At 39.1% G+C, this 72,089-nt stretch overlaps 1 protein-coding gene and 1 non-coding gene across 2 annotated transcripts; one reads left to right on the forward strand and one right to left on the reverse strand.

Annotated features, from left to right (window-relative positions):
• Positions 1–36,741: 36,741 nt before the first annotated feature.
• Positions 36,742–39,753, forward strand: LOC130861653 (calcitonin receptor-stimulating peptide 2-like). The gene is made up of 3 exons (XM_057750712.1): positions 36,742–36,827; positions 37,605–37,736; positions 39,587–39,753. The coding sequence occupies exons 1-3, from the start codon at positions 36,742–36,744 to the stop codon at positions 39,744–39,746; spliced, it is 378 nt and encodes a 125-aa protein (XP_057606695.1). The 3' UTR covers positions 39,747–39,753.
• A 3,087-nt stretch (positions 39,754–42,840) lies between these two features.
• On the reverse strand, positions 42,841–42,913 carry TRNAK-UUU (transfer RNA lysine (anticodon UUU)). Its single transcript has one exon. It is a non-coding gene; the product is annotated as a tRNA-Lys (tRNA).
• Between the last annotated feature and the right edge of the window lie 29,176 nt (positions 42,914–72,089).

Here is a 72,089-nt window from a genome sequence, read left to right on the forward strand (position 1 = left end):
ATGTGAATATCATTTATCTTGTCCTAAATACTTATATTCCTATATATTGTAGACTAAGATTGCATTAGTTCCTTTGAAAACAGCATTTAGCCTCAACTTTGGTTACAAGTGATAGAAAGCCAAGTGAAGTGAATTTAAGCAAAAAGAAATTTATTGCAAAGATAAGGGGTTTTGAAGGAAGTTTGTACAGAGACAATAACTGGGACTAAAAATCTTATTTAAGTACACTGAAAAGTCAAAAAGTCCCAAGGGACAACTAAAACAAAGACTAGCTCCTTACAGGACTGAATCCTCCCAGAACTCTGGTGCCAGGAAATAAAAGGAACCTCAGGTGCTATATCTCATGTCTCAATAACAGAAATCACTGTCTCTTCTCAAAGTACCAGGTGACAAATCCTGGAAACAGACTTTGGATGGCCAGTCTTTGTCATGTGCCACCAGGGCCAATTTTTTGTGGGTAATTCATTTTGACATGACCAACCTAGGTCTGACCCTATGTATTGTTGCTGCTCTCAGAGAACAGACAGTCACCCTAGCGGATATCTACTATACAGTCACATGCCAACATATCTTAAAATCAAGAGTAATTAAAACTACTAAACATTTTTCACAAATGCATCTACAGAGCTGTGTCACTCTCAACCTTTCTGCATGTACTCAGGCAGCTTTTGGAGACCAAGTGCAAAGTGTTACATTTATTTGTCTTATGTTTGATTTATTAGAGATACTTTGTCTCTCAAGTCTCTATTCACATTCATTTTTGCCAAGGCCTGATCAAGAAATGCCAGTTCTCAAAGAGTTGGCTGAGAGGAAATATATTATCAATACATGAAAATAGGAGGATTGTTAGATTAATGAATATACAGAGAAAAGTCATTTTGTAAAAGATTCAGTATGAAAATACATAATTATATGATTGTACAGTATTAGATATATTTTTGCATGATGTGTTGTATGGTACAAATAGAATGAATTGACTCAGTAGATAGAGGTGATTTAACTTAATAAGCATGAAAAATATACCTCAGTCAGCAAGACACTTGAAAGCAAAGCATGAGAAAAAGAGACCACACTTTTAATGAGAGAGGGCAGGTTCGATGTGAGTTTTGAAAGAAGTGTGTACAAAGTGACTGGGATTTTAAAAACAATGGTTACAACAGTAGATAAGTGAGGATTTTATTTGATGAGAATTTCTGGGAGATGATGTCTACCTGTTGTTTCTTCTACTGGCATGGTCATTACCAGCATGAATAAGACAAAGATTTGTGAATCCTCATTGGTTTTCTTGTGCCAGTACTCAGCTTTTGTGCAGGGGAAATGCCATGGATAGCATATGACAAAACATGCTTTCCAAATAGCTTTAGTGAATAACTTGAATTCTCAGAAATAATAAAAGCCTGAGGTCTCAGTAACTCATCCTACTCCTTGCTGTCATTGAGTAAGATAGAGCCTAACCGGAAAGGGGTAGAATGGAGAATACACAGACGCTAAAAACATAACACTACTTCAAGCCGAAATTCTTCTTAAAATTGTTCAATATTATTTTGCTGTGGGTAGAATTTTCATTCTAGGAATAAAAACAGTACATCTGTTTACACTAAAACCCATATTTAACATCACACTTTTGCTTATTTAAAGTTAAAATGTTGGTGATTTTCTAAAACTCAAGAGGTATTTTAAATAGAAAAAATTAGACAACAAAGAAATCACTTATTCTTGATAAAAAGCACGATGCCTTGTATTTTAGGGGTTTGGAATTTTAGTTGACTTGATAACAGATTTAAGGCATGTCAGCTGTTTTGGTTCAGAATTAGTGACAGCCTATAATACATGATATCCAATGATGGAAATGATCTATACCTGTGCTCTCCAGTACAACAGCTATTAGCCACGTGTGGCTGTTGAGCAGTTCAAAGGTGGTTGGTGAAATGGAGAAATCGAATTTTTAATTTTGTTTAGTTTATAAGAAATTAAACTTAAAAGCCACAAATAGCTAGTAGAGAAGGCAGTTATAGTAGGTTTATACCAGCAAGGAGGGTATTTTTGCTTAAAGTCCCACTAGAGGGCACTACCCACTTTAGCACAGTGGGAACAATGTACATTTCACCATTTTCCATCAGGTGATGGAAAAGAAAACAAACAGGTAGGTATTTCTGATTGTCTATGTTTTAGCCTCCTTATGGATTGGTTCTTGTAGCAACCAGCCAGCAACCAGCCAGCTGGTCTACCCCTTCATTTATGACTCTTTCCTCCAGCTTCATTTCATGTGCTACTAATGTAATTAGCAGTGCTTTCCCTTTTTTCCAGCTTTATTAAGGTAAAATTGATAAATAAAATTATAGTGTATTTAATTGAAGTGTACAAGATGATGATTTGATACATGTGTACACTGTAAAGTGATTATCACAATCAAGTTAATTAATGTATTTAATCACTTCACGTAGTTACTTTTTTATGAGAATAGTTAAGATCTCCTCTTTTAGCAAATTTCAAGTATACAGTACAGTATTAACTATAATATCATGCTGTACATTAGAGCCTTAGAATGTATTAATCTTAGAACTGAAATTTTGTACCATTTGACCAACATCAACACATTTGACCCACACCTCTAGCCCCTGGAAACCACAATTCTAGTCTATGTTTCCATGAGTTTTTTTTTTTAAGGTTCCACATGTAAGTGATGCCATGTAGTATTTATCTGGCTAATTTCATTTAGCATAATGACTTTCAGGTTTACTCATGTTGTCACAAATTGCAGGATTTCCTTCTTAATATCCCATCATATATATATGTGTGATGGGATATGTGTGTGTATATATATATATATTCACATCTTCTTTATCCATTCATCCGTGGATGGACACTTAGGTTGTTTCCATGTCTTGGCTACTATGAATAATGCTGCAACGAACATGGGAATGCAAATATCTCAAGATAGTGATTTCACTTCCTCTGGATACCAAAGTGTTGGGACTGCTGGATCATAAGGTACTTCTATTTTTAACTTTTCGAGGAACCTCCATACTGCTTTCCATAATGGCTGTACCAATTTTCATTCCCTCCAACAGTGTATAAGGGTTCCCTTTTCTCCACATCCTTACCAGCATTTACCTCATCTTTTTGATAATAGATGTCCTAAAAAGTGTGAGTTGATATCTCATCTGGTTTTGCTTTGCATTTCCCTGATAATTAGTAATGCTGAGTATTTTTTCACATACCTGTTAACCATTTGTATGTCTTTTTGGAAAAATGTCTATTCAGGTTCTTTGCCCATTTTTTAATCAGAATATTTGGTTTTTTGCTATTGAGTTGTAAGAGTTCCTTATATAGTTTGGATATTAACCCCTTCTTGAATGTATGTTTTGCAAATATTTTCTCCTATTCATATTGGCTTTTTCATTTTGTTGATTGTTTCCTTGCTGTACAGAAACTTTTCAGTTTAACGTAGTCTCACTTGTTTATTTTTGGTTTTGTTGCTTGTGCTTTTGGTGTCAGATCCAAAAAATTATTGCCAAGACCAATGTCAGGGAGTTTTCCCCTATGTTTTCTTATAAGACTTTTATGATTTTGGGTCTGACATTTAAGTCTCTAATCCATTTTGAGTTAATTTTTGTGTATGGTGTAAGATGCAGGTCCAGTTTCATTCTTTTACATGTGGATATCTTGTTTTCCCAACATCATTTATTGAAAAGAATATCTTTTCCCCATTCTCTATTCTTGGCACCTTTGTCAAAAATTAGTTGGCAATATATGTGTGGGTTTATTTATGGACTTTCTATTCTGTTTCATTGACCTATGTGTCTATTTTTATGCCAATACCATATTGTTTTGATTACTATAGCTTTGTAATATAGTTTGAAACCTGCAAGTGTAATGCTTCCAGCTTCGCTCTTATTGCTCAAGATTGCTTTAGCTACACAGAGCCCTTTTTGGTTCCATGTGAATTTTAGATTTTTTTTGTCTATTTCTGTGAAAAATGCCATTAGAATTTTGATAGAGATTGTATTGAATCTGTACAGCAGCATGGACATTTTAGAAATATTAATTTTTCTGATCCATGAACAAAGGATATCTTTCATTTTACTTGTAACTTCTTCAATTCCTTTCATCAGTGTTTTATAGTTTTCAATGTACAGATCTTTCACTGCCTTTGTTAAAGGTATTCCTAAGCATTTTATTCTTTTTGATGTTACTTCAAATGAGATTTTTTTTTATTTCCAGTAGTTCATTGTTAGTGTATAGAAACACAATTGATTTGTGTATGTTGATTTTGTATCCTGCAACTTTACCTAGTTTGTTTATAAGTTCTAACAGTTTTTTGGTAAATTCTTTAGGATTTTTATATATAACGTCATGTCATCTGAAAACAGAGACAATTTTACTTCTGCCTTTGCAATTTTGATGCCTTTTTTCCCCTTTTTCTTCCATGTTTGCTCTGGCTAGGACTGCCAGTACTCTATTGAATAGGAGTTGCAAAAGTGCATTTTAAAAATGTTCAGCTTTCACCAATGAGCATGATGTTAGCTGTGAGCTTGTCATGTTAGCCTTTATTATGATGAGGTACATTTCTTCTATACTTTGTTTAAAGTCCTAATCATGGAAGAATGCTGCATTTTGTTAAATGTTTTTTCTGTATCTATTGAGATGATCATATAGTTTTTATCTTTTATTTTGTAACTGTTGTGCATTACTTTTATTGACTTGCAAATGTTGAACCATCCTTGCACCCAGGGATAAACCCACTTGATTGTGGTATATGATCCTTTTAATGGGCTGTTGAGTATGGTTTGCTAACATTTTGTTGAGGATTTTTGCATCTATGCTTAACAGGGATATTGTTCTGCAATTTTCTTTTCTTGTAGTGTACTTCTCTGGCCTTGGATTTAGGGTAATGCTAACCTCATAAAGTAGGTTTGGAATTGCTCCTTCTTCTGTAATGTTTTTTGGAAGAATTTGAGATTGAAATTAACTCTTTAAATATTTTGTAGAAATTATCAGTGAAGCCATCTGGTCCTGGACTTCTCTTTATTAGAAGATATTTGATTACTGCTTCTCCTTATTCATTATTGATTTGTTCAAATTTTTCATTTCTTCATGATTCAGTCTTGGTCAGTTGTATGTTTCTAGAAATTTATCCATTTCTTCCAGGTGATCCAATTTGTTGGCATACTACTATTCATAGTAGTCTCTTATTATAGTTTTTTACATAAAAACTTTAAGAATTTTATAGATTTACATTTAAAGTGATTATTAATAGATAAGGGCTTACTATTCCCATTTTGTTAACTATTTTCTGGCTGCTTTGTTGATCTTTTGTTCTTTTTTACCTCTCTGTCTTCCTTTATGATATGATAATTTTCTGCTTTGATTCCTTTATCTTTTGTGTAAGTTTTTGAATTACAGTTTCCAAGACACTTCCATAAAATCTTATAATAGTATATTATTTTAAGCTAATAAAAACTTAATTTGATCTCATACAAAAGCTATACACCTCTATTCCCCTTCCACATTTTATGTTTTTGATGTCAATATTTACATCTTTTTCTATTGCATATCAGTTAGCAAATTATTGTAGCTATATTTATTTTTGACATTTTTGTCTTTTAACCTTTATCCTAGAGTTACAAGTAATTTACACAACACTATTATAGTATTAAAGTTTTCTGAATTTAACTATATATTTACCATTACCAGTGAGTTTTATACTTCATAGGTTTTCATGTTACAAATTAATGTCCTTTTGGACTTCCCTGGTGGCACAGTGGTTAAGAATCTGCCTGCCAATGCAGGGGACACGGGTTTGAGCCCTGGTCTGGGAAGATCCCACATGCCATGAAGCAACTAAGCCTATGCACCATAGCTACTGAGTCTGCGCTCTAGAGCCCGTGAGCCACAACTACTGAGTCCACGTGCCACAACTACTGAAGCCCACACACCTGGAGCCTGTGCTTTGCAACAAGAGAAGCCACCACAATGAGAAGCCCACACATTGCAGCAAAGAGTAGTCCCCGCTCTCCAAAACTAGAGAAAGCCTGTGGGCAGCAACGAAGATCCAACACAGTAAAAAATAAAATAAATAATTTGTTTAAAACAAACAACAACAAAAACAAATTAGTGTCCTTTAATTTCATCTTGAAGAACTCCATTTAGCATTTCTTGTAAGGCCAATCTAGTGGTGACGAATTTCTTCAGTTTTGTTTGTCTGGGAATATCTTTATTTCTTCTTCAGTTCTGAAGGACAACTTTGCCAGGTTGTCCTTCAAAGTTAAGGACAGGGTTTTTATGTCAGGGTTTTTTTTTTAGCACTTTAAATATATCATCCCACTCCCTTCTGGCCTATATTGTTTCTACTGAGGAATCTAGTGATAGTCTTTTGGGTGTTCCTATATATGTAACACATCTCTCCTCTCTTGCTACTTTCAAGTTCCCCTCTTCATTTGATTATAATGTGTCTCAGGGTGGTTGGGGAAGTGCCCACAAGCTCTTTCAGGCTCCAGCAAGGATCCCAGTCAGCTCCCACAGGCAGGTTGATTAGAAGCCGAACTTTCAGGCGGCAGCTGGGAAAGCATGCAGTCTAATCCCTTCCAGGGAGAAACTGAGAGCTTTGTTTTTGCCCACTCCCTCTGTGATGAACCTAGTTCGCATAGCCTTGGGAAGTGCTCACACACCCATTTAAAAGCAACCTCTGTGTTGAATGTGGTCCTGAGAAACTGGCAAATGCTGAGCCTCACTGGCTCTCAGATATAAAAGTTGGGGCAGTAGATGTGTGGTCCAAAACCTTCAGTCTTAGAGAGAAACTGGGATTTGGTGGTTCCCTCCTAATTGTAAAGTGCTTTGCCAGGGTACTTGATGAACTTGTAAATTCTTGGGCCCTAGCCATCAAAGAGTCTCCCTTTGGTTGGTCTAGAAATCTGCATTGTTTTTCAGATGCATCTCCAAGTTATTCTGAAGCAGAACAACACTTAGAAAAACTGTCGTTTTCTCCTTTCCAATCCCATTTACCACTACTTAAAATGGAGTCCTTATCATTTTTTGCCTGACTTATATCCAAGTCTCTAAATTTAGATGTTTCACCCTTTTCTAATCTATTTCTAATCCCTGATCACACATAGTAAGAGGTGTTCACTGTGTAGCCTAAAATACTCCATTGCTCCCCATCAACTGGATAAAGTCCAAACTCTTAACCATGGCATTAAGGCCCTCTGCAACCTAACCCCTGTTTTCTTTCACCTGAAGACCTTTTCACTGTCGCCGCTCCCCACCTCCACCCCCACCCCCCCCAACACACACACACTTCTTTTATCACCTTTTCCCACTTCTCACTGCTACCTTAGCCTGTAGTGTGCTTCTCATCCTTCAAGGGTGGCTTTTCTGGGCAGAGTTGAGAGCCTTCTCCCTCCATGATCTCACTCCTTCTGTACTTACCCTTTTCAGAGGACCCACTACAGTGTACTATGATGGTTTCCTAGTTTAAGTCTTTCCATAAGAACGGCACTTTGGGTCAAAGATCCTGACTTAAGAGAAATGTTTCCTCTCACCATAGGCTGCCCAGAGAGCCCAGGCTGGATTTCCTAGGGTATATGGAAACTGGCCAGTAACTATGTAAGCCTGACCCGAGATAGGGATTGCTATTCCTGCCTGGAAATGACAAGAGGTGGAGGTGGGGGCTCAGTGGCAGTTCTCTAAGCTTTGGGTCCATCTCTAGAATCCAGCTCTGAGTCTCACCTAAAGTTAAATCTGAAGCATGGGTATTGGTGAGTTGTGCTGTGTCCTGGGCACAGGGCTTTTAAAGCTTCCATCCCTGAAGGCCCACTACTAGAATTTAGACACCAATGCCATGGTCTTCCCTGGGTGTGGCCTTCTTAGGAAAGAGCTTGTAGAATAGAAACTAAGCACAATTTTCAATGCAGGCAAGATTGTGTTTGGGGACAAACATACCTGAGGTAGGATTTGATTCCCACCTCAGAAATGTAATAGCTGCCTCACCTCAGACAAATTACTTAACACCCATAGACTCTTGTTTCCTTCTCTGCTACATGGAGATAAATTTTTAAAAATAAAGTCCACATAGATTTTTTCATAGGATTAAATTACATAATGGTTGAAATGGGTTTAACACACAGTGCCAGACATAGAATGTGCTCAGCATACAGAGGAGAAGGAAAATTGCTTGGATTTTTGTTCTGTTCCTGCCATTAACTTGGGCGCCTAGACAAGTCCCTTCATCTGTGATTCCTTACCTGTACCCTATTCCCTCTACCCAGGGATACAAGATGTTGCCTCCACACCCCTCTCATTGGAGCTGGAGCTGGCTTCACACCATCTTTCTTAGACAGGTTTCAACTTGGTTTCTTCACTTGAAAAATGAGAAGGACCAGCATTAACATTCATTGAGAGCTTATTTCCTGCTGAAAGCTTTGCATTTATTATTTTAACAAAAGTACCCTGTGAATTTGGTATAATTATGTCTACTCTTTCAGACTAGAAAATTTAAACTAAGTGAGATTATTATAAGTCCACATAGCTTAGTACAGTAATTTGAAACAATTTTGCTCACTACCCTCTTTTAAGCGATATCTAAAATGTTTCTCATAAGTTTAAAGAGTTATAAAATATGTACTTTCCAGTATATCACAAATATCGACATTTTAAGCTATCATATTGTTCTTTTAAACATATCCATTGGAATCTAAATGCCATAGCAATGTATAATGACATCATCAATTTAAAAAATAAAAGAACAGGCTCTTCTTTAACTTTCAGGAATTTTACATTGTTCTTCTCTTGAATTTTATCATAATGCATTACATTTTTTGCCTGAGAGTCTTTTATTTGTACCATTATATTCTTCTCTGAAAAAAGAGATGAACATATTTTTTATTTCCTATATCTATAATACTCCAAGTATAAAATTTTCTTCTGAAATAAATTATCATTATAAATATTATTAATAGAATCAAACACTAAAAATTTTCTTAAATAATTAAATATATAAAGTAAATTTTTGCTAGAAATACATCTCTTAACAAGATGGATAAGATATTTTTCAATCAGTTCCAGTAACTATGGACAATCCGACTTATTACTAAAATGAAAAAATGCTCAGATGCAATTCTATTCCTATTTTTATAGTTGCTGTTTAATAGATGTAAGAACTATGATACCTCATTCACATAAAAAGTGAGAATGGGAGTGGAAGAAATTTTGTCACAGCAATATCATAATTCTTTGAACTACTTCTGAGTTAAATGCCAGAAAGTACATAGTGATATAAGTTTCAAAAATAATTTTTAATTATCTGTAAGAAAGTATCTTGATTAGTTCCTTTGCCAATTTTTTTGAAAACAAATAATTGGAAACCATTTTTAATCCAATCCTCAGAGATGTTCTTTCTCAATCCCAGCACCAAAAATTCCAAATAACCCTTTTGTCATACCACAATTTTTACACTCTAAGAAAATGAGCCATTGTAAGTAAAAGATATTCTTTGTTTCCAAAATGACTCTCTTTTTCCTCAGATATGCTGGGCTCTTTTATATGAGTCAGGCTGAGTAAATGGTGTTTTGAAACTCTTTATCCAGATTTGGAGTCAACTAATCACTTTTCTGTCTGATTGAATCTTGCATTTATTTTTCAAATTCTTTTCAGTTGGCTCTAGATATATCTCTAAAGATATTTTAATGTCTTTTCGTCAAGCATGTAAATTCTTCTCATTCTTTATCTGGCCACAACTTTTAAGTTGTGGTAATGACAGTGGGTACAAAATAAGTAGTTCTATAGCTACATATAGACGTGTGTGTGAAAAAGATGACGTCAGCAGTTGGCAGAACTTGCATGGAGTGTGCATTTACACTCTTGAGCTAAGTCGCATTGAGGTGATCATTTAGAGCTTGGTAAGACCTTTAATAAAAAGGGTTAAAGTAGTCATGAAAATCAATATCTTTCTAGTGACTTTTAGACATTTAGTCATGCCCCAAGCAAGCTATATCATCTGTGTGGTTTGTAAAACAGTTACTTTTTCTTTAAGATTATTTGAAAGTTTACCACATTTTTTTAAGAGCTACCTTTTTTTTAACATTTTATTTATTTATTTATTTATTTAGGCTGTGCCAGGTCTTAGTTGCGGCACATGGGATCTTTGTTGTGGCACATGGGATCTTTGTTGTGGCACGTGGGCTCTGAGTTGCAGCATGCATGTGGGATCTAGCGCCCCAAACAGGGATCGAATCCAGGCCCCCTGCATTGGGAGCACACAGTCTTACCCACTGGACCACCAGGGAAGTCCCTTACCATAATTATTTTTTATTCACCAGGTAATGAAATATTTACAAGGTTGAAACTCCTAATGCTTTAAATAAACAAACAAACAAAAAACGTTGACGGCACTAATAGACCTTTTAGGGGAGGAGAGAAATTACTTCAAAGCTGTAAGGAGTTTTCATTTTCAAACTGTGGTCAAAATCACACTTTCTAATAAATGCTATAAGGGGAAAGACCAGAGTTCTGGGAGAAAAATAACAGTGGAGTTCTAATTCAGATTGGGAAATAAGAGAAGTCCTCCCTAAGTAACTAACATTAGGTCAAGAACCAAGGGATAAATAGGCTTCAGAGAAGTGATGGAAAGAAATATCTAAACCTCAACGGGGCGGTGGGCCGGGGGGGGGGGGGTTGGAGGGAATTCTCAGATAAAGTGAGAGAAATACCAAGGAGAATCCACTCAAAGAAAACAAACAATCCAGAAAGTAAGCAAGAACTGTCAAAGAAAGCAGTCTGAAAAATAACATAGCATGCAATACAGAAACAAATTACGTCTAAGTGCTAAGCTTTATAGAACTGCTTGGTAAACATGAATTCAGTAAAATGAGAGCTTAAAGACTAAATGGAAAATGAAGTATCAGAACAGAAAGAAAAACAGAAATGTTAAAGTTAAAGAAATAAAAGGAGATCCAAACAACATTATCTATAAACTAGAAATTGCATGGACAGGACAGATACAGTTAAAACACAAATGAAGGCAGAAGAAAAACTAAATATAATAATGATGAATGAATAGAAAGAAAAACAGAGAATAAAACAAATGATGTAAAAAAAATAGACACAGAAGTCAGAGAAAGACAATCTCATATTAAGATAATTAGATGTCCCTTAAATGGTGAACCCAACAAAAAGAAATGTATATACTTAATATGTTGAGAGAAATATATACATATATATATTTATTTCTTGCAATAAAAAAAACCTACAACTCAAAATCTGCAGATTAAAACAGTATACCACTTTCCCCTTGCCCCCACCCCCAAATTATACAGGGTATCAGTGACAGATCCTGATTATTATTGAACTTTAAGGATAAAAGCAGAAGTCTTCAGGTATGTGAGCAAAAAAATGAAAATAAAATAATTTTAAAATGAGCTGGATATCAGACTGACTTCTCACAGTAACATTCAGTGGCAGAAGACAATGGAGAAATGTCTATAAATTAAAAGTAGAAAATGGGTGTGACTCACAAATATTAAACCCACACAAGTTGTCTCTCAAGTAAAAAGGTTAAGAGAGGTTTTCAAACATGAAACTCTCTGGACACATAGCACCCATGAGCCCCTCAACAAAAAGCATTTCAGATTGATAAAATGAGCTAAGCAAAAGCTGATTCAAAATTAAGAACCCAAGAGGTAAAATGACAACTGATGACCACCATATGAACATAGAACTAAAATGAAGCCCTAGGAAAAAATTATTTCAGAAGACAACAAAAATACCGCGGTTTGAGCTTACAGCCATCAGGGAGTAAATGGGTTGGGACTTACTCTTCAATCATAAACAATTAGAAAACTGGCCAAATATATATATAATAAATGATTTGGGACATTGGACAACAACCAGTAAAGGGTTATGATTCCTGAAAGAAAGGAAATCAATGATGTGTGATACAATAGCTCCAGCTTTCAGAAAGTAGACAATTGCTAGCTCATGGGTGCAGGCAGAGGGAACGCAAAGTCTGAATAGTCTTTTCTGAGTTGAGGAGACAGATATTAGAGTTTAAGGTGACTCAGGCAATTAGAATTTGCAGAGTAGAATATTACAGAGAAGGGGGTTATTCAACAGAAGTCTAAGATAACTGAATATGGGTCCCTGTCAGCCTTTGACTGAATACTAATCTGTCCATTCAACAAGACTGCATGAATAACAACATGTGAAGAAAAAACAATTACCACAGAGTGGAAGCAAAATGTGCATAGTTTATACAGAGCCAGGACTACTCAAATTTCTTCCCACCAGAGCAGAAAGACTTCGTCAAATACACAATACATTTACTAGTGACCCTAGAAAAGTCACATTTGGAGCTAAACTGGTATTATAGGAGTAACTACTCTAATCACATCTTTAAAAAGCTTAAAAAGTTTTAAAATAAGCCTAGAAAATATCAGACTAAATCATGAGTAACTTAATTGCTTACTAGAGCAAAATCCACACCCTTTAAAGAAACACAGCAAATCTAGCACTTAACAATGAAATATTTACAATGTTCAGCATCCAATTAAAAATGGCTAGGTGTGCAAAAATAGAGAAAAATGTCAAAGACAGAGAAAAATGTGACCAAGGAAAAAAATAATTTTATACAAACAGATGCATAAATGATAAATTAATGGAGTTAGTAATAAAAATGATGAAGTTACTTTTATAAATATGTTCAATATGCTTAAGAACTTAAATAAAAACATGAATGTAATGAGGGGAGAGATGGAAAAATTAAAAAATAAAACTGAATGGAACTGCTAGGGAAGAAAAATAAAATACATGAAGTGAAAATTACACTGAATGAAATTAACCACAAATTAGACATAAAATACAGACAAGGTTAGTGAACTAGAAGACAAAGCAACAGAAAATATCCAAAATGAAGCACTCAGGGAAAAAAAAATGAATAGGAGAGCCTAAGTAATCTGTGAAACAGTATCAGCAGTCTAGCATACATGTAATTGGGGTCCTAAAAAGAGAGGAAAAGGAGAAGATGAAAAAAATTCTTGAAGGGATAATAGTAGAGGTTTAAAATACACAAAACTAAAAATAAAAAAGTATTAAAATAAAATACACAAAACTAAAACATGATGATAATATTGAAGGAAAAAATAGATAAATCTAAAATTATAGATGTAGATGCCAAAACTCTTCTTTCAGTAATTAATATAAAAAGTACAAAAATCAGTAGGAATATAGAACTGAATAACACTATCAAAGAACTTGAACTAATGGATATTTCTAAAAAACTACCCATCAGCAGCAAACTATACATCCTTTTCAAGTACACACGGAGCATTTATCAAGATAGAACAGATGCTAGGCTATTAGCTAAGTCTCAATACATTTTAAAAGACTGAAATCAAAAGGGAATTAAACTAGAGATTACTAACAAAAGAATCTCAAAATACCCAAATATTGGGGGATTAAATTTCATAACTCATATGACCCCATAACTCAAAGAATAAATCATAGGGAAAATAAGAAAATATTCTGAACTAAACCATAATTAAAATGCAGCCCATAAAAGTTACAGGATTCATGTAAAGAACCCAGACAGGTAAGCAATTTGTTTCCATGTTCAAATAATTAACAACTGGGAATTGAAATTTACAATAACATTAACAAATATAAAACACTTACAGACAAACTTATAGTGAAAACTTCAAAACACTTTCAAGAGGACTAAAGAACTCCCAAATAAATGGAGAGATATATCAAGTTCACGGATTGGAATAGTCAATATCACTAAGATTTCAATTCTCCCCAAGTTGATCTATAAATTCAATGCTATGCCAATCAAACTACCAGGAGAACTATTGTTTTCAAAATTGACAATTTAAATGGAACTGTAAAGGAGCTAGAATAGCCAGTACCATTTTCAAGAAGACTCAATTGGGAAGACTTACACTACCTGATTTCAAGACTTAATATAAAGAAAGCTACAGTAATCATTAACAGTGTGGTGATGGAGTGAAGATAAACATATAGATCAAAACAACCAAATAGATAATCCAGAATTAGACGCACATATGTTGTCGACAGATTTTTGACAAAAGTTCCAGGCAATTCAAAGGGAAAGTGATAATCTTTTCAACAAATGGTGCTAGAACAACTGGCCAGCCATATGGTAAAAAAGGATATCATGATCTCATAGATACCCAAATATTAACTTGAAGTGGATCATAGACATAAACATAAAAACTAAAACTATAAAGTTTAAAGAAAACATAGGAGAAAATTTTGCAAGCTCGGAGTAGTTGAAGATTTCTTTACATAAGGTACAAAAAGCATGAAACATTGGACTTTATAAAAACTAAAATCTCCTACTTTGTGAAAGGCAGTGTTTAAAAAAAGCCATAGGCTAGCAGAAAATATTCATCTTACATATATCTGACAAAGGACTACTATCCAACATATGTATACATATAAAGAACTCTTACAATTTGATGTTAGAAGACAAAATTTCAATTAAAAACTGGGCAAAAGATTTGAACAAATACTTCACAAAAGAAGATATACAAATGATCCATAAGCACATCAGAAGTAGCTAATATCATTAGTCATAAGGAAAATGCAAATTAAAACTACCATCAGATACAAATACAAAATCAGGAGAATGGCTAAAATTTTAAAAAGCGAACAGTGCCAAGTGTTTGTGAGGATGTGGAGAAAGTAAAATTCTTGTACATAGTTAGTGGGAATGTAAAAATGTTACAATAATGGAATGATGGAAAATGGTTTAGCACCTTCTTATCTTTAAAACTAAACATATGCTTCCCATATGACCTAGCAACTATATGCTAAGTATTTACCCAAGAAAAACTAAAAAATATTTTTACACTCCCCCCAAAAATGTACAAGAATGTTTACAGGGGTTTTTTTAATGATAGACAAAAAAAATGCAAAAAGCTAAAAGTCTATTGATAAGAGAATGGATAAATGCAATGTGGCATATTCATACAATGAACTACACTCAGCAGTAAAAAGAAACAAACTACTGATACACATAACATGGATAAGTTCCCAAAAGAAGCCAGATAAAGGAGTATAGGGGACTTCCCTGGTGACACAGTGATTAAGAATCCACCTGCCAATGCAGGGGACACGGGTTCGATACCTGATCCGGGAAGATCCCACATGCCACAGAGCAACTAAGTCCATGTGCCACAACTACTGAGGCTGTGCTCAAGAGCCCGCAAGCCACAACTACTGAAAGTTGCACGCCTAGAGCCCATGCTCCAAAACAAGAGAAGCCACCCCAGTAAGAAGCCCATGCACAACAAAGAGTAGCCCCCCCTACAACTAAAGAAAGCCCGTGTGCAGCAACGAAGACCCAACGCGGCCTAAATAAATAAATAAATCTTAAAAAAAAAAAAAGAAAAGGTATATACTGTATGGTTACATTTATTGGCGACTCTAGAAAACTAATCTATGACAGATAGGCAATCACTGGTTGTAGGGGGTAGGAAGGAGGGACTGGCTGGGAAAGGGAAGAAAGAGAAATTTGGGGTGATGGAAATGTTTTATATCTTGAATATGGTGGTGATGATACAGATGTATACATTTGTCAAAACTCATCAAACTATATTTTTAAAATGAGTGCATTTGATTTTATGTGTTAGACCTTACTAATATTGGGGGCGAAATGGCAAAGGCACATATAACACCTTATTCTCAATATAATTTCTCCTAAAATAATGCAGCACATTTTATGCAAGGCTTTGCTTTAAATATGTGTATTTCAAACTTTTTGCTAATTAAATCCTGTTTTCCTACTGGAAAGGAACATGCACTAAAAAAAAAAAATTGAAAAGTATAGTTTCAAACTTTTAGGATAGTGAAAATACTCTGTATGATATAGTGACAGATATGTGTCGTATTTTTGTTCAAACCCATAGAATATACAACACCAAAAGTGAACCCTAAGGTAAACTATGGACTTTGGGTGCTTATGATATATCAATGCAGGTTCATCCTTGGTGAAAAAAAAAATGTACCTTTCTGGTCAGTGATGTTAATAATGGGGAGGCTAGTATGTGTGGGGGCAGAAGGCATATGAGAAATCTTTGTACCCTCCTCTCAACTTTTTCATAAACCTAAAACCGCTCTAAAAATTAAAGCCTCTAAAAAAGTTCATAGAATGCTTTACCTAAGAAGAGTATGTTTTACTCTATGTAAATTACACCTCAACAAAAGAAATTAATGGGGGGAAAAGTATAGTTTCAATTCATAATAATTTATTGTCACGTTGAATAAATATCTGCAGTTCAGCAATTTCTTCAGCTTATTTTTTCTATTAAATTCACGTATGATAAATACAATACATTTAAGAGGCATATACAGTATGATTCTAGTTTATGAAACTGTTTTTATGTATCTACTTACCTACCACCTACGTATCCACAGTTTTGTCTGATTATGTGTATAAAGTTGTGTTTGGAGTTATTTTTACCAAATGCTAAACCTTGTTATTTTTGGCCATTTTGAGTAAATTGTTGCTTGCTTTGTATTCTATGTTACTTAAACTTTTTTTTTAACATACAAACAGCTCATACAGCTCAACATCAAAAAAAAAAAAAAAAACAACCCAGTCAAAAAATAGGCATAAGACCTAAATAGACATTTTTCCAAAGAAGACATCATATGCCAATGGGCATATGAAAAGATGTTCAACATAGCTAATTATCAGAGAAATGCAAATCAAAACTACAATGAGGTATCACCTCACACCAGTCAGAATGGCCATCATCAAAAACCCTATGAATAACAAATGCTGAAGAGGGTGTGGAGAAAAGAGAACTCTGTTGGTGGGAATGTAAATTGGCACAGCCTCTATGGAGAACAGTATGAAGGTTCCTTAAAAGATCAAAAATTGAGTTATCATATGAGCCAGCAATCCCACTCCTGGGCATATATACACGGAAAAGACAAAAACTCTAACTCGAAAAGATACATGCACCCCAGTGTTCACAACAGCGCTATTTGCAATAGCCAAGATGCGGAAGCAATCTAAGCATTCATCGACAAGTGAATGGATAAAGAAGATATATATATATATATATGTATATCGATATACAATGGAATATTACTTAGCCATAAAAATAGTGAAATAATGCCATTTGCAGCAACATGGATGGACCTAGAGGTTATCATACTAAGTGAAGTCAGGTAAAGACAAATATCATAAGATATCATTTATATGTGGAATCTTAAAAAATGATACAAATGAACTTACTTCCAAAACAGAAAGAGACTCACAGACAAAGAAAACAAACTTATGGGTTACCAAAGGGGAAAGGTGTGGGAGAGGGATAAATTAGGAATTTGAGATTAACATATACACACTACTATATATAAAATAACAAGAACCTACTGTATAGCACAGGGAAGTATAGCCAATATCTTGTAATAACCTATAATGGAAAAGAAGCTGAAAAAGAAGATATATATATACATATGTGTGTGTGTGTGTATGAATCACTTTGCTGTACACCTGAAACTAACACAATATTGTAAATCAGTTATACGTCAATTTTCAAAAAATGACCTGGGACTTCCCTGGTAGCCCAGTGGTTAAGAATCCACATTCCAATGCAGAGGATGCAGTTCGATCCCTAGTCGGGGATCTAAGATCCCACATGCCTCGGGGCAACTAAGCCCACATGCTGCAACTAGTGAGCCCAGGGCAACACAACTAGAGAGAATCCCACGCATAGCAAGGAAAAGCTCATACGCAACAATGAAAGATCCTGCATGCTGCAACTAAGACCTGGTGCAGCCAAAAGTTAATTAATTAATTAATTAACTAATTATTTTAAAAGACCTAAAAAAATTTAAAAACATGAAAACAATGTAGAGGTTACCATCTCAGGTCCTGGCTAATAAAGTGGATGAGGATGATTTTATCTGCCCCTCCTCCCCCGCCAAATCCAGGGGATTACTGGCTCAGTGCGGAAAAACTACAGGTGGGTCTTTAGGCTCTCTTTCAATGAAGATTCCCCAGCCAAAAAAAAAAAAGTCATCTTTCTTTAAAAAACAAAACAAAACAAAAAAAAATGTAACCCAAATGTCTCAAAAGTCCTCAGGCCTCTTGGGGTCATTCTTTAATATTCAAATAAAAATGGCTTAAGCTCCCGTTCTACATAACAGCTAGTTTTAGTTTTAACATACCTTTCCTTTAGCTTTAACTTTATTTCTTTTTCTTTTTTTTTTTTTTGATCCAGGAAAATAGATCATCAGTCCTGGATTCACCCTGTTCTCGGTTAAGTGACAATCCTGAATTCTAGCCAGCTACCCTACAAAGACACAGTATCCTCTGAGGAAGATGAAAATCAGGGCTTAATGTAATGATGAGCTCAGTTGCTTGGGGCCTCTTAAAAATACTTCCAAACACCCCTCCCTCCCTTTCCCAATCCTTTTAAGGAACATAAGCATGGATCAAAAAAAAAAAAGAAGAAAGAAAGTTAAAGCTAAAGGAAAGGTATGTTAAAACTAAAACTAGCTGTTATGTAGAATGAGAGCTTAAGCCACTTTTATTTGAATATTAAATAAAAGAATAACCGCAAGAGGCCTGAGGACTTTTGAGACATTTGGGTTACATTTGTTTTGTTTTGTTTTGTTTTTTAAAGAAAGATGACTTTTTTTTTTTTTTTTTTGGCTGTGTCAGGTCTTTGTTGTGGCATGTGCGCTGTTAGTTGCTGCATAAAAAACAAAAAAACAAAAACAAAAACCCTTTATTTAAAAAAATGACCAGAAATTGTGATTGACCAGAAAGGTAAAGATATATGACTATATTTAAATAATCCTCCCTAATCACATCTACAATGTTTGATGGTTCTAGAGGGCAAATTGCTGTGCCAAGAATATCATTACATCTTCCTCCAAAGTACAGATATTATAAAGAAAACAGATGAAGTCTCTATCATTTTCTTGATTTTTTTTTTGCTTAGTTTTATAAATGACACCTCACCAGTAAGTTAATCTTCATAAGAAATGCCTCTAAATCTCTCCTGCCTGGGCTTCTCAATATTTTTCTTTAATGGACAGGAAATTAAATACCTTATTCTTAGTCACATCAGGACATGGAAGTCCCCTTTTCACAGTAGAGAGATATTGCTTGACCTCTGTTTACTTTAAGGCTTAAGCAGCCAGAAATTTCTGATACATCTGATTTGGTGTCTGTGAAAGGAAGGAAGAGTTGAAAAAATATTTCAATATAGGCACTAATGATACCCATTACCAGCACTGATGAATTATTTAACCTGAGGCCCTGTGATCCCCTGGGGACAAGTCCAGGTACATCATATCCCATCACTATGCCCAGCACACGGTTATGCTTACTAAATCTCATTTGACTGAGTGAATAAATACATTTCTCCCACTAAATATGGAGATTGTTAAATTGTTATTCCTGTGATTTACTCACTTTCATTTAGGACATATGTTATATCCACACAGTGCTAAAACATTCAAGGGAAAAAAACAAACATTAGCAAAAATCTTGGCTATTTTAGTTGAGCAGCAAAAAGATCTAGAATCTGTACGGTCCAAAACAGTACCCACTAGCTATGCGGCAATTTATATTTAAATTCAATAACATTTAAAAATCAGTTGCTCGTTTGCCCTAGCCAATATCAAGCATTCAATAATTGCATGCAGCTAGTGGCAATGGCATCAACAGAATATTTACATCATTACAGAAAATTCAAAGTTTTGTTGGGTATAAAGTTCTAGATGATTGCCTAAAATTCTTCCATTTCATCTTGATGTTCCATGTTTTTATACATATATCAAGAGTTCAAGACCTTTTCTATACTGTATATGGTAGAGTCCCTTAAGAGAAGTGATTTGGGAAGTAGGGATTTCCTGTAACTTGGGCTTATGGAAATTACTCCAAGACTAGTGAGACCTTGCTAATATACACTGAAGTACTGAAGTACAAGTACTCTTCCCTGACGGCAGAATCCTTTTCTTGTTCATTTTTTTCTTTTCAGCAGCTAAGAAACTGCACTTAGTAAAGGCTGAATAATGATAAATATGTATGTATCCTAATAAATTACACATTCTCATTCAAACATTTCACATACCTCTCACATTTGACACATTTATTTCAGACATCAGAGGTATATTAGATTCTGTTGCCTAGAGGATAAAGAAAGGGCTTGCCTATCAGAAGATTTATCTTTTTCTTTTCACCCCCAGTGCAGTCTATTTCTCCTGTCTTCTATAGTACTGTCTCAACTAATGATGATACCATCATAGTTGGTATGACCACATACCCTAGATGACCACACACCCTGATGACGTACATATTAGGCAACAATGAGATTTATTGTTGCCTATGGTCTGAAATGGTCCATATGATGAAACTTTAATACTCAATGTGATTATATTACTAGGTGGGGCCTTTGGGAGATACTTAAGTCATGAGGGTGGGGCCCTCAAATACGTAATTAGTGCCTCATAAAGAGGCTCTACAGAGATCCTTAGGCTCTTCCACCATGTGAGGATACAGCAACGAGACAACTATACATTAACCAGGAAGCAAACTCCCACTTGACCATGTTGGCACCTTGATCTTGGACTTCCAGAATCCAGCAATGTGAGGAATAAATTTCTGTTGACTATATAAGCTACTCAGTCTGTGGTATTTTGTTATTGCAGCCCAAATGGACTAAGACACTGTCCATACTGGTATCCTTCTGAGAGTGAAAGGGGTTGGTGTTAATAGCTCCACTGGGACACTAGGCATGACCCAGTCACACATTGGTTTTGTTCTCATCTTCCAGGAGTTCTATGATGCTGTAAACTGAATATTTGTGTTGAAACCCAATCCCCAATGTGTTAGTATTTGGAGGTAGAGCCTTTGGAAGGTGATTAGCTCATAAGGGTGGAGCTCTCATGAATGGGATTAGTGTCCTTATAAAAGATACCTTAAAGAGCTCCTTTTCCCCTCTGCCATGTGAGAAGACAGCCATCTATGTATGAACCAGCAAGTGGGCTCTCACCAGACACCATATCTGCCAGTACTTTGATCTTGGATTTCTGAGCTTCCAGAATGGTAAAAAATAAATTTTTGTTGTTTTTAAAAGCCACCCAGTCCATGTTAGTCTGTTACAGAAACCTGAACAAAGACATATGGTTATCTTTGTCTTTAATTTTTTGACCACTAGGAGATGTTAACTTTTCCTGGATTTCTAGACCATGGTTTCAATAAGATTCAGACATCCTCAGCAACATATTCCTACACATGTAGCCAGATTTGTGAACATTCATCATGCTCATTGAGCTCATATTATTTATGCTCATTGACTAACATAATCGATGTTTTACAATTGTTTTGGCAATAATTACAAAGGTTGACGTAACAAAGGTCTATATAATACTATACTACCAAATGAGGATTTCTTCACTGAACCTCAAGCTGCCTGATATTCCAAGATAAGGCCTTTGATCAGGACTTTGTCAAAATGACAAATAACAACCTAGGGTCAGGCCATTAGAAAGCTGGACCTTATGTGAAGAAGGAGGCAGCAGCAGGAGGGAGAAGTTCCAAAAAGGTTGATCCTGAGGTCATCCTTGCCTGAAATCCATGTTAATTACCTCTAGTCTAACCATAATATCTATCAGGAGAGGATCCTTGGTCAGATCAATTTTTTTAATTTCAAAAAAGACTGATTTCCATTTTGTAAATACCTCCAGTTCATTTAAATTAAGAAGCATTTCTTCTTTGGCATTCTTCCCCTGGCTACATTAGCAAAAGAGAACTTGATCCACGACGCAACCAGCCTAACAGCACTGATGAGATGTCTCCTCCCCCACCCCCACGACCCCTTGGGGGATGGTAAGGGGGGGTGGTCTCAGGAATCACTAAAAGTCTCTCAAAACATAACGCTTTCCTTGTAATCATTTACTATGTTCTCTCAGTGCTCAGAAAAGAGAAACCGCTCCCTAAATTTGCTCTTAGAGTGATAGAAAACAATCAATAATGTTTGTCTATGGATTTGATCACAACAGGGATATTTGGTGAAAGAGGAAGTGAAAGATTTCACTGTTTCATGCCAAGGATCCTATCTTCAGTATGCAAGTTGGAATGGGTGCCGGGAGAAATGTGAATACTTTGTCTGGGGCTCTGACATTTCTGTGTGCAGAATGGTAACACTTTCAATAGAGAAGAGTGCAGCAGTGCTCAAGTAAAAGCTTCTTTCTTGCCCTTTGAAAACTGCCCCTCCAAGACGCATCCTGAGGAGCAGCACCAGGTGAGAGTGTCTCCTGGGCTCCTTGCCAGTTCTTGGATGGCTGTGGCTCTGGCCTGGGACTGGGTTGTCTGCCCCACAGAGCTGCTGCAGTGCACACTGATACAACCAGCACAGATGTGCCTCCTTTGCACATTCCATTATGTGCACTCAGAGTTGTGTTTCACCAGAATGGAGGAAAGTAAGAGACTGAGATGGGACAATCTAGTTGATAATATCAATTACAAAATTTCTCATAAGAATATAACACATTCCTGAGTAGTGATAAATAGAAAAATGTTTTGTTCTCTATTGGATAGTTATAACCATAATGTACCAGAAAGCCAAAGCTTAAGTTGGTAAAAGATCATTTCTGTGTTAAGCTCTGAAAAGCCCTCCCAGCACTAAGATAAAAAATATTCTCTCACTAATTGAGGAAGTTCCATTATTAGCGATTCATTCCTTTTGTTTAAGCCTTAACTGTGACAGGCTGAGAATACTCACAGCACTTGGCTATTATGGTGAAAATGGTTTCAGTGCACTAAGGATTCTTTCAACTCTCCCAGTCAGCTGGAAAACAAAAACACCACTCATACTTCTTTTGCGTTGCCTTTGTTCCTTTGTCAAAGTTGACCATATTACGGCGGGTCTATTTCCAGGCTCTCTACTCTGCTCCATTGATCTATTTGTCTATTCTTTCACCAATATACCACACTGTCTTGATTACTGCAGCTTTATAGTAAGTCTTAAAATCAAGCAGCATCAGTCCTCTAATTTTGTACTTCTCCTTCAAGATCATGTTGACTATTCTGGGTCTTTTGCTTCTCCTTATAAACTGTAGAATCAGGGACTTTCCTGGCAGTCCAGTGGTTAAGACTCTGTGCTTCCACAGCCAGGGGTATGGCTTTGATCCCTGGTCAGAGAACTAAGATCCCACATGCCACATGGCAGAGCCAAAAATAAATAAATAAATAAACTGTAGAATCAGTTTGTCAGCTTTCATAAAATAACTTGCTGGGATTTTATTGGGACTGCATTGAATCTATAGATCAACTAAGTTGGGAAGAGCTGATATCTTGACAATATTGAGTCTTTCTCTCAATGAACATGGAATATTTCTCCATTTATTCAGCTATTATTTGATTTCATTCATTAGTTTTGTAGCTCTTCTCATATAGATCTTGTACATATTGTTAGGTTTATACCTAACTATTTCATTCTGGGTGGTGCTAATGTAACAAGTATGTTTTTAATTTCAAATCCCACTTGTCCATTGTTGGTATTTAGGAAAATAATTGACTTCTGTATGTTAACTTTGTATTTTGCAACTTTGCTATAATCACTTATTAGCTCCAGGAGGAGATTTTTTTGTTTCTTTTGGGTTTTTGTTTTTTGTTTTTTGTTTTGTCTTTCTTTCCAAGCTGTATACATTTTAACTCCTTTTCTTACTTTATTACACTAGCAAGGACTTCCAGTACAACATTGAAAAGGGGACATTGTTGTACCCGATCTTAGTGGGAAAGCTTCACATTTCTCACCATTAAGTATAATGCTTCTTCAGGGGTTTTGTAGTCTTTATCAAGCTGAAGAAGTTCCTCTCTATTGCTAGTTTTCTGAGTTTTTATCATAAATGGGTGTCAGATTTTCTCAAATGCTTTTTCTGCATCTATTGATACTGCCATGTGATTTTCCTTTTTTAGTCTGTTAATGTGATGTATTACACTGATTTTTCCCCACACTTCTTTAAATGTAGTGTCTGAATGCAAATTTTTTCCAATTAGCTGTCTCATGTGAGAATTGGAAGGCAGAGTCAGAGAGTTCTGTCTTCCTGCTCTTCTGTTTTTGCTGTTTTCTGCTTCTTCAGTCAAGAAGCCAGGGGTTTGACAGCAGTATTTCAGGGCTCAGCATTTTGTGAGTGTCGAAAGGTAGTTGTGGCAGCATGAGCAGCAGTGTCCTGATCACCAGATCACAGCCTCCATGGGATCTTCTAGCCTCCATGGGATCTTCACATCTATAGTTAAAATATGTGGACTTCTCAGTCTCCATCTTTTGGTTATGATAACTGTAGCAACTTCCGGAACTACACACATTATCTCTTGACATCTAGTTCCCTGTATGAAATGCCTTTCTGCTTAAAATAGCTAGAGTAGCTTTTATGTATTTCTAAAACTGACCAGCGACTATTACAGATGTGGATAAGCATGCTTACTGGGGAGAATGGATGAAGCAGTGTGAAGGAGTAAAATTCCTCATGAGGGTATGAGCTGTAAAACTTGGGGAGAAAACAAGGAACTAGTCCCATTTTATATTTGACTAAAAAGTGGCTTCCTTAAAGACTGCTTCCTCCAGAAGCACTTACCAGAAGCTCAGGTTGGCCTTCCTCACAAAATTAAAATACAATAATCATTAGCGATGTCTCCCAACTAACCTCCATGTAAATCTCATTGCCATCACACAATGTCCTTCATTTGTTCTTTGTTTTTCTATCCACCTCCTTCACCCCTCCCACCCCCATTTAATAAAAATAAAAGAATAAGACTGGAAGGTGCCTCACAGCTATTTTAGTTAATTTACTACTTTCTAGACTTATGAAGAGGCCAAATCAGTAGAATGACTTTCCTAATATGAGCTATATATGATCTAATGACCAGATACATTCCACCATTACCCCACACCTAGTAGGACTGTAGAGAAGAAAAATAAATAGCAGAGGGTTACTCTAGACATTTAATGCTCAGTATATATGACAGAAGTAGGAATAAATTTTTTCAGAACTCCACCGATCATGCCTCACCCCCTGCAGGGCTTGACATCTTTGTCTTTCTACAGAAAGAACAGCAAGGATTTTGTAGCAATATTGGAGCCAGTGAAAAGTCCTGAACCTCTAAGGCAAAAAGAACATGTTATCCCAGACCGACCGCAAGGCAAAGCAACAAAAGGAAAAACCAACCTTTCCCTGCCCCATGGTTTCTGCTCAGCCCTTGGGTTCCTTGGGGAGACCATGCTTCACATTCTCATGTTAACTGGAAGTTAGGTGTTGTTACCCACCAGGATTCTTGACCTCCTTAATCAATAGAAATTGATCAGAGGCCAGACAAGAAATTCGAGCAAGGCGTTATTGCGGCCCCTGCTGCAGCAGGTGGGCAGAGAGAACAAACAAGAGATTCCCTTACTTGCTCAGTCCCTGAGGGAAGATGAGGTTTTTCCTTACAGGAGGTGAGGGTAGGGGTGTGTCCAGGGGTCGGGCCAGGGGAGTGGCTTAGGTGGTTTGCCCACCCCTTAGGTGGTGGTGTGTGCAGAGGGCACGTGCTGTTAGTTCTCAGCTTTTGCTCCCAACCCCTCGCCCTTTTGCTCCAGGCTCTTCAAAAGTGGCAGTTGGGGTTTTTGGTCTCTTTGTATCTTTTGTCCAGAATTTGCCCCAACTGCACATACAGTTATTTTTAGTTCCATACAGTTTCTATGTAGTTTGTTGCACGAGGAGAGGTGTGTTCAGGTGCAAGAATTGCAGCACTGCAGCAAAGGGTCCCAGGTCCCAGCCTGTTTCACTGTGATGGCACTTATTGGTGCTAAAGAGAAGTTATGCGTTGATTGTTAAAGCTTGTTTGACTGCTGGTGAAGGTGTGCTGAGGACAACTGGCCCAGGGCTGTGGAGTTCCCAGAGGGCCTTTAAGATCCTCCAGGTTTTTATGACAAAGAGTGACTTTGATCTGGACATTTGAAAGCTGACTGATCTCACATCAGCTCTAAGAACCAACTACATATTTACCTGAAAATGAAATACAATTTCTGCTCATGTCCTCAGAGCCCTATCTTCCAAGGACACACGCCTCACAAGATGGCAGCCTGGATCACTGAGCCCTTCCCACATCACAGACTTTGTCTTGTCTTCACTGTGTGACAGTGCCTCCTGAAAGAAGCCACAAAACACCCACTCATCATGTATCTTGACTAATGACTTCCTTTAAACCAGACAAAGCTGAGAAGAAGAAACCAAGAAAATAGCCTCTAGGTAACCGAAACAGGCATCACAATGGCTCATTACTGCCATCCTGACTGTTACTAAGTTCTCACTCAATATCTGTAAGGCTCTTCATTCACACACAGCTCTAACTCCTCTGGCTATTTTCTGTTTCTCCCCTGAGCATGAGTTAGTTGAAACTGTTGTTACAAAAGACCATGAAATTCCTGATCATTACTCATAAAGGCTTGCTTGGTTTCTATTTAGTCTGTGCTTACACATAAATTGGACAAGCTTTGTTTCTGTTTGCTTGAGTAAAGGTCCTAAAAGATGCTTTTATAGTTCTTGATGTACATTTAATAAATACATAACAATAAACTTATAAAATATACATTATATAAAGTAAATGTGTATAATAAGTATACAGATATATAGTTACATTTACAGGTTTGCACTCAGTGTCTACAGATAGGCTCGTTGCTCTCACACCATTCTACCAAGCTTGGTTTTTGTTATTATTGTTTTGTTTATTTCACTGCATACTCAATGAAAATGGGAGTAGGTGTTATCGTTGCAAAAGACAGTTACAATGGCACCAGCAAGAAGTGATTGTTGACAAATTAATGATTAATGTGTGCCCAACACATTAACTGATGTTTTTGTGATGGTATCGATAAATCCTCAAAAAAGGATTTAAATTACATTCAGTATATTCTTACTGGGACCCAGGTCTCCAGCCTCCTAGGCAGGTGGCTTTGCCACCACTGTGCATCTCCATTTGATGGATCAGTCATTGGTGACCTTGAGCAAGTTATTTTACTCAGTTTCCTCCTATAATCTGAGTCAAAACAGTTCCTATGTTTTTGAACAAATTGTGAGATTAAATGAGATCATGTATATAAGCTGTTTAGCGTCTGGCACATAGTATTCAATAAAGGTCGGATACAATAAATAAATAAATAAATAAATAAATAAATAAAATTCAGTATATTCTTTTTAAGAAGGTACAAGAGTATGCAATGCGTTTTATCTAATTTTCCATAAAAGTTGTTATAATTTGGCACTTAAAGGGGTAAGCTCTTGTTATAATGGCAATAACAGCCTTATGCCAGGTAATATGCCAGGTGTTTAATATAACTTGTTATAATCCCGCTGGGCAATGATGCTGCAACATGGCCAGGTATGGATCTGAGAAGTTTGGAGAAGACAGATTTATTCTGTATTGGCCTTGGTGATTGATTTTACTTTGAGAATTAAAGACTTATAGATTGCCTTCTTCTTAAGAAAGCAGAGGAATGTGTAATGATCTCATTTAGGTTACCATATTAAGCCGATATAATCTGTAAATAGAAGGGATAAGCTTTTGGTAGAAGAAGAAGGGAGAGGAGGAGAGGGAGGAGGGGCACAAAAGAAGACAGCATTCTTAAGTATCCAACCCATGACAAGTAATGTGTCTGGTCTTTAACATAAATTATATTTATTCCTGCCAGGTGGCTATTATCATCCCTACTTTACATGTGGAGAAACTGTGGTTCAGGGAAATTATTATCTGCTGAAGGACAAAAAGTAAGCCAAAAAAATAAGACAAAAAGTAAGCCAAGACTCAAATCCAGTTGCATAAGACCCTAAAACCACACTCTTCCCAATCCCAGGTGACTCTAGTTATAGAGGAAATCCCCTTATATCCACCTTCTGCTCCCTGACAGTATCCATACAGGAGTCATCCCTATAAAGAACTTCCTAGTACAATAGGTAGGTTCCAATTTCTATCCCTCTTCTCCATGGAACACTGTTCTCAGCCAAGGAGAGGAAGGACATTCTGTATTTGGTGAGTCCAAGCAAAGGGAGAACTTTAATCATATAAGAAGAACCCATGCAGAGTAACTCGATATGACCAGTTGAGTCTATCTACCTCTCAGAGTGATCAGCCTGGCCCTCCTCAACCACACACAGTTCTTTCCCTGGAAGCTGAAGTCACCCTAAAAATAATTTTTTGACCTTGGAAGGAATCTTTCCTGGTGCCTGCAGCAAGAAGGAGCCTTTGGGGTTGGGAAAAGCAGCCCAAAGGGCAAGACAGCTCTTCAGGAAAGTCAGTGAGACTCTCATTTTCCAAAAATGAAAGGCCAGGAAAACCCCATGGACATGTATCCCATTCCTTCTTTCTGCCATAAATGCCTTTCTCATTCCTTGCCTAACCTAAAATCCACTGATTGGTCCTAGGCTCTAATAGTAGTTGGTGTGTTCCACTGAAGGGCCAGGGAATCATACATCAAAGGTTTGCAAGCCTGAAGCCTGAAATATTGTCTCTTGGGAGCAGGGACACTTTAGAAAGTTTCCCCAGGTTTGGGTGGTGGAAATTCCCAGGGCTCACATCTACCTTCCACGTTTTAACAATTCCCTATTTAACAACTGCCTGCCTGACCTGCATGCATCATTAAACACTTGATACAAGTTAAAAAAAATAGAGTTTTTTCAGGTGGGTTTTAATCCATTCCTCACTTAATTAAACGCCTTGTTTGGTTATCATCAAAGGAGTCTAGGGATGGGGCTCAAAGTCCAAGCACCAACTTTAGCATTTAATTGCATTATAATAATCTGTCAAGACCTGGAGTTATGTGATGCAAAGTGGTCCATTTCCTACATCTACTGGAGTTTCACCAAACTGACACCTTTTCACTCACTAGCTCCCCTTTCTCTGGAGCACATATGAATGGGAATATTGAAGAACACAAATGGGAAGCTGTTAGAGGAGGAACATCTGAGAGTTGAGCTTTCATGATTCCTAGACACAACTGCCCAGGGAGTGAACAGAGCCAGCCATACAGGTCGTAGATTCAGGGAGGTGCTGTTCTCAAGAAGGGGGACAGAGGATGGCACCTGATATAAAGAGTAGTCTCCTCACCCCCTGCCCCACATCCCAATAGATGCTCTCCATTTTCATGCACTCTGTTACTTCCCCTCTGTTTAGCCACTTTCTGGCTGTGGCCCACCTGCTCTGGGAGGCTTCATCAGTGCTCCAGCCCAGGGAAGCCTCTTTCTCCAAGACCCAGCACTCCTTGTCCTTGCCAATCAGCCCAGCGTTTACTTATTATGGTAGGTAGAATAAGAGTGCCCCCAACCCCAGATGTCCACATTCTAATCCTTGGAAACACAAATTTGTTACTTTACATAGCAAAAGAGACTTTGAAGATGTGATTCAATTGAGGACCTTGAGATGGAGAGACTGACCTGGATAATATGTAGAGAAAGCCAAATAGTGAAGTGACCTGGTATTAGGAAAAATATTATAACCTGGTAGAAAGTTTAAAGTACATTTGTAGAATATCAGAATTAGAAAGGAATTTCAGAATCTCTCAATCTAATAAATTTGTTCACGAAAGTGAAAAGAGAGGTCCAAGTGATTTACTTAAAGTCACACCTTTTGAATTAGGAGGTAGGAATTAGAACCCCATATCTTGATTCCTAGCACAGTTTTCGACGACCCTCTCCCCTGACTGCATCCATTGGCAAAGTAAAACACTCTACAAAACCAACAACGATGTCAGACAAGGTGAAACAACGAGTAATGCAAGATAGAAGAAATTTACTCATCTGGACTGGTTTCAGTTTGAGTTTTATTCTTTAGCAATTAACCTACCTTAAATGGCAGCACCAACATTTTCCTGTTGCAAAACTGTCAATCTCCCAAATGTTGGGCTAGCAAATGTAAACGATTTATGCCTGGTCATTGAGCCTCTCACTACAAATCACATTAGCCTTGAAGCAAAGAGAGATGCCCATGTTATCCTCTGAGTCCGAGCCAAGGGACCAGACCTCTCACGTGACAGAGAGACAAGCCATGTTCAGTTGCCTCGAGCCTCAGTGGCTCCTGGAAATACAATTAAGTCAAGCTAAATACTCTATGTTCTTGCCTATAAAACAAAGAAAATACAATCTGTTTTTAAACTGTTGAGGCTATGAAAGATATTGTATACATAGTGTCTGGCACATAGCTGAAACTCAACTGATGGCATTATAATATTTATATATTTTTCCTTTGTTTTATATATAGCTTTTCATATTCACTGCACATGTAACATCTTTCAGATAATTTTATATCTAGGCTATTAATAAAACACTGATGCTTCCTTTCTCCACTGTTTACATAGATCCAGCTGTTCTAAAGGTCTCAGCAAAATCCCCACTAGGATTCACTTCCTGCCTCTCTTTGGCAACCATTTCTGTTCTTGCTCCCCCAGTAATGGCTTTATTAAACTCTAAACATGTTGTAGGGAAATGATTCAGAAGCTTCATAGCTCTTCCCATGTTAATCAACATAAATTACTGATGGAAAGCTTTGGTTTACATCCTTCTTTACACAACACAATCAATTTTTTAAGACTAGTTTTTTAAAGAGAAGCTATCAGTTCACAAGAAAATCCAGAGGAAGGTACAGAGACTTCCCATACTCCCCCTGCATTCACACATGCACAGCCTCCCCCAGTATCAACATCCCCCACCAGAGTGGTACATTTGTTACAACTGAAGAACCTACATTTACATCATAATCACTCAAAGTCCATATTTAACCTCAGGGTTCACTCCTGCTGTTGTATAAGCTATGAGTTTGAACAAACATGTATCCATCCCTGGAGTATCATGCAAAGTCTTTTCACTGCCTTTAAAAATCCTCCCTTCTCCACTTATTCATCCCTCTTTTTGGTTCTTTCTTTGGATTTCCATCTCTCTGCTTACCTTGCGCATCTGTTCTTGCCTGCTGTCTACTTTACAGCCCTTAGCATATTAATCATGGTTGTTTTAAACTCTCAGTCTGATAATTCTAACAACCATGTCATGTCTGCTTCTGACCTTTGCTCTGACTACTCATATTGTGTTTTTTGCCTTTTGCCTTGTAATTTTTTCTTGATAGCTGGACATTTTTATGTACAGGGTAAGAGGAACTGCTGTAAATAGACCTTTAGTAAGGTGGTGGTGAGGCTTGGGCACAGGGGAAGATTTCCATAGTCCTATAATTAGGTCTTGGTCTTTTGGTAAGCCTATGCTTCCAGACTGTGAACTTTACAGGTGTTTCATTTTTTTCCCCTCCACCCCTTAAATGAGGGAGGTAACTAGAATGTCCTGCAGTTGTTTCCCTTCTCCCATTTGGAAGGCTAAAACTTAAGTTAGTTGGGAATTTCCCTTCCCCCAGTTTACTTAGGCTCTGATAATATCCCACCAAGGTAGGCTCAGGTTAACTAGTTTCTCCTGAAGGCAGACCTTGTTAAGAAAAACAGAATGCTCTGGTGTGTTTCAAAATGGTTCCTTTTCTTCTTCCCCTGCTGCAAGTGAGAGGATTTCTCTCCCATATTTACAGTGAGAACCTGATTGAGTTCCTGGAGGTAAATCTCAGGGTAGGAAGGTGGGTTTTTGAATTTCAGAGTTTTTCACACTGAGCCTCCAGCAATTTATTACTTACAGTTCAGGTTTTCCTACTCTGTCTGGCACAAGTTTTTCAGGTGAGTTTGCCCTTGTGTCTGCTCTGGTAAGTATTCATCTGTATATCTTTCCAATCTTGGGGGCTGAAATTTGTCCTTTTGGTCCTAATCTCTCTTAGGGATCCTAGAAGAGTTGTTGATTTTTTAGTCTGCTCAGCTTTTTATTTGTATTCATGACTTCTAAACTCCTTGTATGTGGAATCCAGTACAATCAATTTTCGGCTGAAATTCTCCAGTTAATTTGATAGCCACAAATTTCCCCTAGACTAAAGAGAATGAATTTGTGTTGTTGTTGCTACTGCTGCTAAGGTTGTTAACTGTTGTGGTTTTGTTGTGTTGAATCTATATTACACACAAATTGTAAAGAATTAAAGGAATGTCTTTAGGTATAAACCTTTTAATTGCATGGAAACTCACATAAGAATTTTCAACTAGATTGGGTCTCTGGCACACCCTGATAAATCATCTTTTTAAAAATTTTTAAGTCAAAAAGCACAGGAACCTAATTTTAAAGAATGGAAATAAGCATTACAGTCAGAGTTTATCAGTGTTAAAATTTTTTTTCCCAAACTAGACTGTTTCTAATTGACCCTAATTTCCAAGTTTAAAAGTTGTGAAATAAGGTTATAAAATCAAGCACCAAATAGTCAAATGACTATTTTTATTTTTATTTTTTTTAAATTTATTTATTTATTTTACTTATTTATTTTTGGCTGCGTTGGGTCTTTGTTGCTGCGCCAGCTTTCTTTAGCTGTGGCAAGCAGGGGCTACTCTTCCTTGCGGTGGGCAGGCTTCTCATTGCAGTGGCTTCTCTAGTTGTGGAGCACAGGCTCTAGGCACTTAGGCTTCAGTAGTTTTAGCATGTGAACTCAGTATCTGTGGCTCGCAGGCTCTAGAGCAGAAGCTCAATAGTTGTGGGCACACAGGCTTAGTTGCTCCTCGGCTTGCAAGATCTTTCCAGACTAGGGTGCCAACCCATGTCCCCTGCATTGGCAGGCAAATTCTTAACCAAGGAAGCCCCTCAATGACTATTTTTAAATCGGCATTTTCCTTGGTGCCTTTGCTAGATCATTCTCTTTTAGTGTTGTCCTGAGAAGTTTCAGAGAGGGCTGGACATAATCTAAGCAATTCACGATCAATCTCAGAGGTCTAAAATTCCTCGAGTTTCTTTCATAAATCAGGAATGCACTCAGAGGAGAATGGCTTTGCATCTCACGCTAGGAGACCCTTGACTTTAGAGAAAACCCTAGGGGTAACCATTATTCCCTGTCTCATTCCTAGAAATTTCTATCAGGAAACTGTATGTGTCAAATAAAATAGGGGAAGTCTGGCTGAAATGTTCCCGCTCACAATTTGGGAATCCACCTAATTAGGTCCAGATGCTCTGCAGGCTGGGATTAGAGACTTGTCATAGTTATGAGACTAGCTGGTGAATTTGCCCAAATGAATTCATTTCCATTCACTCAATAAACATCTGCCAAGGGCGTAGATGTGTTAAGTGCCAAAGAAAAGGACAATTTTTAAAAAACCTTAACCCCCCAGCTAGCAGGAGGCACTCCAAGAGTGCTTGAGGGTTGAATTAATCTCAGTCCCTCCCTATCTGGAGAGATCTACATTAAAGCCTGAAATAGCCAGAGGCTACCTTAGCAGCCTCTGGGTGCTGACTCAGATTCCTGGCCCACACCACCAGCCTATCGTTCATAGCCTGCAAAGATTTCAGAATGAGGAACAAATATTTGCTTTGAAGACTGAAGGTGCACATGGCTGTCATGGGTCTCTAGCCCACAAAGTGACGTGGTTACAAAATCGGCTTCTAGTCATTTGTTAACCATTTTGCAGTCACCATCGCACTCGTGAAAGCTGTAGTTCTCTCATCAGGAAAATGCAATCCACGTAAACACATACTAACATGATTTCAGAAGGTTCATATATTACAAACCTCTTCTTGGAAGTCACTTCCGCAGAAGTATTTGGCACCTGATAGTTAGACTCGACTATAACACCCGTAAGTGTCAGAGCCCAATTTTTACGCCGCAAGTACACACGATGCCGCGTTCGCCAATTTGGCCTTGCAAATCTGCATGCAAGCCTACGCCAGGGCTCAGAACGTTAGGGTGTGATGTCTGCTTTTAGGCTCCATGACACACTGAACCCGCGATTCGCCATCTGAGCCCTTCCCTGGCTCTGCTCACCTTTCCCCGACTCTGTGCCCAAGCGCACCTGCACGCAACCAAGCAGTTCTTCCATTTACGGCTTCCCCACACACACCCCTGCCCTGGGCCCTGCCAGTTGAGCCTCAGGCGACTGGGGTTAAGACCCCTGAGCTTAACCCGCCCCTAGGATTAAGAAGGAGGAAAGTCGAATAAGGGCATCTTTAAAATTAGGTGTCTGAGCCTGGAGACCGCCATTGTGAAAGGGGAAGAGGTGTGGCGCGAGGCCCGTGTATTGAAGAATATACTGAGGCTTCTGGACACAGGACTGGGAGGTGGACCCATGGCTCGGGTCACTCATCACACACCCGGGCTAGTTTCGGCTCTGTCTGGTAGAACCACCTTGCTGGGGTCCTTGCTGGCCCCCGCTGTGGCTGCTGTGCTTGCAGCGCTGGAGCACTTGTACGGGAAATTGCAGACTGCGCATGCACACTAGACCTGGCGCTCTTGTAGCCGGGAGCAGCCTTCTCCTCCACGCTCTTAGGGCTTTCTAGGAGGGCTTGAAGTGGAAGTCAGGCAGAGGGTCCTGCAACTTAGTTGTTGTTGAGGATGTAAGAAGGTCGACATACTGCTTAATTGAGAATGCTTATTCTTTTCATGCGGGTATGTGCTTGCGATCCCAAGACGCTTGGGGCGGGACTGAGCAAACCCACGTGGATGCCCCTGTGCGCCAGTGCCGTTTTATGAGTTCCTGTGGTGTGGTGGGCACGCATTTGGAGACAGTAATGAGATATAGGAGAGAATATGACTGGAAGTGTGACGTGAGGAGGGTGAGAGTTCAGGGCTGGAATCATATGCCACTGGGACATCCTGGCAAGACGCACCCGGAAACCAAGGGGAAATGGAGAAACGGCTTGGGCAGGTGGATAAGCTAGAGATGATGGATGGCCGATTAGGAAGCAGGAGGACTAGGGTATGCTTGGAGGTTTGGGAAATATCTATGCCTTGCATCTCCCCACTGAGTCCCAGCGGGGCCTCCAGGCCTTCTTACCCGCACGTTTGGACCACCCATTGTGAGTCCAGGCAGAAAACGAAGTGGAAATTATGGGGGATGGGTGTTCAGAGCGCTGTAAAGCTAAGCTGGGATCAGTTGCTAGTTCTGTTTCTCTCTACTGTGGCAGATTCTGTTAATTTCATCAATCTGGCCTTTCGCTAGAAATGTCAGATAGGAAAATAAAGACTACTTGAATTAAAAAAAAATCCTTCAAGATGAAAATATAGTCCCCATTTCAAAGATGATTATGTTGAAGCAAAAGGTCAGATAGATGAAATTAACAAAATCCAGCACAGTAGAGGGCCCTCTGCTGTGGCACAGCTGGGGATGGAGTGGGACGTGTGTTCAAAACTCGAGGAACGGAACAGGTGAAATTTACCGTGACGTCAAACTGTCCTCAAATTCCTGGTCACTTTTAAGCGTGTTTTTTGTTGGTCCCTACCAACCCCCCACCCCCGCCATCAATGACCTCAATGCAAATACAAGTGGGGTGGTCTTGCTGGATGCTCCAGGCTCTGGACGCAAATGGTGACACACTCTTTCTAGGACTCAGAATCCTCATTCCGCCCATTGGTTGCCTGGAGCTCTTGGACCGCCCTAGACGCAGAGCTGCGGAAATAAGAGCAGCTGCTGGTGCCGGGAGGCATCAGTAGCAGGCACTGCCCAGCTCAAGTGTTACTGCCATTTCCACAGTGCCGTCGCCTGACGCCAGAGCTACTGCCACTGCTCCCTCCTCTGCTCCAAGCCCCCTGGTTCCTGCTGCCAGGTAAGCCTGGAAACTCCTGCTTAGCCGTGATCCTATTTCTCTCTCCCTCCCCTCCCTTCCCTCTCTCTCCATTACTTTTTCTTACCTGAGCTCCTTCCTCGTCTCAGACTCTCTGTCCACTTCTGTCTAGGTCTTTTCATAACACAATCTGTGTTAGTCCGCAATTCATCCCAGAATCCTTCCACAGGTAACACCGGATGGTCTCAGTCCGGGGACTCTCTGCTTCACTCTCCCTGCGCTGAGGCGGGCTCCACTCTCGCTGTCTCCTGCAACACACGTGCTTAGGTCAATTTCGGGATGCTGAGCTGCCCAGGCAGCACCCACAGACCAGAATGCAGGACTAGCTTTGTGCGGACCATGCGCTCACGGATCACGTCCCTTGCCTAGTGGTCCTTGGGAAATGGAATTGGAACTTGGGCCAGCGCAAGCGGGTGGCAAATACGTTCAATGACTGAGGTGCAGGTCGCCATTAAACACAAGCCCTAGTTGTGGGTTCTGGGAGCTTTTTTCCCCCATTTAAGTCCTGGGTTCCAAATTAAGACTCTGCCAGCTTGCTTCTTACAGGATACACTTTGCCAAAGTGTGAAGCAAAGTGTGAAGCAGCTGAGCAGTAGAATTTGGTTCTTCAGTTTCTCGGTGATTCCAAACACAGAGATATGTCCTCCCTACCCACCTCCCCCAACCAGGTATGAGCAAAAGCCCCACATCAGGAGGACAGCTCTGGGTTGCACTATGGGAAAAGCTGTGGTGACAGGTACTCAGACTCTGTCCTCCAGGAGTCCTGGCCAGCAGGTTGAGTATGAGAATGTGTGGAGTGATGGAAGGGAACTATGGACTGAGACCTCCTCACCTAGTTGTCCTGCTAGATTTCTTTGCTAAACCAAGCATGCTACAGGCTTATTGGATCTTCCAGCAGTCCACTTTGCTGAGAGGGAAACGATGGTGAAGGGGAGTGACATGACCAGCCTGAAGCCAGGACACCAGGGAGTTAGAGACAGGAGCAGAGCTTGGGTCTATGGGCTCTTAGAACCTGAAACTGCTGCAGGTGGTGATGTCATTTTTCCCTTGCAGAGAGGTGTCATGGGCTTCTGGAAGTTCCCCCCATTCCTGGTTCTCAGCATTCTGGTCCTGTACCAGGCCGGCATGCTCCAGGCAGCACCACTCAGGTGAGACAGCCCTGCCAGGAGCACTCTCATCTCCGATGGCCCCTGGAACCATACGATTCTGTGTTCTCAGTTGTGCGGTGCTGAATCTTTAGCAACTGGCTCCTGCTGGGTGAAGGTGGGGGGATGGGTGGTGGTAATGAATGAATGTATGCTTATATATAAGTTTATCATAAACTTTTTATAATACAAAGATGTGTAGCACACAGTTTACAAATAGACATAAGATATATACAGTACTAGTTATTATATATCTCATATAACTCATTGAACCTCACAACATACTTTTGTTGCTTTTTACCAAATATTTGTATCTTTAGCAAAGCTATTTACTAATTTAACCATAATTTGAGAAATGGATTTCATTCTAATCTGCTAACTACTTGGCCAATAAATTTGTTATTAAATCTGATATGTGATCTATTCATCTAATTTCTCATCCTCCTTCAAATCATATTTATTAAACTGAAACCATTTTCAGATTCAAACTATCATTATCATTTAATTTTTAATAATGGCTGCATTTAACACTAAGCTCCTAAAATTCCTGAAAATCTAACCATCAGTTTCCAGCAAACCATTTCTCTGAGGTCACACCAGAGCCTAACTCCTGGTGAAGCAGGATTTTTGGATAGACAGTGGCCTCATTTCCTCCATTGACAGTTGGGGCAGCCACATCCTCAGGGGAAGTTGCAGAAATCAGGAAACCTGGCTGCTGATCCTGGGGGTGGGGGTAGGCAGGGACTCAGAGTCAGTATTGAACTTGCTTCCCTTCCCTAGGTCAGCCTTGGAGAATGACTTTGATCCTGCTACACTCACCGAGAAGGAAATGTGCCTCCTACTGGCTGCGATGATGAATGATTATGTGCAGATGAAGGCCAGTGAACTGAAGCAGGAGACAGAGGGCTTCAGGTAAGGCTCTGCCCTCCACTCAGCACTCACCCTCTCCCCTGGTGTACCAGGAAGATGTATCCTGACAGGTAAGAGAGAACACAGCTGGACAGGCAGCCAGCAAGCTGTCACTCTTCACCTTGACCTGGGACCCCGCTCTTCTACAGGCTCCACTGAAGACAGAGGTCATGTGAAGGAACTATGGTTGCACCATATGTAAAAAATCCCTTTCTGAAAGCAGTGGGGGAAGCTGTGGAATCGCTCACTCTGGAAATTGTCTGGCAGTACTGAGGATACCTCCCAGCACTGGAGGAGTTTAGCCTCATAAAGTAAAGCTAGGGAATGAATCCCACGTATCTCTGGGGATTTTAGAATCTGGTCCTTCCTCATTAACCTGCACATGATATTGTTTCATACCTGCAAGGCATCTTCATTGCACATTTGCAAGGTGAGGCATGTGCATGTTCTTATGGATCCAGACACCCTTCCCCAGCCCCACCTCCCTGTGCAACCTGAGCTTGGTGCTCACACCAGCAGAGTCATGTGTTGTACCTGCATCCACCCTGAGAACCTCTCTGCAAAGCATGAAGGACTGAGCAGCATGTGGAATGCCAGAAAAGGTCACCCCTTCCCCACCACAGCCCTTCCCCACACTGCCCTGGATCAGTGAACCTCTGAGTTCTCCTAATGGAGGATATGTGAGCCATCCCCCTGCCTGCCCCTCCACCTCTGCTCCAGGCACCTGCTCCCTGGTCTAACCTTCTGCATGACTGCCCTCAGGGGCAGCCCTGGTGCGTGGCATTGTCTGGTCTGACTTTTCCCTGTAGCCTGGACAGCTCCAGAGCTAAACAGTGCAATAATCAGAGTATCTGTGTGCTGGGCACATACACATAGGACCTCGACAAGTTTTACACATTCCCCTTAACTACAACTGGGGTCAGAATACCTGGCAAGAAATGGGTCATGGCCAGAGTATTGGAGAAAGACCAGAACCCCTCACATTGGCATGCCCAAGGTGCCTACTCAACCCCTTCCTCTCCTTTCTAATTCCTTTCTTCCTATAACCTGATACATGTTGTCTTCTCTGATTGCTCTCTGGGCTAGTATCAGTGGCATTCTTTGTGGCAGTGGATGTCTAGAACATCAGATGGGAGGAGGGAGAGATCCAGGAGAGAGAAGACAGCCCTGTGACTACCTGTGGATTTCATAGCAGAGCTTTGGGGGAATAAGTATATTTCTAAAAACACCTGAGCTCTGGTGGTTCTTGCTTTGACTGCATCCCACACTTCATGGATACAGGGACCTATCTGGCAAGTAAATTTAGCCTTGGGTAGCTGGAGTGAGGGCGTGGTGGGTGGTCCCTGTAAATAACCTCAGAGAGCAAAAACAGTAGCACTAAGCACCTCTGGGACTTGATGCTGGAAACTCACTTCCTCTTCCAGGAGAACAAGGGAATTTTCCTTTTTTCCTAAGGAGTACTCAATACCTGTGAATGCATCTGTGGATGCATCTTTTAGATAGTCTTTAAGAATGAGGTTGGGTGTGGCGTCATAATCTCTCTAGTCACCTAAGCCTTGGTTAAGTTTTCATTTACTTGTACAGAAAAGATTGGCTGCTGTTCTGTGTTCCATGGCTTGTTGCCCAGAGCATGTTTGGGTTTTCTGACACCCCTGGAAATGACTATGGGGAGTGATTGTGGCATTTTCCCTAATGCCCTATGACTTTCTGCTGTGCTTTTGTGTTTAGGAGAAATATTTAAAGTTCACTGGTGCCTCTCAAGCAGTAATTTTACCATGATGGTCCCATGGGGCAGCACCTGCCCTCAATCTCTCACTGACAGGCATTCTCTTTTTCTCCATCCTGCAAATCAGCATCACTGCCCAGAAGAGATCATGTAACACTACCACCTGCGTGACCCGTAAGATGGCGGGCTGGCTGAGCAGATCTGGGAGCGTGGTTAAGAACAACTTCATGCCCACCAACGTGGGCTCCAAAGCCTTTGGCCGCCACCATAGCAACCTCCAGGCCTAAGCAGTGAAATGACTCCAGGAAGAAGGTGACCGCCCTATTACCTCAGATGGCAGAGCAGATGGCTGGGTTTTGCAGGAGTGCAGGCCACACTCTGACCCTCCCTGCTCCTGTATCATAAAAAAAAATCCACAGCGAAGGTGCCAACCACAGTGTCTGGAGAAAGAACAGAGTCCCAATAGTTGGAACACCTTGAATTTGGGTTCATTTCTGTCTTTTTCAGTGTCTCCCAGTGACTCTGAGATCTGCCAGGAAACATAGATCCTCTTCATTTAAAACACTGTTCCCTACAGTTATAATTGTGATTATTCTAGTTTTTTTAGTTTGAAAGGCAAAGACCCTACCCTTTGGGAGTATTCCCTACAATGTCATCTGGATTCAGAGCATAGACTTGGGTTCAAATACTGTGTTTGTCCTCTACTAACTATGTCACCATGGGCCAGACCCTCTCTGAGCCTCAGTTTCCCCATATAACTTGAAGGCAACTATAGTACCTACCTGTATCATTAATATAAAAAGTAATTGAGATAATACATGACAAGAGCCTCACTGTTAATAAGTAATAATATTCTATCTCTTACTTTTTTTTTTTATCCTAGGTCACCAAGGAGCTGAACTCCATTTCTTTTAATTTGAAATGAAAGCAACTTATTGAAAAAAAAATAGTATGGAAGACATATATGCATGCCTCTTGATATTGAAAACACTCCTTTTCGCTTGAAATAAACTAAAGATAAATGCAGAATAAAATCATTGCAATTACCCAATGTGCACCTTTTTACATTTGATTCTGTATTCAATAAATATGACGCATGTGTCATTGACTTATTTGGTAGCAAATCTAGGCCCTGTCAGCCAACCTGTTGGCTGCTCTGCTAAACCTCAGGGCCACATGAAATTGCTGCCCTGTGGGTGTCTAGAGATGCACAGTAATGCTGAGCCTCAATAGAACTCTTAGTTTAAACAAATGTTTTCACTTGTGCACTTCATCAAGATAAAACATATATTTTCAATACACTTAAGAGGAGTCCCTGCTGTTATTTATGCTGTTTTTCCCATGAGAACCTCAGGAACCTGTGAACACTCTGTTGACCAGGTTGGCTCAAATGAGGCAATGAGACCATGTTTGGGGTGGGTCTTCAGTATCCTGTATCCTCAGTGTCTAGTGATACACCTTTATTGGAATTAGAACCCTCTGCATCTCAAAGAAACATTCACATTTATTTTCAGAGAATGCCCTGGTCCCCAGCCCCAGAAGTTATACTGTTCTTTTCTCCCTTACTCAGGTTTGCCCTTCCCCATCCCTGCCTTTCCTCCCAACAGCACCCCTTCATACACCCCCGTAGCCTTCAAAGCCCTTTAGAACAATGACGCACAGTCTGAAAGGGGATCACAGACTGGCTGACCTAGGAAGATCATCAGATACCATCTAATCCAACTTTTTACTCTGAGATGCAGAGAAGGAAAGTGCATTGCTCAAGGTCCTGCAATAAGTTTAACAAAGACATTTTTATATTTAACAAATAATCATTGAGTGTCTGCTATATGCTTGACACTATTTGAGCTCCAGCAATAGAGCAATGAACAGAATGCAGACAAAAACTCCTGCATTCATGGAGCTTATGTTCTAACTGGGGGAAACTGAGGTGATACATGCTGTAGAATCAGAGACATTCAGTATTGGAAGGAAGCTGGAATGTCACAGAGTCTAAAGGCTTAATAAATACAGAAATTTCCCAGTGTCAATATCCCTGGCATTTGCTAGAAATGCCCATAACCAGCTGCTGATTGTAACTTCCAAGGTGACTTGGCAGCCAGTTTCACTGGTGGACAGTCAGTTAAGTGACTTTCAATTAGAAAAGTCATCCCCTACTACCTACTGATTCTAGTTATTTCCTCAGAAGCACAAAGAATTTTGACCCTTACTCCCATTCATTCTCTACTCATCACAGTAGTACATAAAGCAGATCAGACCATTCCTCCCTTAGGTACAGAATATTCCATTGACTCCCCATCTCACAGAGTAAACACTTGGGGCATTGCAGTGGCTCCCTAATAAATGCCACTTGGTCAGAGAATATGTAGTAAAATTTATTTCCAAGTTCAATTTGCTTGTGATTTATTTAGGATTTTGTACTACCTTTGTTAAGTCTAGAATTGGGGCTATGCCAATGGTATAAAATGAGTTGGCAAACTTTTGAAATTTTTCTGTTTTAAATCAGTGCAAGTAGTGTGAAAACTGTTTGCATTAAACTTGTTGTAATTCACCTGTGAAACTTCCTCACAGAGTTCTTTTTATAACATAGTTCCTTGTAAGATTTTCAATTTTTTCAAGGTTATTCAACTCTACTATTATTTTATTTTATTCTAAATATTCTTGATTTATATATATTTCTGTGAGACTTTATTTTTAAAAATTTTACACTCATCAAATCGTACTTTTTCATTATAATTTAAAATCTTCATATTTGAGGTTATATCTTCTTTTTCATTCTGGATGTAGCATACCTGTATTTTCCTTATGGTAGTCTAAGAGGTACCACATGGCCTGACCCTATATCATTTCTCTGATCTCCTGCCAATGAACACATTGCTTGTTCTACTCCCAGCTTCCTCTGGGTCTTTGCACTTACTATTTTCTCTGCCTTGCATGCTATTACCTCAGTGTTTGTGTGACTAACTCGCGCCCTTTCTTTCAGAATTCTGGTGAAACGTCACCTTCTCAGAAAAGACTTTCCTGTATACTTATATTTGAAATGGCTCTTATCACTCTCTACCCATCTTATTCAGCTTTATTTTATCCATATAGAATTTATTATTTTATCCACATAGAACCTATCACTATCTAAAATTTTACATATTTACATATTTTTGAGTCTTTGTACTTCCACTAGCATGTAACTCTATGAAAGAAGTTACATGGATATTTATCTATACCCCTGGAGCACAGAAAAATTTCTGGAACACAGTAGCCCTTCAATAAATATCTGTTGAGTTAAACTCTGAACTTCTGACTTTTCTTTTCCTATAAGTTCATCTTTAACCATGCATCATGTTTTGAGAAGTAAAGTTGTCATTTTTATGTATTTATTTTTGGCACCTGGACAGGGACTTGAACCCTGGGCCCTCAGATTAAAAGTCTGATGCTCTACCAGCTGAGCTACCCAGGTTTGTAAAGTTGTCATTTTAAAAATCATCTTTAATTTTTCTTTTGCTATCTACTTGAACTCAAAAGTTATTTAGTAGAGAAATTTAAAATTTAAAATAGCTTTTAAAATTACACTTCAGTTATTTAGTTCCAGATTTTTTGCACTGAGATTTGAGAAAGTGACCTCTGTAATTTTTCACTTGGGAAATTTATTTAGATTTTATTTGAGGCATATTATGTGGCCTTTCTCACAAATGTTATAAAAATAACAGAAAATAAAATACTTTCCCTGAGCTAAAAACTTTTGTAGCAGCATCCTTCTATGAGGGTAAGTCAAAAATTATGCACCCTGGCTGTAGAATTTACAGAAGTTTTAATATAACCAGAGTGCAGATAATTTTTGATTCACTCATATGTATATATCTATGGATATGTAATTTAAAACTAATTATATTATTCTTATATATTAATTTTGCCTGGGTAGTTGATCTTGCAAAGATTAAGAGAGGGCAGTAAAGTTTCCAAGTGTTATTTTTGTCTCTGTGAATTACGCCCTTTTATTTCTAAAAACATTTACTATTACATAAAGGTTTTTTTTTACTTTTAAAATCTACTTTCATAAAATATAAATTATATAATATAAAATTATATATATGAATTATATTTCCATGGGTTTTACAAAAATTATACCATAAAATCTATTAACCATCACCACAATAGAAGGTACGGAAGATTTCCATCATCTCAGAATGTTCCGTATGCCACTTTGAAGTCAATATCCTCTAAATCCCTGCCTCTCATAATCACTAATGTAATTTCTATCACTGTGAACTCATTTTTCAATAGATATAGGCTGTGTACTCTTTTTTATCTAGCTTCTTTCCCTCAGCATCTTGTTGAGGAGATTTATTTATATTGTTGCATATATCAGTATACAATTATTTGGGAAACTAGTTGGATATTAATTGAGTATTAATTCTCAAGGATTGCATAGAAGGAGTCAAGTAGTATTTCATTGCATACCAAAATCTGTTGGACAGATAGATGTATTATTTTCCTTTTTTTTTTAATACATTTATTTATTTACTTATTTATTGGCTGTGTTGGGTCTTTGTTGCTCTGAGAGGGCTTTCTTTAGTTGCAGTGATGGCGGCTACTCTTCATTGTAGTGTGCGGGCTCCTTATTGCTGTGGCTTCTCTTGTTGTGGAGCATGGGCTGTTGGCACGTGGGCTTCAGTAGTTGTGGCACGGGGGCTCAGTAGTTGTGCCTCATGGGCTCTAAAGTTCAGGCTCAATAGTTGTGGCGCACGGGCTTAGTTGCTCCACAGCATATGGGATCTTCCTGGAGCAGGGATTGAACCCATGTCCCCTGCATTGGCAGGCAGATTCTTAACCACTGCGCCACCTAGGAAGCCCCAGGTGTATTATTTTCAGTTTTGGTTATTATGCCTGACACTCTTATGAACATTCATGTATAAATATTTCTGGGAACAGCTGAAGTCATTTCTCTTGGATAAACAGCTAAAAGTGGTATGGTAAATGTCTGTTATAACTAAACTGACTATGCCAGCTTACAAATGGCTGTGCCATTTTACACTCCCAGTATAAATGTCAGACCATTTAACTTGCTGCACACAACTTTGGCAATGATTGGTATTTTCAGCCTTTACCATTTTAGCCATTCTTATGATACTGTAGCAGATTCTGACTAGAAGTTTTAATTTTTATCTCCCTAATAACTACTGATAATTGAATAGCATCTCATATGCTTATTGGCCATTTGTTTATATTCATCTGTGAAGTTCCTGTTCCACTATTTTTCCCATTTTTAATTGGTCACCTTATCTTCTTACTATGCAGTTGTAAAAGGTCTTAATATATTCCAGATAAGAGTCCTGCTTCCTTTGGGGGCACTGTTTCATTTACCTGCTCACATTTCTCTCCTTGAGTCATTTCATCTGTGGACAGCCAGATGCCATGAAATGAGACTGTCCAAGCAGGCTGTGGAGGAGTCTGTGTGTCAAGGAATGCAGGTCTCTGATCAATAGCCAGTGAAGAATGGAGGCCTGTCAACAACCAAATGAGTGAGTTTAGAAGTGGATTCTCCAGCTCCGTTGGAGCCTGGATATGACTGTAGACATAGCTGAGAGCTAGACAGCAACCTCATGAGTGACCCTGAGCCAAAGCCACCAAGCTGAGCCTCTTCCAGACAACCTACCCTCAGAAACTGTATGAAATATTAAGGTTTTGTTCTTCAGAGCTGCTAAGTTTTGAGACAATTTGCTACACAGCAATAGATAACTAATATCTATCCAAACCATGATAATTTTAGTGCTTTCCCTGGAAAACACTTTCAAGGGAAGCTGGCTGGATGAGCAGACCTCAGTTCAAGTTGGAAGTCACAGTTCCCAGAAAGGATGTATTATCAGATTTCTTTCCCCTGGTTCACAAGCCCAGATCATATTAGATGCAATGGCATAAATGGCTTCCATGCCAAACAAAATTAAGTCCTCCTGTTCCTCCTCATTTATTGAGTACTTTTTACCAGCAGCCTCTTTCTCTCTCTGAGTTCTCAATGCTCTCCATTCTATAGCTACTCTTTCACATCATTCTTTCTGCCTCTAAGATTCTCATGGTAGGAAGAAACCATTAAAATTATGTAGCCCAACCCTCATGCTTGAATTATTCTATAACACCCTGAAGTGGTCTGCTAGCTTATTTTTGAACATTTGATGTCACTGTCTCCTGATGTAACATTCTACCTTGGGATCATTCTGACTCTTAGGAAATTCCTCCAATAGTGAGCAGAATTCACTTTCTCTCCTCTCCTGCTTCACTGGGTTCTTAAGAAATTCATTCTTGGGCAAAATACCCAGGGATAATTAGCTGTGAGTGAAACCACACTTCTGAAGGTATTAATTGTTGGGGATTTAAAGTAAATCATATTTTCTTTACTATGAAGTCCCTAGTCGGACTTGGTTTTCTATTAGCCATCTCATTACCAGAATCATTCTAGACAATTACCTATTCATTCTCAAGAATGTATCTGGGGTAGGGGAGAAGGCTCTTTAATTATTTAGGGCCTCAGATATTTCTACTCTTGGTGAAACTTTTCTGGCTATTCCTGTAGCAGCTGCTGCACATAAATGATTGGTAGTGCTAACAAATGTCTTGCCCTTGTCTCTTGTAGGGCCCTGAGCCAAGCACTATAAATCTGGGCCTCATCTCTTCAACTCAGGCTTGCCAGGACAATGATGAGATTAATTGTTTCCATAAAGAGGGGAACTCTAGAGACTTTCTGAAGAGCTTGGCTAAACTGTGGATCTAGGAAGGTTGTAGGAGTGGTTTCTTGCCTTCATAAAGTTAGTCAACAATCCACCAGGTTCTGTATAAGACACTTAAGATAGTCTACAAAGCTACATATGATGGGAAACCTGGCTATTGTTCCAGCCTCATTTCTCACCATGTTCTCCCTCCTACTCGGAGTTCAAAATTACACTGGTATTCTTTCAGTTTGTCAGAATCTGCATAGTCTTCCTAGGCTGTGCCTTTCCACATGCTGTTTCCTTGTTCTAGAGTCCTTATATGTTCTCTATTCCCAGGTAACTCTTTTTCTTCTTCCTCTTCTTCCTCTTCCTCTTCCTCTTTTTCTTCTCCTTCCTCTTCCTCTTCTTCTTCTTTTTTTTTGGTGTACTTTTGACTTTTTTTAAAATTTATTTTTATTGGAGTATAGTTGCTTTACAGTGTTGTATTAGTTTCTACTGCACAGCAAAATGAATCAGACATATATATACATATATCCCCTCCCTTTTGGATTTTCCTCCCATATAGAACACCACAGTGCTTTAAGTAGAGTTCCCTGTGCTATGCAGTATATTCCCATTAGTTGTCTATTTTATACATAATATCAATAGTGTATATGTGTCAACTCTATCTTTCAGATTTCAGCTAAGTGCTGCTTCCTCATGGAGGCCTTCTCAGATGACCACTCCCTTAGTCTGTTATATTCCTTTCTTATCTGATTGCAAAGATTGGATATATCTTTCTTTCAACTCACTATTTCAGTTTTAGGTTGTACATTCAGCTTCGTTATTCTATTAATATATATTTCCCCTTAGACTGAGAGTCCCATTCACACAGGAACCACATCCATTTTGCTCTCTGTTGTAGCACTTAACATAGTGTTAGGTATAGTAAGTCTTTGTAGCATTTAGGAAAGAAGCAATTAGAACCCGTTGTGATAAATTCTATCTTTGAAGTGGGCACAGGGGGACTATTGTCCAATCTGATCTCGACTTTAAAAAACTTCCCTGGGGATGTGACATCATATCACATCTCTAAAAATGAACAGGATTCTGTCAAGTGAATAAAGCAACTAGGGAAGTAAGAGGTAAGAAGAGCCTGAATAAGTTGGCCAATCATTAGATCCAAGTGAAGTCAATTATTTCCCCTCTGCAAATGAGAACTATCAGTCTTCAATCCAGATAGAGAAATTTATTGAAAGTCTCATGAAGGATGGCAGATTTAAAATTGGAAGAAAAATGAGCTTGTAAAGTGGCAGTTGTATGACCATCACAGAGCTTCGCCAAGGAAGACTAGCTGTGCTAGAGAGCTGTACCCTTGATCACTGGGTTTCTGGAGATGGCAGAACATCCAGGAGCCATAGCTGAGGATTCCAGAGCTGAGAATAGGTGATGCCAGATCAGGCAGGATCACGAAGGCTATTCTTCCTTCAGTCTTGTGAAGACTGGGCCCGGGGGTATGACCCAGGAACGCAAAGGCAATTCCACAGAACCCTAGCAAAACCAGAAAGCAGTATCACATACACCAGATTTGGGAAGCTCCCAAGGAATGCTGGGCCTGTCTACAGGTCATGTGGAATCAGCTGAAGTGGTTGCATTTCTATACACTAATAGCAAACTTCTCTACCCTTGGCTCCTGCTGAAATAGCTGAGGGACAATGCTCTTAAGTCTCCTAGAGACTTTCTGACTTGATTGTGTCAACTGAAAACAAAAACAAACAAACAGAAAAGCACAACCTAAAAGTTGAGAATTATGTTTTATTTGATGGACTTGCTGAGGACTTAAGTCCAGAAGACAGCCTTTCAGATAACTCTGAGGGACTGCCCCAAAGAGGTAAGGGAGGAGCCTGCATATAATAGGAGTTTTTTTTTAGAGGAAAACATAGGCAAAACACTCTCTGACATAAGTCACAGCAAGATCTTTTTTGATCCACCTCCTAGAGTAATGAAAATAAAAACAAAAATAAACAAATAGAACCCAAGTGAACTTAAAAGCTTTTGCACAGCAAAGGAAACCATAAACAAAACAAAAAGACAACCCACAGAATGGGAAAAAATATTTGCAAACAAAGCAACTGACAAAGGATTAATTTCCAAAATAAACAAACAGCTCATGCAGCTCAATATCAAAAAAACCAAATAACCCAATCAAAAAAATGGGTGGAAGATCTAAAGAGACATTTCTCCAAAGAAGACATACAGATGGCCAAGAGGCACAAGAAAAGATGCTCAACATCACTGATTATTAGAGAAATACAAATCAAAACTACAATGAGGTATCACCCCCCACACCAGTCAGAATGGCCATCATCAAAAAATCTACAAACAATAAATGCTGCAGAGGGTATGGAGAAAAGGGAACCCTCCTACACTGTTGGTGGAATGTAAATTGGTACAACCACTATGGAAAACAGTATGGAGGTTCCTTAAAAAGCTAAAAATAGAGCTACCATATAATTCAGCAACCCCACTCCTAGGCATATATCTGGAGAAAACCATATTTGAAAAGATACATGTACCCCAATGTTCACTGCAGCACTATTTACAATAGCCAGGACATGGATGTAACCTAAGTGTTCATCAACAGAGGAATGGATAAAGAAGATATGGTACATATACACAATGGACTATTACTCAGCCATTAAAAAGGACGAAATAATGCCATTTGCAGCAATGTGCATAGACCTAGAGACTGTCATACTGAGTGAAGTAAGTCAGACAGAGAAAGACAATATCACATGATAGCACTTATATGTGGAATCTAAAAAATGGTACAAATGAACCTATTTACAAAATAGAAATAGTCACAGATGCAGAAAACAATCTTACGGTTACCAAGGGGAAAAGAGGGGAGGGATAAATTGGTAGATTGGGGTTGACATATACACATTATTATATATAAAATAGATAACTAATAAGAACCTACTGTATAGCACAGGGAAATCTACTCAATACTCTGTAATGATCTATATGGGAATAGAATCTTAAAAAGAGTGGATATATGTACATTGACAACTAATTCACTTTGCTGTATGGCAGAAACTAACACAACATTGTAAATCAACTATACTCCAATAAAAATTAATTTGAAAAATAGGAGTTCTAGCAACAAAAACCAGGTAGTTGGAACAAATACTGTTATTTAAAGAAAAACAGACATCTAAAGTTAATGAATTTAGCACTTTTCTGTGTATGGGAAGATACAAGAGTCTTGGCTCATTGAAATCATTCCTTTGATATGCACTTTAGCTCTCTAGGGCACCCTGCTTTTCTCCATCCTGAATCCCCTCAGGGTACACAGGGGCAGCTGCAGTGGCTGATGGTTTAATGGCCCCCAAATCCTTTGCTTACTGATATGGCGGGTGACATTGTTCATCCACAATTGGAAAGATCTGTGGGGTGTACTCTGAATCTCTTGAAAAAATCCTGAGTGTGGCTGAATGCTCTGACTTTTGATCTTTATGACATTTTAGCAAAATATATAGGAAAAGCTTCAGCCTTTTCTCTAGAGAGCGATTTCCCAACAGTGAATCCCTTAGCATCTTTCGCCATCTGGAGAGGCTGATTTTTCAAAATCATTAGATATTGTTTTGTTCTTCCCTCAAGTTATCACTCTCCTCTCCCATGTTTTATAAATGACAGGAAGAAATCAGGTGGCGCCTTCTACACTTTCCCTGGAAATCTCCTTAGCTATAAAATCTGAAGTTCATCACTTACAATTTCTTCTTTTCATATAACTGCTGGAGATAATTTTGCTAAGTTTCTGTCATTATGTAACAAGGATTTCCCTTTCCCAGCTTCCAATAACATGTTCCTCACTTCCTTTTGAGTCCCCACCACCAGCGTCATGAAAGTCCAGATTTCTACTAAAGTCTGTTCAAGGAAATTTGCACTATCTCATGCATGCTTTTCAAAATTATTTCAGCCACTGCCTATTCTCTGGTTTCATTACTGCTTTCACATTCTTACGTATTTCTGGATCCTAGTTTCAGGTAGTAAAATGTGAGCTAGTTATCTATTGCTGCATAACAAATTAATACAAACTTATTAGTTCAACGTATCTACAATTTCCACAAACATTGTTTTAGTTCCAGCTCTTAGTCATTTCATGCCTAGATTATTGCAATAAGCTCCTCCGGGCTTCTTGCTGTGGTCTGGCTTTCTCCCATTCAATCCACCCTCTTCACTTCAATGAGACAGATACGATCTTGCTCCTCCACTCAAAGAACTTCTGGAATCCCTGTTTTTTACTGTCTTTTTCATAGCATAAAAGATTTCTCAAAATATGATCCCAGCCTATATTTTCAACTTCGTCTTCATCCATTTTTCCAATACAATTACTACTTACCATTCTCAAAACATAATTTTCATGCCCCTATGTTATCTCCTCTGCCTGACTGCCCATCCACCTGTCCTCTCTCCTAATCTGCTAAGCAAATTTTTCTCTGTCCTTCCTTGCTCAATGCATATGATACCCCTTCTGTGATGCTTTCAATGACACCCTCACCCCTTCATTCAGCTAGGCAGAATTATCCTTTTCTTTGTACTCTACAACCTCATGTCTCACAGTATGATCCATGCACCAGCAGCACTGGCATCCCCAGGTGACTCACGTGCACATTATATTAAAATATAGATTCTAATTCAGTAGGTCTGGGCTGGGGCAAGAGATTCTGCAGCTTTTACAAGCTTCCTGATGATGCTGATGCTGTCCAATTGAAGGTCACACTTCAAACAGCAAGGTTTACACCACTTTGATTACATTACATGATAGTATAGTTGGTTAACATCTCTGTCTCCTCTCTTAAACTCTAAGTATTTTAAAAGCAGGGATTATTTATTTATTTTTCCTTTGCAGTCTCCAGAATGCCTCATATAGCACTCAGTACTTGGAAGATGATAATAACTTAATAAAAGAATGATGAACAGATCCCTTATACAAGCTGTTTAGAGTTAAGTGTACCTATTTGAGACTGCATAGTGAAGAAAACTTAGAGAATTATGCACAGAACTTGGAAGAAGAGGAGGTCAGAGATTGAAAAGGGTCAGGGACAGGAAGAGAGGTCTAAGGACAATACCTACGTTGTGTCAGTTAAGAGCCAAGATCAAGAAGCATTTTAGGGAGTGAAACCAGGAGACAGAAGATATATGTCCCTAAGAGAAGGAACATGGGATTCCGTAATCCCCAAAGTCACCTCTGGAGCCAGAATGAGAAGCCTCTTTTGGGGGAGATGCTGCATGCATGCTTGCCAGAGCAAACTCCTGACAATCCCTTTAGTTGGGATCTGGGCATCACATTTCCACCTCCCCCCTGCCCCCAACCTGAGTCAACTGGCACCTTGATCTTGAACATCCCAGCAACCAGAACTTTGAGAAAATAAATTCCTGTCATTTAAGCCATCCAGCCTGTGGTATTTTGTTATGGTATCCCAAGCTGACTAATAAAACCCTTAACATCATTTTTAATTTATTTAACAATATTGGACAAATTTGTTTTGAAACGAAAAAGTCCCCTATCTGCATTATTTGTGGTCTGATTTTTCAGTTTCTTATTTATGATGACTCTTACTTATAATGACTTCTTCCATGGGTATTTTGGTGATTTTTCAATTTTTAGTTTGTTCATTGGTACTTAATCAATGGAAATTTTTATTGGTCTGAGTTTAAACCTCCAAGAGATAATTTACATTTGTCTCTATTTGATGTCTGGGACCATGACCAGTTCATGATAAGTTTAAACTGAATTTTTCATTATGGAAAATTTTCTCTGTTTATTCAACTTGGCCACTCTTTTTGAATTTGCTGAGGTCCCTCATATATTGGATGGGTTTTTTTGTTGTTGATATATATACATGAAATGACAAATTAATCAATATTAGAAACTAATGTGTTATCCCCCAATAAGTATATAGGTCATTATTTGATTTACTTGGAGGGCGAAGGCATACACTATACACAAAGGTACAGTATAAGGTATGAAGAGTGGGCAGGCATGGATCCACACATAGATTTTCCAACAAGGCCTCATGTGCCTCATGACAAAAAAACTGAAGCAAAACAGTGTCCTTGAAATTTTGAAAGTTTGAAGTTTCAGATCATTTATCTTTCACTTTTTTCTTGGAGCCACAGGAATCTTCCTAATCTAGGTCATTTTCACAATTCATAAAGGGGAATAGCTTGGCAAGTGTATCCTCTGTATGTGATTTATAAAACATGATAAACATCCAAATTCTCTCTACATTAAAGTTATTCAATTTACTCTAATAGCTCTTATGTTAAAGTTATGTCTATTCATAACAGACAACACCTGTAAGTCATTAGTTTGATGTACAGTGCCTATTAATTTTCATCACTAAAGACTTGGACTTGGGGAGAAAGACCTTTGAATTTTGCACCTCTATCCTAAAATGACTGTCCCTCATACTAGAAAATTAGAAGGATATGTAAAATATTTCTCTTATAAGAAAAACTGCAAGGGATTGAGCTGATCATGAGTGATGAGCCAAAATGTCTGCATACTGGTCACCTCCGCTCCATGATTTCTTTTCCCGATTTCTATCACTATTTATCGTGTCAAGGATACCTGCATGGAAAACAAAATTTCTCATTAAACTCACTCATAAGTAATATGATACTCAGGGCTACCAAGCTATAGCCACCTTACAATACCAGACTAGAAGAAGGTTGATTTGGTTAAAACATGGTCTCCAGTTTCTGCCCAAAGTCATTCCCTTATCCTAAACTGAAAAGTAAACTGGCAGATGTCCTACAGTGTTGGCCTAGGACCCACTTCTGGGATTGTGTTGACTCATGGCAGCTTGTGTTCTAGCTTCACTGAGTACCCCTAATTGTGAGATCACCCTACCAGAGTAGCAGGTCTTTCTGTACCATATTTCCTGCCTCTGTCTCCACTCCCCTTGAACTCTCTTTGCAGCATGGTGATGATATCCTGGTGCTGGATTGGAACATCAAACTGTTGTCTCTTTATACAGATGTCATTTCTCTTTGAGACAACTTACCAACACAATGCAACTTCAACAGGGTTTTTTATTATAAATAAATAGAGGGGTTCTAAGGTTCACTTTAAAAATTAGTGGTCAAGAGATTTAAAAAGAACTCTGGGGTATAGATCACCTCTAACAATATTAGAACATATTTAAAAAACAACTGTTGGGCTTCCCTGATGGTGCAGTGGTTACGAATCTGCCTACCAATGCAGGGGACACTGGTTCGAGCCCTGGGCTGGGAAGATCCCACATGTCACGGAGCAACTAAGCCCATGCGCCTCAACTACTAAGCCTGAGCTCTAGAGCCCGAGAGCCACAACTACTGAGCCCTAGTGCTGCAACTACTGAAGCCCACGTGCCTAGAGCCCATGATCCGCAACAGCAGAAGCCACCACAATGAGAAAACTGCGTACCTCAATGAAGAGTAGCCCCCGCTTGCCACAACTAGAGAAAGCCTGTGCACAGCAACAAAGACCCAACACAGCCAAAAATAAATAAATAAATCTTTAAAAACATAAAACAAAAAAAACCCTGTTCTACTGTATAGCATAGGGAACCATATTCAATATCCTGTGATAGACCATAACGGAAAAGAATATGAAAGAGAATGTGTATATATACATATGTGTATATATATATATCTGAATTACTTTGCTGTACAGTAGAAATTAACACAACATTGTAAATCAACTATACGTCAATAAAATAAAATTTAAAACATAAAAAAACAATGACTGTTGAAATATGTGATTCTGATATAGATAGAAATGTATACCTGGGAAACTGAATGAAAAGGAAAGTAGACCCAATTATTTACACAGATGGGTAGATTAGATAGATGATAGGTGAAATGATAGACAGATAGATAGATGATAGATAGCTGGATATGATAGATACATGATTGATAGAGTTAATCAGTGCTAAGGGGTGGCTTTGGGACAGAGTTAACTCGTTTATTAGCTACAATAGGCACAGTTTATAGGCTCACAAAATGTTTAAATTTTAACATTTAAAATAAGGAAAAAGGGGCTTCCCTGGTGGCTCAGTGGTTAAGAATCCACCTGCCAATGCAGGGGACATGGGTTTGAGCCCTGGGCCGGGAAGATTCCACATGCCACGGAGCAACTAAGCCTGTGCGCCTCAACTACTGAGCCTGCGCTCTAGAGCCCGAGAGCGACAACTATTGAGCCCACATGCCACGACTACTGACGCCCGCACACCTAGAGCCTGTGCTCCACAACAAGAGAAGCCACTGAAATGAGAAGCCCACACACCGCAACGAAGAGTACCCCCCACTCACTGCAACTAGGGAAAACCCGTGCACAGCAACAAAGACCTAACGCAGCCAATAAATAAATAAATGTATCTTTTTTAAATAAATAAAATAAAATAAGAAAAAAAGAAAATTAATAATAATCATCATATAATAATGAATCCAGCCTGTTATAGTCATCTTTACAGCAAAGTAGTTATAAACTATAGTTTTTAATATTTTTTTCTATGAAGGAAGAAGCCCACGAAGGCAAAAATGCCTAGAGCCCCCCAAAATCAAAAAGCCATCCTGACGTGGAGAGATTTAGCATTTCTCTGTTTATAATCTCCATCGTGGTCACCACCATCATAAAGCTACCTAACAACATGCAGCATCAGTGAAAACAATGTGCTTGCTATAGAAATACAGTTTCAAGACAAGGAACCAACCCACCCACCCTTTTAACAAGATTGCTCCCTAAATCTCTCTCTTAAAGACTCCAAGCTGCCACTGGATTACCAGTTTGGGGAAACATCAAGTTATATCCAAATTTTATATTTAAATATTACAAATTTATGAAATAATTTAATTTTCATAAATTGCACAAAACAGAATTGAGAGTTTTTATATGTTCATTTAGATGATAGCGACTGATCTTTGAAAGAATTCACAAAGGAAAAGATCAATATATAACTTCAGTACAAGAACCAACAAATCACAGTGAAAATGAAAACAGCAGGAAAAGTGTTTTTCTCAAATGTTAGAGAAATGGATTATTGTATATAATATATAAAAAGTTTATTCTAATGTATATAAATATTATAAATGCCCCCTTTATGGCAAATGACATAAACAACAAAATACAGATAGTAAGCAAACAGGGGAAAATGTTCAGGCTATAGCAAACTTCAAATTAAACAAGGAAATATGTTTTTTATATCAATTAACTTGGCAAAGAAGATGTAATAATATTGGTACCATTGTTTATGCTGAAATTGACAAATACCTTTGACAGTGGATACAAAGCAGGAACATGGTAGGATGCATCGAGAATTATAAAAGTGTTCATACCCTTTGACCCAGTAATATGAGTCACTGTAATTTAAACTGAGAAGATAATTCAAAAGGAGGGCAAATCCCTATGTATGAGGCTCTTCATTGTAGCCTTCTCCAAAATAGCAGAAAATGAAAACATCTAAATGTTCCACAATAGGAACAGGGAAAACAGTGAAGTAAATTGCAGTACATTAACTAGATGGAAAATTCTGCAGTACTCACAATAATAATTATGGAGAATATGAGATACAGCAAAGAGTTGTTCAAAATGCTGTTTCATAAAACAGAATATTCAATTATGTAGATGTTTTGATTATGGCTTTGTAAAATGTACCAGAATGTAGACCATGACCATAAGAGAGGAGAGAAAAATAGATTTGCTCCTGCTCCTTCTCTTCAAAACATAAAGTTGGTGAGGTTTCTTTTTTAAAAAGAAACTTTGCCAACTGTGTGTCAAGGGCATCAACACACCTTTACCTGCACAGCCCCCTCTCTTTTTCAGAGCTCCTTCTTACTCATTTATTGAGTGGGTTCATGCTGCTTCAGGGTATACATGTCATTTAGAAAGAAAGGTAACAGGTAAATTTATTTAATAATTATAAAGCCTTTATTTTGTGTCCAGCACTGGGATACAATAATGATTAAGACTTCTTCCCTCTGTTCAATGAACTCACAGTTTACATCTAGACAGATAAGGAGATATTTGTAATATAGTATAGAAGTTCACAAAGTGATAGGAGAAAAGAAGCAAGGTGGGAACCAGAATCCTTAGGAGTCACATATCTTATCTCTTTAAAGGGATTTTACCTTTAAAAGGGGCTCAGGACGAAGCGAGAGAGTAGCACAGACATATATGTACTACCAACTGTAAAATAGATAGTCAGTGGGAAGTTGTATAATAAAGGGAGTCCAACTGGAGGATGGAAGATGCCTTAGAGGACTGGGGTGGGGAGGGTGGGGGGGACTCGAGGAGAGGGAGTCAAGGAAGGGAGGGAATACTTGGATATGTGTATAAAAACAGATGATTGAACTTGGTGTACCCCCAAAAAAAATAATAAAAAAAAATCAAACTGTAAAATTCTCCAGAAAAAAAAAAAAAGGGGGGCTCAGGGAATTTGCTTCTTTAGTTATTCCACTTCCTGCCATGTCACATATTTCCCTCTTTCCGACTCCACTTTCAGAAACATAAAAATGTTCAAGCCTCAGACCTCCCTAGTGGCACAGTGGTTAAGAATCTGCCTGTTAAAAATCTGCCTGCCAATGCAGGTGACACAGGTTCGATCCCTGGTCCAAGAAGATCCACTTGCCGCGGAGCAACTAAGCCCATGTGCCACAACTACTGAGCCCGTGCTCTAGAGCCCACAAGCCACAACTACAGAGCCTGTGTGCTGCAACTACTGAAGCCTGCTCACCTAGAGACCACAACAAGAGAAGCCACCGCAATAAGCCTGCACACCTCAACAAAGAATAACCCCCCTTTCCACAACTAGAGAAAACCATGCACAATGAAGACCCAAAACAGCCAAAACAAAAACAAAAACAAAAAACAAAAACAACAAAAAAGAAGATACAGTAAAGAGTAAGATACACACACACGAAAAATGTTCGTCTCCCTTCCATGGCAAAAATTAAGTTTCGACTCCACACTCTCCTCTTATCATATGTTCTATAACTCTCCTTCCTTTTTGTTCATAATTCTTGTTTCTAATTCCATACTGACTAGTCATTGCTTAGCCCAATATTCAAGTTGGTTGTGGCAATTAAAACCACAAGAAAAGAAAGATTATACAGGAAGATGTAGGTCTCATTCAATGCAGTTGGAGGAGATAGAAATTGAAGCTAGAGAGCAAGCCAGTGTGTCTAGAGCAGAGTGAACACAGTGAGGAATGGCAGGAGTTGAACCTGGAAACATAGGCAGGGGCCCCACTATGTGGGGTCTGTAGATCTCAGTAGAGTTTATAGTTTATCTGTGTGCAATGGAAAACCATGGGGTGGGGGTCAGGCGAGTGGGGCTTCAGCAGGAAAGGAACATAATATTTTTAAAAGACCACCCCAGTTGCAGTGTAGAGAATGGGTTGATGGGTCCAAGAATGGAAGCAGGCTATTGCTATAATTCATATGAGAAATGTTGATGGTTTGATTTAAGATAATAATAGAGATGGTGAGAAATAAATGGATATGGGATATATTTTAGAAGTAGAGCTAGCAATTTGCTGATGACTTGCAAAGCTTAAGACTAAGAAAAGAGAGTAATCAAAAAAGATAGAATAGAACCCTAGATGTTTGGCTTGAGCACCTGACTGAATGCTTGTGCCATTTACTGAAATATGCAATACTGGGTTAGAAATAGGTATGATGTGGGATCTTCTTAGGCACTCCTAAAAATCGAAACTCACAAGACTACCATCAGTCACACTTGGCACAGGTCTTATTAGAACTATACAGGAGAGAAATCTCAGTTGTTCAGCAGGGCATGTCACAAGATTCCTCTTCTGTTAGGGTCCTTGAAGCAGTCCAACAGTAGCTCATTCAATTGTCCAGAAACTACCTTCTTGCCAGGTAACAGCCCAGATGCAAGGATTCCAGATCTAAATCAGTCAGGTGCAGGGGCTTACTTAGCTTAATAGCCTCTTTGCTTAAAGGAGCCAGTATCTCTGTAACTACTCCAAGGATATAGCTTCCAATTTCCCAGGAAAGCTCATGGCAATTACAAGAATCACCACACGTGGGGGAAGCCCTAGACAATGCTTTCCCATCAGGTATTTATGGTTCATTTATACTTCTTCCCACTCCAGGTTTAGATTACCAAACAGGGGTCATTTCTACTATAAGAGATATTGCTTGGAAACATAGTTGACATTCTTACACTCTTCTTACACTTTGAAGTAGACTTTTTCCCCAATAGGCCTTCTCCACCCATGATTAATAAATTGTAGGAACTTTGTTCCTCATTCACTGTGGTCTGCATGAAAGCTCTTGGCTGTAGAGATGGGCTGTGGCCAGTAACCCCCTCAGAGACTCTTGGAAAAGAATGATTCAGGGCATCACAGGCCTCGACCTGGGTCAGTCCGGACATTTTGCCTGTGAGTGACTAAGGGAGGGTCACATCAATGCAGTCTGATTTCTGTGTTGGTACAGCCCCCAAGCCAGCAATACATAAATTGGTTTATAGCTTTAATACTGAAGGAATAGACTTAATAAATTCCTATGGAGGGAAAAGTGTTGTAATTTCTAAATATCTCTGCGGAAGCAAGTTTTCATTTCAAACTAGTTCAGCTCAAATAGACATCAAGATAACAAGGAGGAAAACTTGCTCTAGCAAAGATAGCCCAAAGTTCAGCAACCCAGGGGACTGAAGCTCTTTGGGGTTCCTATAGGCCAAGTTTTTCTGTGAAGAGTAATAAAAGAAGCTCTGTGAAGGGGCTCCACAAATTATAAAGAGCAATGCAAATCAAAATGAACACTGGCTAATAGATAAGTAGAGATAGTTAATGGACAGAGAGAGAGAGAGACAGAGAGAGAAAAAGAGCAAGACACTGAGATCCAGGAAAGATGAGCCATGTCTGTGTCACAGTAAGGAAAGAAACAAAGGGAAACCAAGCTTAAGAATATGAAGTAGGTGAAGGAAGGAACAGGAATATCTGGGGACACAGGGGAGCCAGAAGCAGGACACAGACTGGGCAGGGAGCAGAGAGATGTGCTCTCAGAGTATTACGGCCACAAGAACTCTTAAGCTGGTCTACTTCCAAAGCCCCCTTTAATAGGTTAGAAGACAGAGGTGCAGAGAGTAAGAGTGACCTGCACAAGGTCACGTGACCTATTAGTGGCAAAAGACAACCCACAGAAGGACATTTTCCTGAGACCAGCCTGTACTTGGGTAGGTGGAAAGACACCAAAGCTTGTCTCCTCGACTGTATTCAGCTGGATTCTTCTCTGTCCTGAGGCTCCAAACTTGCTACTACTTTCCTGTCTGAAATCATATGATTGCCAGTTATAATACCTGCCCCCATAATGAAGGATGCTACAATTTCTGGGGGAGAGAAATTGGGATATTCTTCAGTGGGATGCCTGGCTCCTACCTCTAACAATCTCCAGTTTGCTTTTTCTCCTCACGTCTGAGTCTCCTTCTTACAGGGACAAAGAGATCAGAAGAGGCAATTGGGCTCAAGGCAACACCACATGTTTCTCTCCTGGTAAGTGAGCTCATACATGGACCCATTAGTATCTTCTCTGGGACTGTCTTCAAGGTGCTCTGTACATGGAAGCTAAGTAGGCATAGCAACATAGGTCTTCACAGAGTGACTTCCAAGCTATGTTGCAATGATTCCTGTCTTTTAATTCATTACAGAGCATACCATTTACAGATAAGCCCTGCTCAGGGCAGGGCTCCAGACTAACAAATTCATTTCAAAAGTCTGCTCCCATATGGAAGGAAAGAAGGAAGAAAGGAAGGAAGGAAGGAAGGGAAAGGAAGACACTAATACAGGCTCTGCAAAGGAATGCCTTAGTCACTTGGGTCAAGTTGGATTTCCCTTTGGAATTATTAAGGCTGAAAGTAAAGTGTGACAGTGGAATATGTTTGTACAAGAGTGTCTGATGGTTGGCATTGTAGGTTTTCAGGGGTCTGGTCATCATTTTAGGAGTTTGGAGTTTGAGGAAGGTTCCTTATGGAAAAGAGAACAAGAGAGCTAGGAAGTTCTGTCTAATATGACTAAGACTATAAGAAGCCAACACTTCATGCATTCATTCATCCAACATTACTGACCATGAAGTAGGGATGTACCAGCTCTGGTCTAGGTGGCCACTAAGGACAGAGGCAAGAGTAGCAGAAGATTCATGGGCCTTTAGCTCCCTAGGGGACAAATGAGACTAGATTTAACCTCATCTAGGGAGACATGGAGCCTGACCAGGGATCTCACAACATTCTGACCAGATTTTATTGTAGCCTCTTGAAGGAGAGGGTAGAGTGTAGAAGGCATTGAAAATCTATTTTTTATATACTCCTATCCCACCACCATCATCTAGACAATATCCTCTAAAGTCCCACACCTAAATACATATCTCTGCTGTTTCTTCTCTCCCCCCTACATGGTTTGCACACCATTTCATGAACTCCAGCTTTCATGGCAATAATAGGAAATAAGTAGATTAGGTGATGATATCTATTTTACAAGTGAGAAAACTGAGACTTGACCAAGACCACATGACTAGTAAATGAAAGAAGAGTATTAAGTGGGAAAATTAATTGGCTTAGGAATTCAAGAGATAAAAGTTATGCCCCCCTATTTGTCACTAAATCAGATAGGTGACCTTTCCTTCTTTACCTGTTGCTTCACCTGAGAAGCTCTGCTCTGTAGGGATCCTTCCAGTTCCCCACAATGAAATGATAATATCATTACCTCCAGTGTAAGGGAGAATCTGAGATCAAGATACCTGATACCACCTGGCATTAGTGCCTGTCTGGGACCCAGGACTCTGAGAATACAAGAAGAGTCATCCTCCAGGGGACATTTTCCATGTCCCTAACTTTTCCATCAAGAGGGATGCTACACAGGGTTATCTTGTTTAGTTATCCATTATTAATTCCCTCATTCAATAAATATTTATTTTCAACACGAACAAAGTGAATCCTATGTTTCTTCTACAAGTTGTGTACAGCCCAGCAGCAGAGATAAATATGTGCACAAGGCAGGACGCTCATTGGAGCTGTAGCTCGGATGCCACAGAGATGGCACTGACAAGATCCCCTTGTCAATATGCTAAAGTTCAAGTTCATTTGGCCGTTAGAGACCACATAAGTTGAGAGAAGGCAATATCTGGGAGAGAAGAGAATTGGGCAGTAGCCATTCCTCTGGTTGATGTGCAAACACATTGGATGGACTCAGGCTGTCCTGGTTGAGGCCAGAAAGCAAAAAAAAAAGAAAGCCATGGCAATGAGAATGGTGTGTGAGCACACACGAGTAGGCTGGGTCCCAAGGACTCAGCCAGGAGGAAGAAATGTTGCTTCTGGGAATCGTATGCTGCTGGAAAGAGGAAAATCCCAAACTAGCAGCATATGTGCACACTAGGGGAAATGAAGAAAGTGAGTGAGTATAACTCAGAGCTGTTACAGGAGCATCTTATGACTGAATCGCAGAGCAGAAATCTCCTTTGCACTAAGGAACAAGACATCAGTGGCTCCTCAGTGCCTGGAACAGGGAGTTACAACCAAGACAGCCCCACTCCCCAAGAGGAAGGAGCATGCAGCCCCCCTAGGAAACATTACTCATGCCCAATCTTCAGGTTGAGGAAAACAGCCTTGGTGACTCACTTTTAAGTCATGTTTCCTAATAAGAATGCATCAGAATCATTAATTATGTTGTCACAGAAACAGGGTGAGAACCACAAGTTAAAAGATAAAGTCCACTTAGCAAGGCATACAGAGCCCCTCACAACTGATTTCAATCTACCTTTCAGCCTCTTCTCCAGCCTCTGGCCAGTTTTCTCCCTAATGTCCATTCTGTTCAGGAGCTCTGTGGTTTGGGTGACAATGCTTCCCTCTCCACCAGATGTAAGGGTGGGTGTGATGATTTTAAACCACCACAGATCTTCCCATCACTAGGTGGGGACTTGCTGTGACCAATGTAATGTGACAGAAATTATGTCACACAGGTCTCAAGTGTGGATGTCAGTGGTCCTTGAGCCTCCTTTCGCACCCTCATGAGGTGCTGTGTGCATGAGAACATGCTGCAGCTGGCTGGGTGGAGAGGACACACGGAAGAGAACCGAGGCAGCCCGGACAACCAGCAGACACAGGACCGACACCATCCAGGACCAGCTGGCCCTGAGCTGACTTGCCAAGTGACCCTAAATGCCTGAGTGAGCCGAGCCAACGCCACATGGAAGAGAGTGAGCCATCCCAGCTGAGCCCGGCCCCAGTTCCTGACCCACAGGCTCACGAACTAATAAATTGTTGTGGTTTTGAGCCACTAAGTTTTGGAGTATTTTGTTATGTAGCAAAGGCTAATGGAAAGAGTGGGCTAAGCCAATCAGGGTGAATCCTTCCCTCCTGTCAGACTGGATCCAGAACACAGATCACCGCAGGCTCAGGGGGTGGTCCAGTCAGTGAGAACCTCGAGGCCTTGGCTGGGAATACCTGGTCAACGTTGCTCCTCCGTACTCTGCATGGTGTGCTTGAGGTGAAGCTGAAACTATTTTGCCACCATTATAGGAGCAGCCTGAAGACGAAACTCTTGCATGATAACCCTCCAGAAAACTGCAGAGAAATGGAGTTAGAGCCTTGGTCAATGTCTCTGTCAAACTGCACTGGAACCTCACATCTTCTCTAGACTTGCATAATTATAGGAGCCATAAATCCTTTGGTTATTTAGGACATTAGACCTCGGCTTTGATTATTTGCGATTGAAAGTGTCCTACTGATACACTCTCAAAGCTCTATACCTGTGGTTTTCAAGTTCATTTCATCAACGAAACTCTGCTTTTCAAACAAAACCTTAAGGAGAAGCACAAAATGAAAGATAATGTGTTTAAAGTAGTGATGGTCAGCCCCAAATCCTGAAAGCCACTTCTTTGCTCCTATATTTGATCCCCAGTTCTGCTGCATGCAAGTACCACCAACTGGGTGACATACAACAACAGAAATTTATTGTCTCCTAGATCTGGAGGCTCCATCTCAGACATCAGTGTGTCAGCAGCGTCCTGCTGCCTCTGAAACCTGTAGGGGAATCCTTCCTTGCCTCTTCCTAGCTTCTGCTGGTTTGCTGGCATCTTTGGTGTTGTTTGGCTTAAAGATGCATCACTCCAATCCTGCATCTTCACATGGCTTTACAATTCACTCTGTGTCTTTCCATTATGTGCCTTCTGTGCCTCTCTGTGTCCAAATTTCTCCTTTTTATAAGGACACCAGTCATACTGGACTATTGTTCACCCTAATGACCTCAGCATAGTAAAGGCCCTCTTTCCAAAAAGGTCACATTCTGATGTGGTGGAGGTTAAGACTCCAATATATTTTTTTGGAGTGACACAACTCAACTTATAACACTCTCCATCCCATAATAGTACATGATGCAATCTTGCAGGCATTAGAGCTCTGAGGGATATGGAAAGTGGTTTTATTTCTTTGTCCGGTTTCATATTCTGAAATTCTTCCCCAAAGGTCCTTCTTCCTCCTCTCAGATTTTAAGACTCAGATTGGATGGGACCTAGTCTTTCTGCTCCTCTGCACAAAAGAAATAATTCCTCTCTTTTCTGTGTCTCACAGACTGGTTGATATGTCAAATAAAGCATGGGCATCACCTTATTAAGGTTAAATCTATGTATATGTGTTATTTTCACAGTGGATTAGTGACCTTGATGGCAAGATTGTCACTTGCACCTGGCTTAGTGGCTAGCAAATAGAAGATATTCAGTCAGTGCTGGATGAAATAAAAATCTGTGGCCTTATATTTTAAATTAATTGTTAGAGGGTGTTTTTTATTAAAAAATATAAATTAAAAGGATAATGACTTGGCAAAGGCTCAGGATTTGAGGCTCCAGACTGTGACATCAAAATGCTGTTGGGAATGAGTGGGAGGAGAAGCAATTTGAATATTGACTGGACATCACCCTTGGCCCAGGTTTTCTCCCCATTCAACTTTTCCTTGATGCTAGGAATCCCATCATAAGAATGTCTAGACATCAAGGGTACCATCTGATGATTTTAATTGACTAGAGTCTTTTGAGGTTTTGTAATTTTTATTCATTGGTGCTTCTCAAATATCCATGTAAAGGTTGGTATGAAAATGGCAGAATAACAAATCCAAACTAGTAGAAATTTAGTTTGTGAAGCTGCCACTGTGCATATTATTGTTGTTGTTGTTGTTATTATTATTACCTCTGCTGCAAGGAGCATTTCAGCTTTTGGAATCCCATTGCAGCAAGGAGTAAAGAGTATTACAGACTAGAGAGAAACTACCTAGACTCACAGAATGTCATTTTATTTTTATGTAGAAGAAATGATATTCAGAGATCAGAAATTAATTTCCCAAAGTCTCACAGCATATTCACTGAGATTTGCAACCAGCATCTGCCTCAGTGGTAGAGGGACCACACATTTCAACCTGTCCAGGATGGTCTGTTGCCCCATTTAATTATTAATAACTCCCTCTCATTCTCTGAAAAAAAGTCCTGATTTGATTGATAAATTATATGATTACCCTACTCACTGGCTAATGTCCATAAAAGTTAGTTTGGACTTTTTCAGTGAAGATGATTTCAGTTGTAAGTAAGAGAAAAACCAACTGAAATTGTATTAAGTAATTGAAGGGACTTATTAGCTCATGAGGAAAGTGAAAACACCAAAGGCTTAGTTTATTTTGACCTGTCTGATGCACAAGGCACTTTCTCCAAAGGCTGATTCCACTTCACTGGGACAAAGTAGATAGCAACAACCTGGTTCTTCATCCACACCCTCGTGCTACATGAGTCCTCATTCCATTCCCAGAAAAGAGAAATCTCTGAAACCACCTCCCACCCAAAAAAATCAAAGAGACATATTTCTCAGAGGCTCCCAGTGTATGAATCCTCATACTCCTTGACCCAATTCTGCCTGCATGCCCATCCTGCAACCAAAATCTGCAGCCAGAGAATAGTGTCACACTACTCTGAATCAGATGTCCTTCCCCAAGGACCAGAGGTGGAGTCAGCTTCAGCCAAAGTGCTTGGGCTAGTCGACTGGCGTGAATACCCAACAAAAATCAGGGTGAGTACCAAGAGAAAGGGAAATGGATGTTGGGGAGTCACCCTCTTGTCCATTCACTATAGAGCTTGTTGTCTTCAAAAGGCAAGCAGGGTTTTGGCCTTTAAACAACAAGTGCTGAGAAAGATAATCCCAGAGAGCAGTGATCCAGTTTTTGCCAGAAGTCCGCATCAGGTAGGATGGTTAAAGAGCATGGCGGGTGGGGGCAGGCTGTGGGGCATTTCCTCTGTACTCATCCTTTGGGTCTGGTAAGAGATTGGGTCAGGGCATCAGATATATACGGGTTTGAATTCCAGCTCTGCTACTTACTTTGTAACCAGGTGAGCAGCTTAATCTCTCTATAGGTGTTTGATTCTCACTGTGTAACCTGGGGGCAATAATGCCTAATTCATAGTGTTTTGAGAAAATTTTAAAACATAAAGCATCAAAATTGTCTAGCACAGTGCTAAGTACATAGGTAATCAATTGTCTTTCTTTGTGCTTTACTTGTTAAGAGAGAATAGAATTTGGAACAAGAGGCTACAACAGCCTGAGTTGTTGATCTTTTTACCAAAGAAAAGATCTTATTATCTGAGTTTCTGAGACACAGCTTGCACCTACATCCCCCTGGTCCCTGCTGCAAACATACTGACAAATGCAGAGTTTGACTATCCTATTTCTGGACTTGTTTGCCTGCCATCTCTGTGTGATTTTTTCACCAGTGTGTTAGTTAATGATGTCCCAGTCTCCTTTCAGATCAGTTCCTTTTAGAGTCCACATTTTGGTCTCTACAGATGCCTAATCTCAAACATTATATGTGAAATCACTCATTTTATCCTAAAGTTCTGGAAGATGCTCACTCTAGTCCCCAATGAACATATGCACCTTCCTTGCCTATACTTCCTCTTAGTGGAGAGGGTTAAACGAGTTTAGGATGTGAAATCCTTCCACAAAATCAAAGTCACTATGCAGATAAGGTTTGCACTATACGCATGGCTAGAGGACCAAGATTTTATGGACCCCCAAATCAGGCAATTTTCCCCGCCCCCTTCACTACACTCCATGTAAATGGATGCTGCAGCCAAGCCTTGTGTGGAAACCTTTCCTTTTTCAATTTTTTATTTTGAAATAATTTAGGTTTTCAGATGAGATGCAAAGATAGTATGGAGTCTCCATATACCCTTCACCCAGCTTCTTATGGTATTAACATCTTACATCAGGGGTCCCCAACCCCCGGGCCACAGACCAGTACTGGTCCTGTTAGGACATGTTAGGAACCAGGCTGCACAGCAGGAGGTGAGTGGCAGGCAAGCAAGCAAAGCTTCATCTGTATTTACAGCTGCCCCGCAGTGCTTGCATTACCGCCTGAGCTCTGCCTCCTGTCAGCATTATGGTGAGCTGTATAATTATTTCATTCTATATTACAATGTAATAATAACAGATATAAAGTGCACAGTAAATGTAATACACTTCAATCATCCCCAAACCATCCCCTACCCGCTTCCTGGTCCATGGAAAAGTTGTCTTCCATGAAACCGGTTGCTGGTGCCAAAAAGGTCGAGGACCACTGTCTTACATAACCATGGCCCATGTATCAGAATCAAGAAATTAACATTGGAACAGTGAAATTAACTAAACTATAGAATTTATTCAGACTTCACCAGTTTTTCCACTAATATCCTTCTGTTCCAGGATACCACGTTGCATTTAATTGTCATGTCTCAGTCTCCTTTGATTCTTTAACAGCTTCACAATCTTCCCTAGTTTCTTCATGACCTTGACACTTTTAAATACATTGGTCAGATATTTCCTTCACTGCCCCCTAGTTTAGGTTATCTGATATTTTCTCATGATCAGATAGAGTTTACAGATCTTGTAGAACAACATCCCCAAAGAGAGGTGTGTTTCTCATTGCCTCATGTCAGGGAGTCTATGATGTCGACAGTATTACTGGTGATATTAATCCTGATCACTTGGCTGAGGGAGTGTCTGCCAGGTTTCTCCTGTTACTATAGTTACTATTTTTCCCTTTCTATATTCTGTCTGTTAGATAAGAGTCACGAAGTTCAGTCCGCACTTATGGCCACTTAAACACTTCACTATTTTCTGGCACTACATGATGTTCCAAACTCATCTTGTATCTTCCCTGCCTCAGCCCTAGAGTCAGCTGTTTCTCCAAGAATTCCTGCTTCATTTTACCGGAGAATGTTATGTACAAACCAAGATCTGGGTGCTAAGTGTGCTTTATCTTATGATCAGCTTAAATGTTAAGGAACACAACTGTTATCATAGCTTTGTGATTTGTTTCCTCATATCTTTATTCTTGACCTTCCCATTGAACAAGGCACTACCCTGAATCTTTCCAACACATCTTCACTTATTCATTTGCTCGCTCGTTATTCAATATTGAGCTCCTACCACATGTCAGGTACTCTTCTGTTTGGCACAGGGAATCTAGCTGTCCTCTTGATAGCGTATGCACACATTCTCTGAAATAACACCCTGCTACAATGAAAAAGATAGATAGGAATTAGTCAGGACAAAGGAAAAGGGTGGAGGGTGAGTTAAAACAGACAAATAAACAAAACAGAAGATAAATGCATGTGTTCTTCAGAGCATGTGCCCAGAAGTACACTTCAATAATTGGGATTGTTATTTTTTAATTCTATTGTTAGTTAGATAATACCATTTTATATTTGAGAGTAGCCCCACTGTCTCATCCATTGTACTCAATTTGAAAGAATGGGTAGGACATATACAAAATCTGTAACTACACAATAATTCTATATAAAATAAACTAATGACAAAAAGAATAAAACACCAAAACCAACTAGCGTCCTAGAGCAATTCTGTGTTAATTTAAATCAAATAACATAGAGACAATAACCACTATATGGCATTTACAACGCTGTGTGCTAACAATAGAGAAGCAAACAAGGAAGTCATGGCCCTGCTTTCAAGCACCTTCAGTCTACTGTGATGAGCAGTATATAAGGGAAATGTACGGAGCTATAGGGCATATAGTGAGGGATATAACCACCTTGGTGGTCACAAAAGCATCCTAGAGAGTATGGCACCAACACTGAGGCCTGAAGGAAGAGTAGGAACTAATGAAGAGAAGAAACCAAGGTCTGGGTGTTGGACGTGCTACATCTTGTGATCAGCTCAAACTTCAAAGAACATATCTATTATCATAGTTTAGTGATTAATTCCATAATCCCTTTATCTACTCAATCTTTTCACTGAACAGAATTCTACCCTCTTTATTGAGAAGAGAGGAAGGAAAAGCATTCTGGATCTGAGAACAGCCTGTGGGAAGGCCAGGATGAAAAAGGGCATGGTGTGTGCTTAAGAAACTGAAGGAAACTCATTTTACCAAGGGAGAAAAGAGGAGGAGAAAGAGAGGCAAGAAACAAGGCTGGAGACTTGGGAAAACACCAGGTCCCATAGCTCCTTCAAAGTCACTTTGGGGCATTACATCCAAGTGCAGTGGAGAGCCATGGAAGGCTGCTAAGCCAATGAATGACCAGACTGGGTCACCTGGCTGCAGTGGGAAACACAGGTAGGAAGGGAGTAAAGCATTAACCTCTGTAAGGCTTAGTAAGGTTAGTTTTCTTCCTGCCCCACAGAACTGGGGTGAGGAATAAACAAGGGAACACATACAAATTCCCTGGAATGATGTTTGCCACATGACAGGCAATCAGAAAACGTTAATATCTTCTTTAGTCCAACAATGTTAATTGTTTTTCATCTACTCTCATTTTTCTCTTATTCCCATAACTATATGGGGGGGGGGGAGATTAACCATTTAAACTTCTTGCAGCAATTAAACAATTACTGAACTAAACACAGTGAACGAACATGAATAGGACCTGAGTTCTTCCTTAAGACATAATCACAACAAACCATAACATGCTGTGATATGACCGACACTGGTGACATGAGCCAAAGCTCAGAGGGAAGAATGACATCCTTGGCCTCTCTGTCCCTAATGTCGGGCAATATGTGTGGCACAGAGGACTTCAACAAGATTTCTTGACCACATGAATGCATTCTCTGGGAGCTTAAAGGATGAAGCCGGAGGCTTGGATGCACTGTAAATTCAGTCTCTTAGGATTTAATACAAGCTCATTGAGGACTATGGCTTTCTTTCTATATGTTTTATTGATTAGCATTTAGAATTCTTGTTAATATGCATTGTTTTATTTTTTATGAAAGTTTTTCCAAGTGATTAGTCACATTTTCAAATCAAAACTTTTCTATCATGAACCATTGTGTAATAACATGAAAACATCAGATCTATACTGAGATCCTGGTTTGATCATATTAACTTCCTCATTATCTATGGTATTTCCACCTGAGTCACAGAAAATATGAGGCTAATTTCATTCTCTATTGCTGACTTTTCCCACCACCTACCTGCACCCTGGCCACCTAACCTAACTCCTAGCTGACATGTGTTTAGATAATCAAATTATTTTTATTCTTAGTCTGAGCAAGTGAACTTGTATGAGAATTGTGTCATGTCAGTAAAGTAAATGACTGTGGGGTTATAACTAACACTGCTCCCTTTAATTAATATATATAGTTCTCCCAGTTTCTATGCTAATGTATTTTATTTTCGAAGCAAGTTGAAAATGAGGTGAGTAATCATAATGGCTTTGGGAACACAACATTATTGTAGGAAAATTAAAAGCCAATGCTGTTTCATTCCTGTGTTTACAGTTCTTCAGAGTCTTCTGATGGAATTGACCTTGGTCAAATTGCTTATTTTTTCTTACAGAGTTTTAACTATTTTAGATGAAAGCCATGACTGTCTATTTTCGATATATTAAAGTCTGAGTCAGTGGCTCTGTGAGTGACAGCTGTCGTGCACTGGTATCATCACTGAGGGAGGACAAATGTGCTTCAAACACCTACACATGCCCCTCAGGGAAAAAATCGTTTTAAAGAAAACTTGAAAAGTAATTCTGATACTGTTAGCAAAACTCTATTGTTTTTATGCATTTGAAAGTACTTTTATTATAAAATCCAAACTCAAACTAAGAGATTTAAAAGTACAGAGAAAGTGGAAAAAGAAACAGAAGTTCCTATTTCCCAATTCAGTTTCACAATCTCATAAGCCAGAAGTTGTCCTTGTTAACAGTTGCTTGTTAATTTCTCCTTCCAGAAATGTTTCTCCTCATACAACCATATATGTGAAGCGTCTAGTATATATTTTAACACAAATAGGTTCATCCTATACACAATTTTGTAATTTTCATTTTTCACTTAAAATTAGGGTCAATAGATTTAGATTTTTATCTTTGTTTTAGTGCCTGTATAGCATTACATATATAGAGGCACCATAATTTATTTTTACCAATGAGCATTTACATTGCTTCTTTTTTCTTGCTATTAGAAATAGCACTGTGATGAACACCTTTCAACATAAGTTTTTTTTCCAAACTTAAACAAATATACCGATTTTACAAATTTCAAGCAAGAATCCTAACAGTGTTTTGAATAACATTCTTCAGTTGAATCAGATGTCCAAATACTCCATTCTAACAATGCACAGATTAAGAAAGGGTGATGTGATGTTGATATAGCATGTTCTATTGAATTAGGCAATGTTCTAGTAATCTATTGCTATATAACAAACTATTCCAAAACTTTGTGGCTTAAAACAGAAATATTCATTTAGCTCAGAAATCTGTAACTTGTTCAGGGCTGGACTGGGAAGGCTTGTGTCTGCTCCATGCAGCATCAGGTGGGCATGGCTTGGCTGAGGGCTAAGAGACCCATTTAAGATGACTCTCTCAACTGGTTGGAGCTGGTTTTCAGTTTGAAGGTCAGCTGGGCCTGAGGGATGGGAATCTTCATTTTCTCTCTATAGGGACAAAGCTAGGTGAAAGCAATTGCTTTTTGCAACCTAGTCTCAGAAGTCTCGTAGTGGCCCACCTTCTGTGCCATGTTCATTGAACTGTTCACAAATGTTCTTCCAAAGCTAAGAGGACATTTGATGGAAATGTGGCAAGACTCTAAAAAAAGCAAGTGGGTTGGGAAACATTGCTATAGCCACAGTCAAAACATACCTTCTTCAACTCTAGATAAACAAATAGTTCAAAGTATTATATGTTTATTTTTGGAACAAGAACATCTAAATTTTATTGTTTTCCCTTTTCCTTTGATTCTGAAAGACTATTTTACCAGAACCATCATTTTGTTTCCTTTCTGGATATGTAATATTCACGCTAGTCCCAACTATGACTAAAAACTCTGGTAGTTGCATGATCACTAATTTTTCTTGAATTGATGAGAAACTATTTTGTTTTTCCATTCCCCTCTATTTAGCATAGCACCTAATGATAATAATAATCATTATTATTAAGATATTGTATCTTCACTTGACTGATAAGGAAATCTATATGTGAAAAAGTGAAGTACCTTTTCTAAAATATTAGTGGTGCAGCTGGGAATGAACCTAGGTCATTGTAATAAGCCTAGGTTCTAACTGTTAACTAAACTTTCTAAAGCATTGGGTCAAAAGTTTTGTTACATCAGATTTATTGGTAGGAAAATTTTTAGCGATGGTTGTCTGTTCTGTCTGAGAGACTGTTTGAACTAATAGAACAAAACATGATATAAAGAGACAATGGGAGGAGAACTAAAATATTGTGTTGCTTCTTCTTCATTCTTTCCCAGTTCAATTTCATGGTTCTATAATGTAACACACTCTAATTAAATGCCATATTAAGATAAGAAATTAGTAGATCAAAGGAACCACAGAAATCTTGCTAGTGGGTAAAAGAACCCACAGAAAGGTTCTTGCAGGAAGCTGATCCTGACTAGTGATATGAAGGAAAGGAAAGATCTTTTGTGAA

Source organism: Hippopotamus amphibius, chromosome 9 (assembly GCF_030028045.1).
Source record: "Hippopotamus amphibius kiboko isolate mHipAmp2 chromosome 9, mHipAmp2.hap2, whole genome shotgun sequence".
NCBI classification, from domain to species: Eukaryota; Metazoa; Chordata; class Mammalia; order Artiodactyla; family Hippopotamidae; genus Hippopotamus; species Hippopotamus amphibius.

What these genes read in the sequence shown, in the direction of transcription:
- LOC130861653 (XM_057750712.1), top strand. Translation starts at nt 36,742, where the DNA reads ATGGGCTTCTGGAAGTTCCCCCCATTCCTGGTTCTCAGCATTCTGGTC. An exon ending in CTCCAGGCAGCACCACTCAG is followed by an intron (nt 36,828 to 37,604) that starts GTGAGACAGCCC and finishes TCCCTTCCCTAG; the next exon opens with GTCAGCCTTGGAGAATGACT. An exon ending in CAGGAGACAGAGGGCTTCAG is followed by an intron (nt 37,737 to 39,586) that starts GTAAGGCTCTGC and finishes CCTGCAAATCAG; the next exon opens with CATCACTGCCCAGAAGAGAT.